The following is a 72089-nucleotide window of genomic DNA, read 5'->3' as shown; positions in this document are numbered from 1 at the left end:
TCTTAGCATCTTACCAAAAAAACAACAAATATTGACTTATTTATGTGAATCTGTATTTTATTTTAAATCTTTGTAGTGAACGAAGAAAGCACCATAATTTGTACAACAAATTTTCTTAGATTTACGTCATCATACTCACCATTTTACCATTTTAATTACATAATTTTAGATGAGCTTCTTCACCTTTTCCGATTATTTTTGCTTTATTTATAACTACAATATAAAGTTATAAACTATATATATTGTAAATTAATAATTTATTTATCCTTGAAGTCTAACGATTAAAAATAGAACATAATTCAATATAGATATATGATTCTATTAGTAAATTAGTAGTTACAAATTTGAAATTTCTAGAAATATCAAAAGTTGTATGTTAGTTAATTATCTTATAAATAACATTTATTTCTAATTTTTTTTGGATGAGAATATTTTGGCTGAGGTGGATAGTCTCAAAAGCTTTGAATTTAGTCCCTTTTATATAGTAGGATAAGTTGATGATTTTTTAGTAAAACTGATGCCATCATATTTTATAACCAACCCAAACTACACCGAACCAAACTACACCATAATAAAGCAAACCGAACTAAATCAAAACCAAACCGAATTTAATATAAACAAAACCGAACTAAACCAAACCAAACTAAACCCAAACCGAACCCAAACCAAAGCTACTATGGTTTTAATTGGGTTTAGTTTTACAAAACCCAAATTACCCAAACCAAACCGAACCCAAACTGAACCCGAAACTAAACTGATATGTCCACCCCTAGTATTAATTGCAAGAGTTGATGAAATTGAAATTAAGTGAAAGTAAAAAATTTAACATTTTAATTCATAAATTAAAAATAAAGAGTATATGTATAAATATTTTTAAAAAACATTTTAGGGTAAAATGAGTTAAAGAATGTTTAAAGTATGCTTACATATATTATTAAATCTTATTTTAAAATTTATTATCAATAAATTAATATGATATTGGTACATATATTTTGAATAGATTGAATTTTAGATCACTTCAGTATAGCTAACTTAAAAAATTCTCTTTCTATTGATTTACCGGAAGTCACGGTTTAGAGAGATAGCATGGAGCATAAGCAAAATTATTTTCATGGAGAACTTATAACTACTCTAACGTACATTCATTGATTTTCAGTTGAGTCAAAAGACATTAAAAGAGATAAACATGAGGTTTTGCCTATTTTCTAGTCTTTACTACTTTTCTTTGGTTTGTTGATTCATGTTTCTTTGGTTGCATCAATCATTTTTAAGTGTTCTATACTACAATTGAGTTCGACCATAAAGTTATTACTGGACGTATCAGAGGACTTACTTTTCTGAACCAAAAGGTAAATTTAATTTAATTAATTATTTAAGGACAATTCATTACAGTTTATAAAAATTAAAACAAAGTTGTAAATTTTAGTCTTATAAATTCAGCAACCTATCAAAAAAACATGGTTAATTTTTTTTAGATATACTGTTAAAATTGTAACGTAAATTCACAAAAACAATTCAATGAAATCATTTTATTTAAACTGGAAAACTTAAAAATGGTAAAAATGTTAGATTTATTGTATCTTGATTTACATTAACTGAAACCAAATATTATTTATTTTTCATAATTTTATTTATTTTTGAAAAATACTATAAACATGTATCCACCTTTAATATTATGAGACGGTGTTCATAAAGTATTTTAAAAATACTCATTCTTATCAAAAATGAAAATTATAACAAAAACAAAATATAAAAATGATCCATGCGTGATACGAGTATACATGTTAATTAACAGTACAATAATTTAGATATATATATATATATATATATATACTACTTAGAGCAAAATATATTATATTTTAATTCACATTGCATGCTTGTTGTCGATTTTCTTGTCAATGTTATTTACATGATTTTTTAAATGTGTACTTTTTTTAACAAATATATATATATATAATGTCTAATCACGAGCAATCATCGTTTCAAAGATCCTACACCCGCTGGTATAAAGTTTTTTTTTATTTTTGTGCAATTTTAATTATTTAAATACATGATCTGCATTTTTGAACTGCTTTTGTCATTCATAATTATAATAAGTTACTTATTCTCCTTGATATGCGTCTCTCCTCCATGATCCGTTTGATATGCACATGTTTTGCTTGATTTGCACTTGTTCCCCTTGATTTGCTTGATCTGCACCACGTGAACTACTTTTACCATTTAAAGTGAGTTCATTTGTTGTTGCAGGAGAACGGTGGATCAAACCGGTCGGACTGTAACTTTAATATTTTATTATATTTTAATGTCATTTTAGATTTTAACAATGATATAAAATTCTATCAAAATAATTTTGTAGTTATACTTATATACATTTACTTAATTTAATATTAAATTAAAATTTAAAACTCAATTGGACCAGTCCGACCATGGACCCAGTTATAATGACTGTTATAAAGTGTTTGTTTGCTTGATATGCCTTTTCAATTGATCTGTTTGATTTGCACTTGATATGCACTTGATTCGCTTGATCTGTCTTTTTCATATGATTTGCTTAATCTGCACTTGACCCGTTTGATATGCATGTTCTGGTTGATCTGCACCGCTTATACTGTTTTTACCATTTTAGGTTCTGAATGGTAAAAGCAATTCAAGCGGTGCAGATCATGGAGATCAAGCGGAACAAGTGCAGATCAAGCTGATCATGCAGGAGAGATACAAATCATGCATATCAAATAATTTATTTTAGTTATGAATGGTAAAAGCAGTTCAAAGATACATATCATATATTTAAATAATAAAAATTACACCAAAATTATTTACAAAAGTATTTTGAATGCAAATTATTTTGATTTGTCCATAACATATCTACAATATCATCTCTAATGTTCTTCATATGATCTCCATTAGCCGTGTTTCTTGTCTCCACGTTACTTAGATCACTTCCAGAATTTCTGTTACTCATTTTTGTGTGCCACATTATTTCAACAAAATCTCATCAAAATAATTTATAATTTTAATAAAATTATATAGTTCCACTATTTGTTTTTCTAATACTTATAGAATATTATTTTTCTAATATAAATATATTCATATAAATATTTTTTTTTATATATACTCTTTATTCTAATTTAATACATATATATTAAATACAAACAGATCTTGCACCAAAAATTATAAAATGATACTACATTATTATTTATTCTACACAGTGGCGAAGTACCATTTTGTAAAAGTGGTTTAACTTCAATTTAACTATTTCGAACCTAAGTTAAATGCAATAGTGTTTCTCAATTGACTTAAATTATAAAAAATATTTGCAAACTATGTTAGGGGATACATTAATTCCAAAAAGCATGTTAGCTCTTAAATAAAAAAAGTATGGTTGCTTTAAGAGAAGAGTATGACTAAATCAGTTTCTGTAGATTAGTGACTGACTATAAAAGAAATAGTTGTTGTTATTTATAGAAAATAAATAAAGAATGTTTAATTAATTTAATTTTAAAATTCATGTACCAAATTGAAAAAAAAAAGTCGACAAAAAAAAAGTTGACAAAAAAAATAACTGAACAGCTACAAAAAGAGTGAGGACAGCAGTACATGCAATTCTACTGTTTTTAACCAGATAAAGACAAAAACAAATGATATATAAGTAGTTTTCATGCCTTTTTGTTTTAAATTAAAAAAAAATGTGATTGGCAAATGAAGTGCATATGGTCAACTGTTGCAGGAGACATGCTTTTTATGTGTCATTTCATTCATACTCTTAGTAGATTATGTGAGAGAAGTGCAGATCAAGCAGACCAAACAGTTATTATAGTTTTGAATGGAAGAAACAGATAAATAAAATAAACTATATGTTTAAATAATAAAAATTACAAGAAAATATATGAAAATGCATAATATATAAATGGAATACATAAATAACTATAAATGATGCACTAAAGCCATAACGTGCAATTCTAAAATCAAAATATGAAAACATTACAATTTAACAAAATACACATCTCTTTCATTATTATACATGTTTAAACAATATTAATATATATTTGCAAAATACATATTACAATTAAGACAAACATTATACAAAAATATTAATTTAAGTAAATGTAAAAATTATATGTCGGAAATAAAAAGAAAAATAAGTAGAAAATGATAAATTTTGTATTGATAAAACGGTAAGTAAAACAGAATAAAAATATTGTATTTATAGAAGCACATAAATATACAATAAAATTAAATGTTCATAACAAATTATTATTGACTAAAAAGCTATGAAATGTAAAAAATATTGATCGCATGCAGATCTTCTTCTAAATGTTTCTTATAAATATAAAAAAATGAATGATGATTTTAGTGCAAAAAATTGTATTTGTGGTTGAACTGCCTTTCTCCACTACACCATTCGAAATCTAAGTCACAAATCGTAATTACACCTTTGGAAAGGATGGAGAAATTGCTTCTAGTTTTGCTTTTAGTTGATTTTTTTTGGTCAATACAGAGTCCAGAACCCACATAACCTAAAGCATAGTGGAACAATCCAAAGCTGAAGTATATTTGGAGAACCTAAGGCCTTCAGTTATAACCAAGCTTCCAAGTATCACTTTCTTTATCCTCAGGTTTCTTTCATGCAGTGGAAGAAACCAAATAGCATGTTATGTGAAGTACAAAGGAATCTTGATCATGTTGCATGGATGGCTAAGCTGATAATCAACATCAGGGACATCAGGGACAAATCAAAGGAGAATTCGGAGTCTATGTAATATGTAAACCTATATGAGGAGAATGCGAGAAATGTTGCTGGAGATGCCGATGATTAAGTATGATGTTGCGAGGGGGATGGTGATAGAATGAGTTCCAAATTTTAATAAACACTTGCAAGGAGCTATGCTGTTACTCATTGGCCTTGCCGAATAAGAGCTCAGGGTAGATAAAGTTGTTGTAGGAATAATTAATTTCATGATTGGGATTACATCTCTTTTACATATTTGTTTTCTAATCTTTTACAAAGATTTTGGTGTATTTCAGAAGTAGAAGCTCTCGAAGCTGACATGAAAAATGTGTATTTGATTGATAATATGGGAATACAATGATGAGATACAAAAGATATCTAAAACAAGAGAGTACAAAGGTATTGAAAGTATGTAATTGCTTAGAAAGAATTCGGATCCCCTGCTTCTTGTCCTTTGTCTCTCTTTTATTGGTGTATATCATGTGGATCAACACGGTGACGTGATATGACGAATATCAGATGCCTTTATGTATGTATTTATGCTTTGACCTATGTTACATTGTGGTTTGAGTACGTCAGCTCGGCATAGACCATCTGTGAGATCAGGATGGGCCTTGAACCTTCGTGGGCTTATTGTCCTCTTTCGTGCTTTAATGATATTAGACCGGGTGTGGAGTTGGGTGAAACCTGCCTCCAACAATAGCCCTCTCCTAGAGTCATGCGTGTTTCAGGTTGCCAGACAGTCTAGGTATTGATTCTCACTTGGATTGTGTATTTGGGACCGTAAAATTATGAATTTTAAAACCCAATTCGGAATTCTGGTTCGATGAATTTATTGCGAGATTTGATTGATGTAAATCAAGAGATTTGATTTTTCCCCTTAGAAATTGAATCATTTGTGGCGTGGCAATCATTTCCTTTGTGGTTCTCAAATCTTGGAATATAAATTGCTTGTCTTCCTTCTTTGTCTCTTACTTACTCTTGTCGAAATAATCCAAAAGGTTTGTACTTCGTTCTTCCTCTCTGTTTTCATCGGGTTTCATCAAAGTTTTGACTTTGTTTCTCTCCGTTTTTGGTTCTCTGAGTGCTTTAATCGTTGTTTTTAAGTCCTTGTTTTGGACATTGCATTCGATTGTTTGAATAACTGTTTTTGTTAAGGTTTATCATTTCAAGAACCTGATGTTTTTAGGGTTTCTGTAATGCGAACGACTGGCTTTGTGTTAATTTTTGTTGCTTTAACGTATGTTTTCGTTTTGTATTTTTATCAACTGAAGTCTTCACATTTTGTGTCGCCTTGATTTAGTGAGTTTTTATTCCTTTTCGTGCTTTTTGTCTATGTTCCCGATCTTACATACCTTCTTTTCTTTTGGTTTTAGTTGTTATCGTCATGGTGCATACGAATGCTACTATTATCAACCTTTCTCAGAGGGCAGCCGAGACTGACAGGAGGAGAGAGGAAACGGCCAAATCTGCTCAGAATGCAGTAACTCTAAGGCCGGCTTCCGATGTGACAGTTTGGGGAGTTACTTTTGTGTGTATGTGTATAAGTGTATGTATCTCATTTCATTGATCATGCATTTAGGCATTACTTCAATGATATGTCCACTTAAATGTAATGATAAAAGTGGCATGAAAGTGGCAAGATCTTAAACAGTTTGCCCCACCACAGAAGAAAGCGAAGAGAGTGAAGAAGTCTCTTTCCTGCTTCTTTCTAATTCACTAACTTCACATGTAATTTTATATGCATGTATATTTCCTTTGTTAGAATCATATGCATGTAATAACTCTTTCACTAAATTTTGTTTGTCTCTCCGAATGATTCATTATTATTAGAGCTTTTGGATGTTAAAAAGGTAAATAAATATAGAAAACCTTAAATAATTTGATGTTATAGAGAGAAAGCAAAAAAGTTGTTGAATTATTTTACATTTTCCAAACAAAACATTTACTAGATAAATAAATAAATGATAATTTCACAAGGAATTTAGACAAAATGAATTTATAATGGTTTTTATTCTAATTTATTTTACATAACAATTTTGAAAAAAATTGGATTTTTTTACAGTTGAACTTTGTGTTAGTTTGGGGTAGTCACAATTACTGGAATAACAGTTGAATTTCATAATACATGGTTAACCGATAGGAGATTAGTGAAGCACTACCATTTAAATAAGTCCGAAACATCCTGTTTGTAAGGACTGATTCCTTAAATAACATTAGTTGTATCAAAATGTATATGGAGGTATTTAGGGAAATTGTCAAAAATACAACATTCATAAAATCATTTTTCATGTTTACACTAACCACATTTACTTTAACTTTTAAAGAGGAAAAACGGCAGTTATAATCTTAGGATTAACTAAACTAGACTTAGAGTTTAGAGTTAAGGAGTGGAGTAGGATTTTTGGAATGTGAAATTTTGAATTCTAATAAATATATAAATAAATACTTAAAAATATAAAATATAATTTCTAAAAAAAAATAGTTTCAAAACTAATTTTCGATTTTTTTAAAAAAATTGAAAAATAAAAAACTTTGAAAAAGAATTCAATTTTTTTTTAAAAAAAGAGTTCAAATTTTAAAAAGTATAATTTAAAAACATAAAAAATTTGATTTCTTTATTTTTTTATTTAAATAATTATTTATATATAGAGAGAGAATAAGGGTATAAGAGTCTTTTACCTCTTAATGAAAAATATATTTTTAAAAATGTCTCTTTAGAGGTGGTAAACATAAATAATGGTACCAAAAAAGGGAAAATTACATGTTTACCACTTTCATAGTACCACTTTCATGGTACCACTTTTCATTTTTACCATCGCTAAGGAGACATTTTCAAAAATATCTTCTTCATTAAGTGACAAAAGACTCTTATGCCCTTGTTATTTATATATATAATAAATTATTATTTAAATAAAAAATAATAAATAATAAAATAATTAAAAAAATAAATAAAAATAAATAAAAAATAAATAAAAATAAATAAAAAATAAAAAAAATATGTTTTTGAATTATACTTTTTCATATTCGAACTTTTTTATAAATTTTTTTTTCGAATTTTATATCATTTTTTTCAAATTTCTTTTTGAAAAATGAAAATTATGTTTGAAACTATTTTTTAAAATTTTTTATATATTTTTTAAGTATTTATTTATTTATTTATTAGAATCCTAAATTCCACATTCCAAAAACCCTACCCCACCCCTCAACTCTAAACCCTAAGTCTAGATTAGTTAACCCTAAGGGTATAATTGTCTTTTACCCTTCATTAAAAGTGAGGGTAAAGGTGGTTAGTGTAAACATGAAAAGTGGTACTCTGAATGTGCTATTTGTGGCAATTTCCCCCAAAAATGCAATTACAGTAGCATGATTAAATCTAAATAAATTAAAAATAAAAAACAATTTATATTGAGAAGAATATATCACCTGTTGTCAAAAAAGATATCACCAAATATGCCAAAGAATAACTTAATCGATTCAAATTATTATATCTGAAATTATAAACTTATTAAATACAATTGCAGAAAGCCAGAATTAAAAATAAAAACAATTTCAGCTCTTCGAAGAAAACCCAACACTAGATGCTCCTCTAGAACAGGTCTTCCTATTTATTATTTTCAGTAATAATAATAATAGAGGTAAAAGAACATTTAGAATATATAATTATATAAATTCTCTTCTAGAAAATTCAGAGGCGTTTGGGTTTACAAATCTTGTCACACTCCAATTTGCTGCCTCGGCACCTTCTCGGTGTTGTGTTGCAGCACCAATTAGAATTTGGTAATCTAGAGCATTTTAGTGCAGCTGCATCAACTTTGTTGACACCTGTATAAAATTTTCAAAATAAAAACGGTTAAAATGGTTATAGTTTTAATGATTATGATCATAAAGCATTGGAAAGTAAGCTATGTACGACATACATTCATGAAAAGTAGCAAAAAAAACCAAGACGATACAAAAGAAAGCAAATTTAGCTGTTGACATTGTGATTTTTCTTTAAAACTAAACGCTTTGTTAGTTTGTGTTTTAGAAATCTTGTTAGTGAACATATATATAAGTTTTTGAAAACTTTTTGTATGATGATCCGAAAAAAGATGATATTAAATCGACTGAGTAATTTTATATTCTTTCAATCTTAAAATGTTTATATTAAAAAATATTTTGTTTTATTTTTTAATAATAATTTATCACCATTTAAAATATCATTAACCACAGCCATATATATAAGTAACGTTGAAACATTCAATTTGAAGCTAAAATTGATTGGCGGCGCATTAGCTACCAATTTTATTATTTACTAGTTTTTTATAAATGAAAAAAAATAATTTTTCAATTTTTAGTACACTATCTATAGCTACTGTGAGAATGGGGGTTGAACCAATAAGAATGAAATATTCTAAATAAATTAGGAGTCATGTACATAGAATAAATACCTCAAGAACTAATGATTTTTTCAAAATCTCACTAATATCTTATTATCCTACTCCCACAGCTCTCTCTCTTCTCTCTCTCTCTCCTCTCCTCTCTTTCTTTTTTATTTGATAACCGTGGGAGATCCCAGTCAGTAAGCCCAGACTAATCTCCATGAGGCCTTCCATCCGGGCATGCACGTTTAATAGGCGGAAAGGTGGCCAAGGCGACTCGAACCCAGGACGGGCACTCCAGATGGAGTTCCATTACCACTAGGCCAAGAGCTCTTGGTTCTCTCCTCTCTTTCTTCTGTAATTGTATTTCTTCATCACTGAATTATATTTTCTCTCATAACTTTGTTTACTAACGATTACACCATGAATTTTCTACTTACAAATTTTTTGATACCATCGCAACTGCAACGTCGAACTCCTCATATGCCTTCTTCATTTTCAGTCACTATCCGATTTGATTTTAAGATCAAGCTCATCACTCCTCATACCACGATCTCTAACGAGTCTGAGTGTAGGTATTAATCTGGCTCGTTAGAATGACTCACAGTCTCCAGCGAGTTCGTAAACCATGACTCAGGGGTTTGGGCCAACAACACATTTCCATTGTGGTGTTTATGGTCGAGGATTCACCGTTTGAGATACATATTTGGTTAGCTGATATAAAACAAGTTGTTTCTTGGCTAGTTGTTATAATACATTCGTGTTACCAAATACATGGGATCTTACTTGCTACAAAATATGTTACGAATACTTGAAAGAAATCAAAGAATCAACGAGCTTGTCCAAGCATAAACCAAACAAGAGGCAATCAGTTCGTGATGTTGTATTTGATTTGGATAACATTTTATGTTAGCCGACATTTTATCAGTTACCCGATATTTATTTTTGTTTTGCCGGATCCTTAATTTTATGTTATTATTTTGGATATTTGTTTTGTTAGATATTACAAACATGTTGCCGCAAATTCATAAATCGCTAGTAAGATATTACAAAATAGTTAGTGTTAGTTGATATATATTTTGTTAGCTGATACATTATATGTTACTTGATACATGTTTTGGTACCATATCTTTAATATTATATCCTTGTATGGATACAAGTTTATTAGATGTTACAAACATGATGCCACTAATTGATAAATGACTGGTAAGAAATAACGAAATAGTTTTCATTATTTGACACATGGTATAATAAGCTATTAAATGTGTTGATACGTTGTAGATGATACATTGTTTGATACATGGTTAATTTGTTAGTACATATTTTGTTGTATGATACATGTTTTGTTAGATGATATATGGTTTGATACCCAAGAATGAGTATTCACTAATATGTATGTTATTGATTTTATAGCACTATACACATAACTATAGCTTGCTAACTATATATAGTATGTTAACTTGATACATTTGTTGGTAATATATTGTCAATCATTTTTATAGTCATTAAAACGTCCATTATTTTATAGGCGTTGGAAATTAACAATTATTGTACCAGATAAATTATTCAATAACTATTTAACTTATATCTTCTTAACAATTAGCAATTATTGTATCAGAATTACATAATTGTTGTGACGGTTGCAAAAACAATATGAGTCGGATGTCAGTGGAGGAATGGTGGTGTTTAAATTGAAAGAAAGGTACATTTAATTTTGGATAAATGTATGACACCCCTCATAAATATTTATGTTTTGTAGAGATATAAATGCAAACATATAACATGATCATTAACCGATACAATTGAGTTATCTTTTCTATATATTAATAAATCATTTTCTTAGATGTGATAGGGAGGAACCAATTTCCAAAATTTAGAGACTATTTCGGGATTGTTTTCTTTGAGATCTTGATTTCTCTGCCACATATGGCGCATCCAGCATCGACAAAGTTGTTGTCATGGTGGCAAAAGATAAGATGAACATGAGGTCGGCATAGGACCACATGATGGTTAAGAGCAGTGGGTTTCTATAGATAATCTGATTTTCCATCAAATTGATTTAAATTAGAGAAAAACAATCCTGGGTAAATAACATCTTTGTCGTATGTTGGAGAAGAAAAACAAAAGTTAATAGTACAGAAAAAAAACATGAACAATTATGTCAACACAAGACACAAAAGTTACAGTATTTTACTTTATGTCATATATGCATAACTATATGTTTTCATGCATCATATCATATGCAGAAATAACGTTTTAAAAATTTAAAATTAGAGTTAAAATAGTTTTCCGTTGATTTTAAAATTTATTATTTGATTACATAATTTAATTTTAAATTTAATTTGATTATAAGTAAAAATTGTATCCATTACTATGGGTTTATGCATATAGTACAAAATTTTAATTTCTCCATCCGCAAAACTTATAAAGTTTTTGTACTAGTAAACTTGTAAAACTTCTGTCTTTCACCATTTTTCTGAACCCTAGCTTACCTTCTCTGTTTATTTCTCAATATCAAAAGCGGCACAATTGGTATAATGTAGATGTCGAGATTCTGAGGATGGATTCTCAGCAGAAAAATTGTTTTACTTGTGTTGTGATTTTGTCTGGCACCCTTTTATAATCCCCCAAACATCAGATTGCCTCTTTTGATGAGTTTTGTCCTTCTTCCTCCGTTCAAAAACAAGTAACTTTATCTACTTTATACCATGACAAAAGCTTACACAGTGATATTGATTGTCTTAGTGAAATTGCTTTTATTTAGTTGACTTGTGTCTTCTTCTTCTGTGGTAAAAGTGGCGAATACATATATATATATATATATATATATATATATATATATATATATATATATGTGAACTCCTCTGACGGCTCCAGATAATCGCCATAGCGATTGTGATTCATCGTCTTTGGTGGTTAATGATATAGACAACATAGTGTCGCCGTCTTCACGGCGGAAACATCTGGATAAATGAACAAATACCAGGATATATCTTGAATATTACAAACTAAATATGTACTATTTCACATGAATAAATATATTGATTTACAAGATGACTACAAACTGTTTTATTTATGTTTAACCAGATTCCTTACCATATATTTGGTAATATTAATCAACTAATATATAAAAATTAGGACTATAACAAACTATTGCTACATAGTTTTTAATTTCACTGGATTGCCTTTTATTTATCTGGACAAAGTTGAATTCTTTTTTTCACATGCAATTCAGTACAAATAATTTAGTCAACAAGATATAACCAGTTATGATTTAGACAACCAGATACAGCATCAAATATCCGGATATTCAATATTTATATCATGAATACTACAAACCAAAAAATATACCATGTTACTCGATTAAAAACATACATTAAAAGGATTATTACAAACCCATATTATATATATTTAGCCAGATTTTTATCGTATATCTGGAAATATTACTTCATAACCAAATCATGTACCAGTTTATGATCATTTCTTGGTGTGGTTTTATTGTTGTAACTTCTGTAATCGTTTTCATTATAAAATCTTAGGTCGTGTTAACCCGTGAATGATGAATGTGTGTTTCCTTTTTCAGTTTAAGCTGTTATGCTATGATGTTAAAACTTTGTAAAACCCCAATGTCTTAATTTCAATATTTCCACACAAACTACAAAAGATTCATGTTGCATATATGATTACATCACCTAATCTCAATTTTCTAAATTAAAAATTGCAACTTTAACAAATACTCCAGATACAATTATGATTTTCTGGTTATTATTAATTGTTCACCGTTTTCATAACCTATTTATTTTTCACATGTTTAGTGTAATGAGCAACATGACTGAAAATATTTTATTAGAATTTTCACCTGACACAACTCTGACAGCTGGGTTCTATAATTATTATCAATTAATAAGTATATTAACATACATAAATAAATTTATACGTCATTCTACTCCTGACACTTTACCAACAAAATATATTTTCAAATATTCATTATACCCGACTACAGTTTATAAAATAACTTTATTTTTGGTGTTGAGAGGTATATCGTTAAACCATACCTAGTAAATAAACCATATGTCAAATTACTTTCAAATTGTGCATGCATTCGGAATTACCTACTGATATTTTTATATTCAGATAAATGACCCTAAATTTAAAACACATAACGCACACTATATACACAACCGTCTTCTCTCTCGAGTGATTCACCAAGCGATATCTTTGTCAACAACCACCCTCTTTCACGCAACTGTCACTGGCCGGCGTCGACTCCTACGTCGGCCGTACTCTTCTTTTAAATTTATTAGTTTTTAATTTCTAAGTGCAAATCATTGATTCATGATCATCATCATTTGTTTTTGTTGATGCTTCATTGTCAATGTTTTCCTTTCTATCTCTCTCTTCGAGAGGATGTTTGTCCGGCAACGTCTCATGGTTTGTCCATAAAAGAATGTGTCAGTTTATTTCCATTGGAGTTTTCTTCACGCGGCTTGTGGTGGTTCATGTTTGAACCGGTTCGCTTAATCTATTATCAAGTCTTCCATTGATAACAATTATTTTATTATTATATTGAGAGAGAGAGAGACTTGATGATGGTATATGGGATATGGGATGTTTGAAATAAATCCGTAAGGATTTGTTATGGAACCTCCAGCCACCAACTGAAACTACTATGGATTCAACATGAAGAAGAAGATCTAGAGACAAGAGGAAGAAGTATGATGTCGGCCAACCAATTTTTTTCACAACTTATATTTTGAAACAATATACTTGGTATCAAAATATTTGTTTGAAATCATGTAATGCATCATGCAAGAAACAACAATATGTAGTCTCTTTATGGTATGTTAATATCCTTATAATCGTTAGAAATTGGTTATTCTAATTTTTATTTCTTACGGTTGAATCAATACATTGGGTTCTGAACTGAAGAACATTTGTAGATCTAAATTGGAATAAGACCATAATAATACAACAAAGAGATCTGATACTCAAAATGCAACAAATATTTCAAGTTCGCATGAAGCTTTCTTATCGTTTTAATTATTTATTTTTTGTATCTCATAGTTGTATATGTATTTAAGTAATTTGTTTAAAATCTAAGTATTTTTTTTCCTGGTAATCATCATAGGAACATCAGAAACGGATAGGAAAATAATTGAGTGGAATAAAATTATAGGAATGAGAAGAAATTATTATTCCTTATCATATTTAGGGAGGAACAAATATGTTCTACATTTCTTTTTTCTTTTTTTTGATAAAATGTGAATATATGTTCTATGTTCTATATTTAGGGAGGAACAAATATGTTCTATATTTCTCTACAATAAAATGAATGAAGAGGAATAGAAAGTAAAAACTATTTCTTATGAATGGTAAAAAGTTTTAGGAACATTAAAAAATGCATTATTCCTCTTCATTCTTTGGTCACCATTCATAGCCTAAGTTTTAGTTGTTAAAAAAACAACTCACACTATATTAATATGTATATTAATTTGTAAGACAATTATAATTACCATTTACTCTACCATTAGAGTTTTAAAGATATTTTAATATTTTGTAGGAGAGTTACTACAATTTGACATCATAAAAGTGAAAGCATATCTTAAAACTTATAGAAAAATGGTCAATTCCAGGTAATTTTTCTTTCCAAAATATTCATATTCATATTTTCATTTTCATTTACATCTAATCAGTTAATGTATAGTCATATTTTTTTATCTATTTATAAATAGTATAGATTGAACCATTACATTTAACTAGTTTTCTTATTATTTATACTTACTAGATCGTTTTTCTGCGCTATGCGCGGATAATATACTTTTAAATTTTTTTTCATATTTTTTCACATGTAAATTATCATCTTAATTTTAGATTAATTGTGTTTACTTAATCAATTGCAACTTATTATTTTTACTTTCATGGTAAATATTTTGTATAAATGAGGAAATTTAGTTTTAAAATTTTATTTATCATTTTAAAATTTTATTTATATTAATCTCAATTAAGTTTCTATTATATGAAATGAAAAAGAGTAACCTGACTATCACAGTAAAATTAGGAAGATAATTTGACTTACTTTTCTTTTATTATGTTTGGCAAACTTTACTTCTGTATGAAACATTTTAGGGATCAAAATTTCATATAAGTAAACACATCAGAACAAACAAATTTGTTCAATAATGCACCTGTATTTATTATTATTGTTTTACGTAAATTTTATAAAATTGATGATTGATAACTGTTTTAGATTTGAAACCGTTTAAAATTTGTCTAGGCATTATTAAATAGTAAAAATATTAAATTATAAAATAAAATTAATATTGATTGGAAGTGATGTAATAATACTATTATTAGTGACCAATAATTTAAATATAGAAAAATTATTGATCCGTACTTTGATATTTCTTAAAAAAATTATTTATTCACCGACCAATAAAAGTCTGCGAGCTCATATTCAGGAGTTGAAAAAAAGAAAACAAAATAATAAGAATTTGCCAAATTATGTTATGTTTTTTAAAGTAAAAATAAATAAAAAATAGTACAAATTTTTTTAAACATTGTTAACACCGTCATCAAAACAATAAACCCTAAATCTTAAACATTAAACCCTAAAAACTAAACCTTAAATTTTTGGGTAAATCCTAAACCCTTGGGTAAACCCTAAATGCTTGGGTAAACCCTAAATCTTTGGGTAAACTCTAAACCCTTGGGTAAACCCTAAACCCTAGGGTTTAGGGCTAAGATTTAGAGTTTTGCTGACAGCGTTTAGGATTTAGTGTTTATGATTTATTGCTTAGTTTTAACGATTTAGAGTTTAGGATTTACTCAAGGGTTTAGGGTTTAATAGTTAGACTTTAGGGTTTAGTGTAATTTTACTGACAGCGTTAATAATGTTTTAAAAAAACTCATTTTTTGCAGCTAGTACTATTTTTTTTAATTTATTTGTACTTTTTTTTAATTTTAAAAACAGAATATAACTTAGCAAATTTTTGTTATTTTGCTTTTTCTAAAAATAAATAAATATGATATGACAGATAATTAGCTGGTGAATCCACGCCCTCTAGGGTAAACATAAAAAAACTCTTCTTAGAATGTATAGATGTTGTTTTTGTAAATTTGTTCTAATATAATTTTGATAACATTATAGTAAATAAATCTTATGTGGCTTTGGACTTCTGTAAATTGAAACACAATTATGGATAAACTGTTTTCTAATTAAATAAAACGCATAATAGTGTATGAACCAAAATTTCTTTTGAAAAAATAAATTTAAATATATGGAAGGAAGAAACATTAGAAGCTGCAATTAGACATGAACATCTTTTTTTAGAATTTTTGGAGAAACAAATGTATGTTATGAGTTCTGAGAGAATTTTAATTTTAGCTTTTACCCCAAATTTGATATCATTATTTAAATTTATCTTTAAGATATAACTATTTTCATAAATACTTTAAATTTCTGCAAAACTAAAACTGACATTATAAATCATTTAAAAATGTTTAAAATCATTTATAAAATATTTATAAAGGTTCATAAATTCAAGCCCAATCCATAAATAATTTTCTAATACTAAAAGGAGTATATCCTTTATATTTATAGACTTACTTTTTATTTTTAAAATATTAACTGAGATACTAAGGCAGCATAAAACAAAAACTGATAAGATACTTTTATCAGCCGTGACCATGACTGGAGCAACATCATGACCATGACCATAACCTGGATGAGGTCTGTGTTCTATGCCACCATTATTATCTCCTGTACGAAAGAAGAAACGATTTGTTACATCTAACGCTTCAATACAAACAGAACAACCATTAAACAAATTTTTTTTTTTTTATGAAAAGAAACTAACCAGAAGGTCTTGGATCTTAACGAGAGAGAGAGAGAGAGAGAGAGAGAGAGAGAGAGAGAGAGAGAGAGAGAGAGAGAGAGAGAGAGAGAGAGAGAGAGAGAGAGAGAGAGAGAGAGAGAGAGAGACAAAGAGATGTTTGAGCAAAAAAAAGAGACGAAGAGATGAAGAGAAGAGACGGATCTTCCATACCCTAATTAGGTAGGAGGTGTTGAAGAATGAAAACTTGAAAAAAAAACGGCTGGGAATCGAGGAAGATGAATCACAGTCGAAGTTGATTTCGATGTGAAGTTTTGGGCTAAAGGATAGCAGACGTGGCAGAAAGAATAGTCATTATTGGATGATTTAATTAGATGATGTGGATAGCTTTAGAGTGAAGGATATTCTCCTTTTAGTATTGTAATTGATACATAACTTAATTATTATTAAATATATACCCTAACCTAAAATTAAGGAACTAAATAACTATTTTTTTTGTCAAAAATAACTAATCTATTATTTTAAATAATGAGTTCAATTTATATTAACACTACTTTTAAGTAAATAATCAATTATATTTTATTATTAATATAAAAAGAATTATATATACTTACTAACTCATATATACAATTGTACTTTAATTCAAATGTAAGAAACACATTCCTTAAAACCCTCAACTAATACATAATAATATATCTTATTAATAAAGTATTAAAACTAGAGATAAATAAATATATATATATATATATATATATGATAAAATAAATAGTAATAGTCATTAATATATAATGATATGATGGAATATGTTATTATTGATATTTTTTATGAGTATAGTTTCACGGGTTATTCCAACACAAATAAAATATTTATCAAATATAAAACTCGTTGAACAAAACATAAAACACACTTTAAGTTAGGCTTGAGCATTCAGATACCTGTTGCGATACGGGTTAGATATTTGGAATTTCAGTTCTAATTTATATCACATCCTAGGTCTCATCTCTTATATACTAAATCACAAGTCACTACACCAATAATATTTTGCCACATAGATCAAGAAATAAAAGAGTTTAAATACAAAAACAAAAATGAAAAAATGCAAAACAAAAATATTTACGCAAGAGACAAAAATCAAAAATATTATCATTCCATTTTGCGGAGCAGTTCCTCTTTCTAAACTCCATGATCACCACTCACTCTCCTAATAACTATCTCTATTTCCTTTAAATACTTTTTGAAGTTATCCAATGACCGATTGTTAACTGACACATTTTGTCTCTTTCTCTAATCACAAATCTGATGTGGGTATGGATTGATTCTTCCCAGAGGTAAATAGTTAATTTGTGTCATTTTTATGCTCTTGCTTCATCTATTTTCTTCTACGGCCTTTAATCAAGTGTCACTCTTCGCATTCAAGGTTTTCTTCAAAAGATCAAGCTTATATTCTGAAAATATGAAAAAGTTACTTTCTATTTTGCTCCCTTTCAAAAATCTCTATTCTGGTTTTTTCTAACGTTTATATGCTTGAAGAGATCGTATCCCATTACTAATTAGTATTGATGATGCAGAAACTGAAAAATGTAAAAAGAGAGAAACTCCAACGCTTTATTGAGAAAACTATCAGCAAACTAAAATTACAGGTATATTATAGTATTTACTAACTTTTTTGTACTAACGAATGATCATATTTTGCATGGTTTCCATGACACTGATATACGACAACTTCTTAGATTTGTTGAAAGGCCATTTGAATAGGAATTATATATTTCTTGATTTTTTTACTAGAAATATTGAGAAAAAAATGAGAACAGATTCTAATTCATATAACTTTTAAAGTAAAAAACAATCATGTTGATATTGACTTATATAAGTGAGATTTTATATTTCTTGGTTTATCTATTACAGTAAATAGGTAACTAAAATAATAATTTGTTTTGATGTTTTTTAGTTATTAAGTTTTGATCAGATAATTTAGAAAACAATGAAATTGACCCATGCATAGCATGGGAGCTAATACTAGTTATGGTATATTTTGTAAGTATGGATCGGATTCGGATATAACACTTCGGTTTTGCTTCTAAATTGTAACACATCTAAGATCCATAAAGTAACCAGATATTGTTTCGATTCAGGTTATATTGGTTTGGTTCGGATATATCCAAAATTAAATCCAAAATTGAAAAGAAAAACATAAGAAATAAATGTATTTATACAAGATTGGATATTTTAGGTACTTTTTGAAGATTTAAATACTTACTTTTAGATATAATTTCAAAATAAATATAGAATTGAATATTTGAAGTACATATTTATGTTTCAAATATTTATATTTGCGATTAAATTGGATTTTCATATCAGTTTTCTGGAAATTTTTTTATTTCTCGGATTGCTCGTTTGAGTTTGCTAATAATACTTCGAATTCGGATATATGGTGTACCACACTACATGACCAATTCTGAAATTTCTAATATTTCAGAATAGGCACGGATCAAGTTTTTTGGTTTGAGATTGGTATGGAGTTTAGGTTACGGATTTTATGTCAATCTATACTATTATTTGCGAAGTAAATTTTAGCAACGGAGCTCTCACATTAAAAGTTAGAGCGGTTAATATCGTTTATACCCTTAATGAATAATTATATAAATTAGTCAAAATATAAAAAACAAATTTCAAATCTATCTGATTAAAATGAATAATAAATAGTTTATATCCTTAATAAATAAATTATATAAATAGTCAAAAATAAAAATGAATTTAAAATATATCTGATTAAATAAGTGATTTAAAATTAATAATAATAAGAATTATCTAAAATATAAATAATTAAAAATGAATTTCTATTAGTACTATTATATTTATATATTATATTAGATAATTGACTTTAAATAAATAAAATAAAATTTTCAAAAATAAAAACATGTTCTAAAACATAAGATAATTCTTAGATATATTATGTTGTTATCTGAAAATAATATTTTATTATAAAATTTATAGTTAGATATAAAAAAATTAATAATTAAATGCTAATCAAATAAATAAATATATTTTCTAAAGTATATGTGAATGTTTTTAAAATTTAACACAACAATAAGCATATATATATTTTGATAAAAACTAATGAATATATATTAATAATATTTTATTTATATGTTATATTCGATAATTGACTATAAGTAAATATAATAAAATTCTCAAAGATAAAATATATTTTTAAAACATAAGATAATTCTTAAATATGTTGTGTTTTTATTTGAAATAATATTTTTTATTATAAAATATAAAGTTTAATGTTTGATTTATCTTTTAAAAAATATAATTAATATATTATGTTGGTTTAATTATTTGCGAAGTAAATTTTAGCAACAGAGCTCTCACATTAAAAGTTAGAGTGGTTAATATCGTTTATATCCTTAATGAATAATTATATAAATTAGTCAAAATATAAAAAACAAATTTCAAATCTATTTGATTAAAAAGTGATTAAAATTAATAATAAATCATTTATACCCTTAATGAATAAATTATATAAATAGTCAAAAATAAAAATCAATTTAAAATATATCTGATTAAATAAGTGATTTAAAATTAATAATAATAAAAATTATCTAAAATATAAATAATTAAAAATGAATTTCTATTAATACTATTATATTATGGGAAAATTACATGTTTACGACTTTCATGGTACCACTTTTCATTTTTACCACCACTAATGAGACATTTTCAAAAATACCTTATTCATTAAGTGGCAAAAAACTCTTATGCCCTTGTTATTTATATATATATAATAAATCATTATTTAAATAAAAAATAATAAATAAATAATAAATAAATAAAAATATAAAAATATAAAAAAATAAAAAAAGTGTAATTTGTTTTTTATGTTTTCGAGTTATATTTTTCCAAATTCGAACTTTTTTATAAAAAAAAATTTAAAATTATGTTTGAACCTATATATATTTTTTAAGTATTTATATATTTATTAGAATCATAAATTTCACATTCCAAAAACACTATCCCACCCCTCAACTCTAAACCCTAAGTCAAGATTAGTTAACCCTAAGGGTATAATTGTATTTTACTCCTTCATTAAAAATCAGGATAAAAGTGGTTAGCGTAAACATGAAAAGTGGTACTATGAATGTGGTATTTTTGGTAATTTCTCTTATATTTATATATTATATTAGAAAATTGACTTTAAATAAATATAATAAAATTTTCAAAAATAAAAACATGTTTTAAAACATAAGATAATTCTTAGATATATTCTGTTGTTATCTGAAAATAATATTTTATTATAAAATTTATAGTTAGATATAAAACAATTAATAATTAAATGCTAATCAAACAAATAAATATATTTTCTAAAATATATGTGAATGTTTATAAAATTTAACACAACAATAAGCATATATATTTTTTGATAAAAACTAATGAATATATATTAATAATATTTTATTTATATGTTATATTCGATAATTGACTATAAGTAAATATAATAAAATTCTCAAAAATAAAATATATTTTTAAAACATAAGATAATTCTTAAATATGTTGTGTTTTTATCTAAAATAATATTATTTATTATAAAATATAAAGTTTAATGTTTGATTTATCTTTTTAAAAATATAAGTAATAATTTATTATGTTGGTTTTGATTTAATATTTATAAACAGATAAATATCTATAAAAACACTATACCCGCATGTGCGGACAGAACACCTAGTGCTATTTTAAATGAAGAGAAAAAGTAATTATTTTAAAAAAATTCCAAAAAATTATTCTGCGCTTTAGCGCGGTGAAAATATAGTTTTTACTTATGATAAACTGGATTTATTTTTGGTCCAACTCCGGTTTGGATCTTGTTTACGTCTAACCCCAAACATATCGTCCCGGTTTGGTCTTAATAAAGCAAAAACCCGAAAAACAGATCAAAACCAAACCATGTGATAAAAAGTAAAGTTTGGTACATTATAAATGACCCCACAAGGCCACACAACTTTCTCTCTCTAAAATCTAGGAATAGAGGAGAAGAGGGGTAAACATTATTAAACTGCCCTTCCAAATTCTGCGACAAACGCGGAAAGCAAGGAGACGAAGAAAAGAAAAGGAAAGCCCTCACCACCACCTTCGTTAAATAACCTTTAAAAAAAAAAAGAGTTTTTTTCTTCTTCTTTTAGTTGGTTGCACGATCTCGACGAACACGGAACACCGACCCAGAAGAAAAGGACTCGTAAATTCTGCACCTTTTTTCGTCTCCCGTGTTTAAAATCATTGTTTTGTCAAATAGTCTTTTGCTTTTCTTTTGAACAGTTCGTTCCTCTGAAAACAAAGGTGAATTATTATTATTATTATTTCTCTGCTTTTCCCTAATAAGTTTTTCTTCTAATTTTCAAGATAATTTTCCCTCATTGAATTTTCTGATCGTGGGAGCCATTTAATCGGTAAATGCGAAAATGGGTTTCCTTCGAAGCCGATATTTTTCTAGTATTTTCCATTTTTCAATAGAAACGTAAGAACTGGATCTTATGCTTTATTTGTGGGTCTTTGGTTTGATTATTCTCAGAAAAAAAAAATGAATGCTTCAAGATGAAACCTTCTCTTTAAATGCGATTCATTTGAGTTTCCTTTATTTAATTATTTAGAGAATCGCATTGTCTCTGTCGTTCATGACATTGCTTGCTTAGTTTTCGAATAATTTCCTCCATTTCTTTACATATAACTTATTCTCTGACCTCTTCTTCCTGCTTCTGTTTTATCAGATTTGGTAAGCCAAGATCCAAAGCTGTTCAACTAGATTTTGAAATCTTTTGGTAGGTCTGTTAGTACAAAAACGTTTGTTTCAGTTACCAAAAAGAAAACGGTTTCAGTTTTGGCTTTCTTGTGGTGGATAATGTTGTTGCTGGCTCCTCATCTTATGACATAATTGTTTTTAGTTTTTAGTTTTGGTTTCTGTTAGAGTTCTTGTGTTTAATCTCTTCTCTGATCTGTTTTTTTATTGTTGTTGTTTTCTGTTCTACAAGTTTAGTGACAAAAAGAAAACATTTTTCTTTGTTTGTATATAAATATCTTTATCTGAAGTAGTAATTTAATTTTGGTGTCTTGTGTTTGAAAATGTGAACAGGTTGTGGTCTTGTTGGGTTTGTAATTGATGGATGAAGACAGTGTGAGTAGCTTTGGAACGCCTGAAATGTTGGCAAGAACTGGGAAGGCAATAGCATCAAAGCCTAAAGAGAAAGAGATCCCTCGTTACCTCAGAGCATCCACCGGTTCTTGCCATGATATCTGCAAGTACGGCAAGAAGCAGGTAACCGTGGAGAAACCTTGGCGTTCCACCAATAGAAAGATCTTCAAGAAAGTGAATGATGATGCTTTGGTCGAAACTTTGAAGCCTGGCTCTTCTAAAACTAAGAAGGCTACGACAAAGAAGGTTACCCCTGGTGATGATGGCTCTTCTTCTTCTGAGATGATGATCAAGAGAGAGGTTGTGAAGCATCAAGTGAGTGGGATGAAGAAGCCAGAGGTGTTGATAATACCATCTGGTGATGAAACTCCTGTGAAGAAGAAAGTGACATCATCAAGTTCTAAGCTCAAACTTTCACCAGATTTGGGAGCTCGTAGTGTTGATGCTATGAAGCCGAAGGTCTTGAAGAAGTCTTATTCAGCACTAGCAACGTCCAAATCTAAAGTAAACAGCGAGAAAGTTGCTTCTTCATCGGTTCTGAAACCCAAAATGGGATCAAAAAGTGAAGATGCAAAAATGAAGAAGGCTACAGCTTCCTCCAGAGTTGTTTTAAAGAAGGTTCCAGTGACTCCAAGAGCTTCTCTTTCTCCAAGACTATCAATGAGACTAGCTGGAACTTCAAGTTTGAAGAAGAGTCAGAGCTTAAAGGCTGCCTCCTCCTCCTCCTCTAATCAGAAACTAAGACGTGTGAAGCGCACTGAAGAGTCTGACAAGCAGGTAGATGGTTATCCAGTGGAGGAGAAAACATTACACGTTGTGGAAATGGAAACAAAGAGCAAAGCTGTGTCTGAACATGATCAGAATCAGCAGTGCGTTGCTGAACCTTTTCCTCCTCTTCTACAGACTCATTCAACTGAGAAAGACGATGAGTGTCCTGTTTCAGAGACAGAGGAGTATGATTACCCTTCAGGAAGCAACGAAGCTGAGAGCGTAGTAGACGAAGAGATCGAAACCTCCAACGGAGCGGAGAGGAAACCAAGAGTGAGAAAGGAAGGAGAGTCTGCAGAGGAAGCTGCTCGGAAACTACATTTCAGGAGAGGGAAAGTTGTGGATGCTGATGATGTGGGCGAGAGTGCAAGGAAGCTCAAGTTTAGGAGAGGAAGAGATGTTGGTGAAGACAAAGCGCAAGATGCACAGGTCAGAAGAAGCTTTAAGAAGAGGGAAGACGTCAAAGAAGATGAGGAAGAAGATGAAGATGGTGAAAAAGTTGTGTTGAGGCATCAAGACGTTCAGGAGAAAGATGCACAGGGACTGCTCAACAATGTCATCGAAGAAACAGCGAGTAAACTTGTTGAAGCTAGAAAAAGCAAAGTCAAAGCTTTGGTTGGTGCTTTCGAAACTGTCATCTCTCTTCAAGAGTCTAAACCTCTTGCTAACTCTGGTATGTGCCTTGAGCATGAGCAAAGCTAACATTTGGAATCTTCATAGGAGTAGTTGAATTGGTTTTTGGTTTGGTGTGTGCAGAAACTTGTAATTCGAGCCCGGTTTGATATGGTTTCGGTTTGCTGGAAACTTCAAGAAAGATTGATGCATTCATACTAAGGTTATGATGTCTCAGCCAAATATTGATATGATGCTTTGTGAATAATACTCTGATGGATTGTGTTCTGTGTTTAGTTTTGGTTCTTCTGAACCGGTTTGTTGGTTTTATTTGGATGTATTCGGTTTTGTACAGACAAAAAAAAGACTAGTTTTCTTTACATTTTCATTTCTTGTTGGTTGTTGTTTTCTTTTGCAGTTTTTTTTCTTTCTAGACAAACCGGATGGTAAACCGGATCCACAAACCGAAAAAAATATACTCCTAATAATATGTTAAACCTGTGATCGATCACAATGCACCAATTGTCAGTTAAAAGTTTCATCAATGCATTAATGGGATTTGCTTAATTGAATCAAAGCCAATGGAGAAAGATTACATGTCCATATCCACATAAATCTTTTAACAAAAAGAATGAATATCAATGGCCTTTTTGACTCTGTGCGTTCAACAATACCATTAGACTTATGAACAGCCTCAGATCTTTGCTTTATTATAATTCATTCACATTGGTTCAATCTGTCAACCATTGGTTCATAATCATGAATCAATTGTCGGTATTGGATCGGGTTCCTTCCAGACATGGGAAGCTTCTAAGCTCTAACTCAATTGCCTTGCTTTAGTTTTTGTAACCAACTCTTTATCTTGTCTGCTTCAGAAGATATTTTTTCGCATTTTAACATGTTTCAACTTTCAACAACTCCTTTTTAATTGTCAACATCTCTTTTTTCCCCTACTTTTTCAACCTTTTCCCACTTTTTTATAAATTGAAATTCAGCCTATAATGGAGACAAACGAGTAGATGGAGTTAATTTAACTTCTCATTAATTGAAAACACAAATGTAATTGTAAAATGAGTCGTTGCCTGCCGTTAACGTTAACGGAGTCACCAACTCTTTGTAGCGAGATCAGCCTCCATCCAATCAAACGATTAGCCACACCGTACACCTTACCGTACTTTAACATAACCCGTAGAATCGCAGACAAACGTACATTTCCCACTTACATAGAAAACAATCAGAAAAAAAAAAAAAATTAGGAAAGAAGCAGATTTGCTTGCTTGCTTGCTTCTTCTCGATAGCCTATCTCTCTGCATGCATCACCTCATCTTCTTCATTCTTTAACCAAAGTTCAAAACTTTTCTCTCTGGGTATTGCTGGAAAGTATCTAAATCACTTGAAATGCTAACCCTTTTCTCCTTTTTCTTTATCTTTCTTGGTCGCTCGAGCAAAACCCTAAACTAGTATACTCTCGATTCATCTCAAAGCTCCCACCTTTACACTTTACTGAACCTCTTGTGTAAAGATTGGTGTAAACTAAGGTGAGATGTCCCTTATCTTTGAAGTAAGGAGTGTTATAGATCTTGGCTACTTTTGATTTTTGGTTTTGTGGTGAATAAGAAAACGAATTTGGTTTCTTAAGACTGTTTATATATATAAAGAATGCATCTTTGATGTGGGTATTGTTTATTATAATCATATGCATCTCTAATCTCTTACTCATGATATGGTCACTTTACCAATTAGTTAAAGCCTCTTGCTTTTACTTAAATGCATTTGTTCAGTGAGGTTAAGGCTTACTATTTGCGTCTGTGCTAGGCTTAGAGGATGATAATAGCGAAGCAGTACCGCTGTGTTCACTCGGCGACTTGTCATTGCACGAAAGGACACCTTAGTGAAGAAGTACTGTTCCTTATGGTTCAGCATCTAAACTGGAACCCTAATGTAATCGCCACTCTGTCTTGTGTCTGTAAATGGTTTGACGATCTTGCTAAGAGACTGCTGTGGAAAGAGTTCTGCAGAGCCAGAGCGCCGAAGATGATGTGTGATCTCCAGTCTAGTGGCAGCCACAGTGTTGATGGTAGTTGGAGAGCACTTGGGAAGCTTTTGATTTACTGCTCAGGTTCCAGTAAAGGCGGACTCTTTAGCGATGTTCAAGTCCCTGGTCACTTTGTTCACAGGACCCGCTTCTCTAGAACTTCAGGAAGGAGCTTCCTTCCTCCTCAGTGTCGTAACGATGACATTCTGTATGTTTCTGATCCTTGTGAGCATTTGGATCAAGGAGGAGAAGATGGTGATTTGGGATTCTTCCGTGGGATTTTCAAATCGTTTTCAATGTCGAAGGTGAGGAAGTTGCTTATTAGGAAAGGGACATCGTTTCACCCCACAGAGGTTTGTCCTTATTGCAAAGCCAAGCTGTGGAGTATGCTTCAGGCGAGGATGATACCACAGAGTGCTAGCTGTAGATTGGGGGCTTATGAAGACAGCATTGAGTATTATGTTTGCCTCAATGGACATATGCTTGGAGTTTGTACTCTCTTGCCTTTGTCTGATTCCGAAGGAGCATCCGAGGTTCAGTGACCATATACAAGTTGCTTGAAGCTGTCGCTAATGTATGTATCTTCTGCTGGTGAAATGTTGTTGCTAGACTTGGGATCATCACTTTGCATAGAGTTGGTGTGATGTTGTGGCAACTTCAGATTCTCAAGTCTTATCATTGTTGTGCAAACCATTTGTTCTCACAGTGCATGTATGTGTATGAACAACATTTACTTCTGCTAAATTTTTCATTAGGTATCTTCTCCATATCTTATAGCATTTCGCTGACAAAAATAATACAAAAAAAAAACTATAACAATTGTTCATAATCTTTGTCTGAACTCGACTGTGCTATGACCTGGTTTTTTTCTCAAACCAACATCCTCCATCATTTTTCTCACCTTCTCCATATCTTTCCATCGTCCCAAAGCCGCATAGATGTTCGACAACAACACGTAGTTTCCTGTGTTCTCTGGTTCTAATTCAAACAGCTTGTTTGCTGCGATTTCTCCAAGCTGGACATTCTCATGTGTGACGCATGCAGCGAGCAATGCACCCCAAATAGTTGAGCTTGGTTCAAATGGAATTGTTGTAATGAGATTGTAAGCTTCTTCTAACCGACCTGCTCGACCAAGAATATCAACCATGCAAGTGTAATGGTTTGGTCGAGCTATCTTCTTATGATGCTCAAGCATAAACCTGAACAATGTCAAGCCTTGTTCGACCAAACCGGAATGGCTGCAAGCGTTCAAGGCAGAAGTAAATGTGATTTCGTTCGGCGTCACACCAGACCGAACCATTTCCATGAAAACCTGCAGCGCGTTATGGCCATCTCCGTGCATCCCGTAACCAGAGATCAATGCACCCCATAGAACTATATCTTTGCTCTTGTGTTTCTCCTGGATCCCATCAAATATCTTGTGGGCGGATTCTAAAGTTCCACACTTTGAGTAAACATGAACCAGCCCTGTAGCTGCATCAAGGCTCGACGTAAACCCGGTTTTGGTAAGGTAGCAATGAATGTCCATTGCTTGGCGCAGATCTGCCAAAGCTGCATACGCTGGAAGGAGACTGTTTAGTGTAGCAATGTTCGGTTCAACATCTTCCCTCCGCATCCCTTTGAAGAGATTCAGCGCGTCACTCATAAGTTCATTATGCACACAACTGGCAATAATCGCACTCCAGGGACCTGTCAGGCTTTTTGAAGCCCCAGAGAAGACTTTGAAGCAAATGTCTACTCGGTTGCATTTAGCATACATGCTGATCAAAGAAGTTTCTATGATGACACTGGAGTGAACCCTTTGCCTTATTGCCCAACCATGTAAACATTTACCATCATTCAGCTCTAAAGCATCACCACAAGCTGAAACAAGAGAGGCTATAGTCACATCATTAGGTCTCACGCCATCAAACTGCATCAACCTGCACAACTCCAAAGCGTTCTTCACATCCCCATCTTCTGTATATCCGTTGATCATACAAGTCCATGTGATCACATCCCTGCGCTCCATCCTGTCAAACACAAATCTCGCCTCGTCCATGCGACCACATTTCAAATACATGTTCACCAACGCATTCTTCACCTCTATCTTATCACCTAACCGCTTCTCTTCCACCAGTTTATGAACATTCCTCCCCATTTCAAGATCCTTCAAGTGACCACAAACAGGCAACATGGAAACAACAGTAGCGTGGTCAACACCAACACCCTCATCTACCATCCGATCAAATGTCATCAAAGCATCCCTCATATACCCATTCCTATAATACCCACTAATCATTGTATTCCAAGAAATCACATCTCTGTTCATCATCACATCAAACACTCTCCTCGCCATCTCAACCCTCCCAAAGCTCATGTACATGGCAAGCAACGCGTTCTGCACATACTTATCCGTACCAAACCAGCTTCTCAAGACCCTCCCGTGAATCACCAACCCTAAAGGCACAGACTTTAACTCTCCAGCAGCTTTGGCAACAAAAGGGTACGTATAACCATCGGGACAGCACTTAGTTCCCTCGCCGACCATCTTAACGAACGTGTTCACAGCGTCTTGGTACAGCCCGCCGCGCACGTACATTCTGATGACGATGTTGTAAGAAAGCAGAGAGCTTTCAGGCATTACGTCGAACAGCTTGCGTGCGTAGGCGATGTGGCCGCATAGAGCGTACGTGACGGAGAGAGTCGAGATAATGTGGTCGGAGGCTCGACCGTTGGTGATGACGTGGCAGTGTAAAGCCTTGGTTTTGGAGAGTGATTGAGTGGCTGCATAGTGGTTCAAGAGAGATTGGTACTGTTTGACGCTAAGTGTGTGTTTGGCTCTGCGCAAAACTTCACTCATTTGAGAATACCGAAGCGAAGTGATCTCATACGGCGTCGTAGTGCTATTTAACTTCTTCCGTCAAGGCCAAGGGATACGGCGTCGTTTGTACAATTTTAACTTTGAAGACTTGTTCTTTTTAATACAAGCGATGCGGCATCGTTTAATACAATTTAGCTTTGCAGACTTGCGTTTTACATATATGTACTTCTTCTTCATATGATTTTTATGAGATTCAAAATCGTAGCAAACGATTCAGATTATGTATTAGGAACAAGGGTCATCAAACCAAAGCGATTGATAAAGTTACATAGTACTGATCTAACAACAACAATCACTCAGTCTTTTCCACACTTCTGTAAGTGTTTTAACTTTTAAGTTTTAACTAAACAATAACATCCTGAGAATGCAAATCATCATCACTCTGATTGATCAAATTCATGTTCTGTCGTCGGCAAGTATCTTATATATCAACCTGAGGGATTCTACCACCAGCTTGGACAATCTGCTGCTCAAGCTGCAAAAGACAATACAAGAATCATTTATAAAAAAAGCTATGTTCTTTCACAGTTTATCATAATCTTTTGTCACTTACACTGAACAAATCTTGAAGCTTTGCCTTCAATGACTTGTACTCAATATCCACCTGCTGCAAACATCTCACACACCTGAAGCAGAATTGTTCCCCAAATTAGTCTCAACAATAAAAAAAATGAACATAGCAGAAAATGAGCTTACCCTTCAAAGTTCTGAGAGTCACAACACTCCTTGAAGGTAACACAAAGACCTTTGACCCTCTTGGCACCAACACTACATAGAAACAAGAAAGAACTCTTCACTAAGACTAAGTAGGAGATTAGAGACAAAGGAGTGAGATTACAGATCTGAGTAAACATTACCTTGAGCTACTACCTTTGAGTTGATGAACACTAGAACCTACCAGACTGAAATCTACGTTTCCTGTCTGATCTCTGAAGTATGTACAAAAACAAATATCAAACCAAAACATATCTTTTGATTATACTAGATGTGCACACAAAGGTCAAAAAGAAAAAACACTTACAGAGCTCTAGCCATGTTACCGATAAGCTTCTCACAGTCTTCAAAGAAGAGAGAAACAACCTCTGCCACAAAATCAGGGCTACATTCATCTTGCAGCTTTTTCAGCTCAGTGAACTGATCATCCAGAAAACCCTTCACATACCAAAACAACTAATCTCAGCCAAAGCCTTAATTTCCAAATTCAAGCTCTCAGTAAGAAAAGCTTATAAATATATAAAGGAGACACCTTTGGAAAAAAGAGACAATAACCCATTTCACAGACACTTAAAACCAATTCTTAAATCCTCAAGTTACAAATTCAAATCCAAGAACCCTAACTACTGTAGAGGAAGATCATCGCCAAAAAGGAGTCACCTTTAGATAAATAAACAAGAACCCATTTCACAGAAACTTTAAACTAACTCTTTAACCCTCAATTTCCAAATCAAGAACCCTAACAACTTTAGAGGATCATCTCTAACAAAAAGGATCCACCTTTGAATTCATTTTCGTACCCAGATGCTAAAATTTACTAACTTTATCTGTAAGTTTGGGAGGAAAACACGAAGAAGAAACCTGGTGATAGAGAGAGATGGTGTAGTCACGAAATTGTCTCTGCAACTGAGAAACGAGTGTGTCCATGATTACTTGTGACGATGAAGCAGAGAGAAGAAGGAGGAGATTTGAAGTTTGATAATAGGAAAACAGAATGAGCAGTTCTGAGTTTTTGAACTTTGAAACGCTAATCCCAATAAAAGAGATTCTTACAGATCATTATTCTATTGGACAAAAATAATAAAGAAATATTCAGTCCATAAAGAATACAATAATTAGTTGTCAAAATCCTACTATATAAAAGGAGCTAAATCCTAGCTTTTCTAAAGGTGCCACATGGGCAAAATAATCTCCACCTATCAAACTGCCATGTCACTAGCGGATTGAACTTCAAATTAAAATTGCAATAAAAGATTTGGGCTTCGTTGTCGCTTACAAAAATCTCGGTTTGTCTACGATTTGCCGGTGGGCCAAGTAAAGAAAAATCTCGCAGCCCAGCCCATTAACCCAAATCGCCGTCTTGGTAAAACTATTTCCTTCGGACAATTACTTATATCAACTGTCAAACTATTTTCTTTTGAATTTTCTATTTTTTTTAGACAATTTATTATTTCTGCTGTTTTCTTTAACAATGTGTGAACCGGTTAAGTTTCCTTTCATCTTAAAATTGTCCGCCCAAGATAACACAACCCCCTCATTTTACACACAGTCACTATAAATTTCTAAAAAAAACCTAAATTCTACTATCAAACCCACCCAACAAATTTACAACTACCAGTTCCAATTACTCATGCTTTGACCTCATTCAAATAATTATGGGCCGGCCTACTTTAATTTTTAAATAACCATGTCAATAATTTAAAAAAAAAACAAACAAACCATAACTATGTTCACTTCAAAAGAAATATGAAATTAATAAAAAATGGGCAATACAAAATAATTCTCATTCTTATCTGTGCATAACATGCAGCAGAAGATCAAAACAATTGGGGCGACACCCTCGGACCGCATCCAATAATCGTTAGGATCATTAGGATGTGGCTCATCAAAAATCACAAAAATAAAAATGCTTTCCTAGGAACAACTTTTATTTGTCTTGACATCCAGGTTTGTCTTAAAAATACTTACTTTTAATTATTCCAACTACATTTCAAATGATGGCTTTTAACCACTAAACATGAACAAATAATGGAAGGGAGGGTGTCTATTTCTACGTCTGACACAATCTACCAACGCTTCGAGGAAGGGAAAATTTATCACATTAGATATTTTAATCTTCTTCTCAATAACCAACAGTACATGCTTACCGTTCAACCATACATAATCAATATCAATGAGACAAAAATTACTACACTGATTCAAGAAAACATTCCACCGATCCCTTCATACATATTCCGGCCCCAACACTACCACCAGTTGATCAGCTTAGCAAATGCAACCAACTTCCTCCCAAGTAAAAAAAAACCAATAACTCTCTCACATACAAATAAATACTACATTTTTGTCCCTGAAACCAAATTATTCCTACAGATGTTGTTGGCCGCATATGCTTCATCCAAGAAAGTGATTTATATAACCACTACACAGATTCAAAAATCATCATTGGATTGCGTTTAGACAGGTACTAACTTTTTATTAAATAACAATTGGTTTACAACTAAACAAAATATAATACAATAATTATTTGTAGATTGAAATTGGTACGTCTAACTTTATGGGACAAGGAGGCGTCTAATTTCAGGGAGTTAAATCACATATATACCAGGAAAAAACAAATTGTAATCATCACAAGTATCATTCCACGGTTACATGAAGGTAATAAACTAAACATAAAGTTTATGTCAAAATAAATGCTTACAAATATTTGACTTTTTCAGGACAACTATCACTCACAACCACACATGGATCGTGCTTCTACTTTGACAACGATATTAGTATCATACAACGCTTTCAAAAGAGGAATAAACTGCTATCCTAAGCTTCATAGCAAACGACACCAGCCAACTTTTAAAAAATTTACGTTACCGCTTCCTACGTCAATTAAATAGGCACACTCAAATACTATTTTCTCTTACGAATATTGAATTCCTTAAAACAATTTATTATTCAAACTTACTGTTGTTTTTTTAAAAAAAAATGATCACCGCTTCCAACGTCTTCGCATTATAAAATAAACAAAATATAACTTACCCTTTCAGAAACTTCAAAACTCCCAATTTTAATTGAACTGGACTTTTGTTAAACATATAATCCGCGCGAAGCGCGGATACCGAATCTAGTAAAAATTAAAGACAAGGTTGAGAAAGTGAGATAGATTGATTTAGGCCATGAAAAACGGAATCTCATTCATGATTTGATACATTCATTCATTCTGTGCGTTTTCTTTTTCCAAAACCCACAGACATCAAGAATCTCTCACGCTGGAAGATTCTCTGTAGAAAGTTAGAAACACAAAGTACTTATCTTCATCTAAAGCATCATTACTCTGTCGACAGCACTCCAGAACATCGGTTTGATTCTTTGGACCCAAATCCAGAGAGTGATATGTGAACATGGATGATCTCCTCCTTTGTTATTAAAATATTTATATTATTTTAGTTTTCTACTTTAATGCGTAACTTAGTTTTCTATCCAATTATTGAATAATTACTACTTCTTTTTTTATTAAACAACAGATTTTTTAATAATTAATCTCCATCACTGGAGAAATTGTTTACATCAATCAATACCAAAGCCAAACCGGCTAAAACATCTACTTCTACCATAGCAAAGCAGAGTAATGAGATATAACACCATAAAACATGAGAAAACATAACACATAAACAACACCTAATGTCGCTGAACAGTCTTCGAAACTCAACGCCAATCATACTAAGAAGTGAAATGAGGCTTTGGGAATTAGAGAACACAAGTATTGGTCTAACGTTGCGATTGAAACCGCAACGAAAACATATTTAACGATCAGAAGTTCGACATCAGAAGCAGAGGCGACAAAACACAAAATGAATGAGCCTATTAACAGAACAAACATGGAACCAGACAAAATCTTGGGCACACTGCTCCCTGCAACACAACACTCAAACCGAATGAAACATATGGGAGACAATCATACTATTAGATTTTCCACCCGCGTTTACAAATAACGGGATATTTATATAGTAAAAATCTAATAATAATGCATCATATATTTTGTTAAGGATGTTAAAATGGATAAATCCGCATGAACCCGTCCCATTCAAACCTCATCCCATTTAATGGAGTGATCGACTTAGATTGGCGATAATTTCAGGTAGTTTAAATATTTTTTATAAAATATATTTAAAAATATATATTGAAGTGTGTTTTTCTAAAAAACTGTTTAACTGATTTTTTTTAAAAAAAATTGATATTTTTCTGAAAAACTCAGATTTTGTTTTCAAAAATTCTTTGAAAAATATTATTGATATTACTTTTAATAAATATATTTATGTAAACGGTAAATAGAATATATGTTTACTTTAACTAAAATCTCCTTTAATAAACGGGTCTTAATAAAAATACCCATTCAAAATCCGTTAAGCTAATTGAATCAAAATAAATATTGATATATTAAAATTTATTTTAAATTGCTAACAAAACCCATTTCAGCATCGTGGCTAGCCTGGACATATAGACTGAAAAAACAAATTAAAACCGTCCCAAAAAATTCGGTGGCCTAAAGCATATTTATAATAGTGGTTAACTTTTGTTTGAAAATTTTCTTCTGTAAAAACGTATATTAATTTAGATCATCAATAAATATTAGTTATTTTATAAAAATAAAGGATAAAATAACTTGAAAAAGAAACTATAAAACTGTCAAAACTATATATGAAAGATGAAAATTTATTGCGATAAACATCTAAATAATCGAATGAAAAAGATAATGTTATAGTAGCAAAAGCCTAAACTAACACAAAGAAGAAAAAACATTACTCATAAGATAACCACGCTAAGTCGCTAACCAACGAAAATTGGAACGTAAGTCCAAAACAAAACACATCACTGAAATAAAGAAAAAGTAAAAAGATGTTGCATTAGACATTGAGCTACGATCATTTTATTGCAATGTGGCCTTAAAAACTGTGATTAATATGTGGCCTAAAACACAAGCTTTAGCTGCCTTATGGCAGGGAAGGCACTGCAATCTATCAAGATGCTGCTTCCTGTTATAGCAAAGAAATGTTAACACCATTTTATTGATTATAGCAACGTAAATAAAATAAACATTAAGTATCCAAAAATTCAACATAAAACTAAAATATTCAAAACCCAAAAAATTGATATATAAAAAACCCAACAAATCAAAAACTTCTCAGACAACATTTTTTTTTTGTAAAAAACTTTATAACATAATTTCTCAGAACTAGTGCTGGGAATATGAATCATTATCCGCGGGCCCCGCCCCATTTGATCCGCTGCAGGGCGGGTGCGGGTTGAGTGATTTGAAAAATTTGGTTCGCGGGTGCGGATGCGGGTTGAGTGACTTTTATGCGGGGCGGGTGCGGATCCGCCAAAATTCAGTGCGGGTACCCGCCAACCCGCAAAAACTAAAAAAAAAAAGATTTTTTTAAAAAAATATTATTTTTAAATGGAAAATTTTTTAAAAATAATTTAATTTTAATTATAAATAGATTAATATTTATTATTTTTAATAAAAATTATTTAAAATATTAAATTTTATTATTATTTTTAATAAAAAATATTTAAATATTAAATTTTATTGTTATTTTTAATAAAAAATATTTAAATTAATAATTTTTAATATTATTAATATTATCCGCGGGTCTAGCGGATCACCCGCGGGTTTAAGCGGGGTGGGTGCGAATTTCATATTTTCTTCTTGCGGGTCAAGCGGGTCAAATTTTTTGAGTAAAAAAAATCAGTTTACCCGCGGGTTGGCGGGTCAGCGGGGCGGGTTTGACCCGCAACCCAGCTCTACTCAGAACCTATTCATTTTTAATCTTCTTAAGCTTCTCCTGCATATGTCTGTAGCAGAATTAATCTCACCCCAGCAAGTTGAGTTCAAAACCACTAAAACTATACAGTTTTAATTTTGGAAATATTAAAATGAGAAGAAGAATCAAAGTGTGTTCTTCTGTTTGATAGTTGTAAGAACGTGTTTTATGAAAGAAATATGTCTATATTTATAGTGTAAACCGTTTCTTTAATAAATACTAGTTTTTAGAATTATGAAAAAAAAAAAATATTTGGTATATGCTTAAAAATATTCAGATGTATGTGAATTGTGGTAAGATCTTATAGTATGGTTTGTTCAACAAACTTGGTAAAATAATTATCAATATTATGTATGCGATAGGATTTGCAGATATCTCATAACAAATTCTCTACATAAAATTCGTGTGTTTACAATAGATAATATAAATAATTCTTTTAATGATTTCAAATATATATATATATATATATATAAATTAAAAAATTACCAAATATCAAATATTCATTCCAAACTGTGATTATAGCATAAATTCAAAATATTGTAATACTAGGGCCGGTCCGCCCTACGGGCGGGATTATAAATAAAAAATAATTAGAATAGCTAGAGTAAATTTCTATTATAAAACTTGATATATAAGTGAAAATTAGTCAAATGCTTTGTTGGGTTAAAACTATACAATATATATTATTTATTTGTGTTTATATTATACTGTAAATGATTGATTTATGTTTATTCTTGCTTATATTTTACTACTCCAAAAACTGTTAAATTTCTATTGAAATTGTGTGATTTCTGATTAAATATGACAAATGATCACAAAAACGTAAGAAAAGTTAACTAAATTGCATAATTATATAGTTCATGAACAAAGAAATAATATTTTTTATTTAATGATGTGTTCCTTTGTTTTGTTTGATTTCATTGAGATCATCTACTATAATATGTTTTCTTTGTAGATTTTTTTTTATATTGTGGTTAATCAGAACTTTGTAATTATTTGATTAAATATAAAAGTTCAAGAAACAATGTTATGACGTCTTCTTTTTAAATGTGTCGATACTTGGTGATAGTACTATGGATGGTATTTTTATTTTTAATTTATTAGATAATTTTATTGTTTAAAAATAAAATATTTTGATTATGTATAATCACTTCTTGTTCTTTTCCATCTATTTTCATATTAATTTTGTAAGGTTTTAGTTTGGTACACACAAAAGAAAAAAATATTTGAGAGAATAGTTATTTTTCCTCTGGTCTGAGTTTGATGAAACATGAGAAATAATATCACAAATGTATTTCCTTTTCTTTTGTTGTTATGATTTATTTAGATATTTTGGAAGTTTATATATATTATAAATTAGATTATGCATTCTCACTAAATTATTGTTTGTTGACTTATTTTTCGTAATTATATGGTGTATTTTCAATATTTTTTTCATTTTTTTATGTTATATCTTTTAGACTCTACTTTTAAACTATGTTTTATGAAAATACTTGTTTTGATTTTTTATTAATCATTGGTTATGGTTTCCATTTTTCTTTTTTTTTTTAATTTCTTTAACTTGAGTTTAGTGACAAAAAAAACAAATTTCATGAGAATTACTTCAAAATATTGTAGTTAGTTTTTTTTTTGTTCTAAAAAATTATCTGTTTATCCTTGAAATTTTGTATTTAAGTATGAAAACCTGAATAGTCCTCGGCTTAATTATCACATCAAGCACGATTACAATGCTAAATATACATTTTTAAAAATAACTCCATATTAAATAATAGTCTCTCCCTCTCTCCATCTTTTTGTTTTGTTTTGTAAAAGTCTCCTTGACAAAGAAAAAGTCTTCTTAATAAAACTCATGTCTTCTCTATTATTTTTGATAGGACTCATAAAAGCTCGAAAGAATCCAAGGAAAAAAAAATCAAAAGCCCAATTTGTATTTTCTCAAAGTTACTGAAACGAAAGAACTGATATATAATTTGTGACATCTTTTATATATAATCGTGTGACATCTACTGGGAAAAGATGTGCAGATGAGATGAGAGGCTTTGAATAATATCCGAAAGTAACTTATGGCCTATTATTAGCTGTGGTGTTTTTGAAAAGAAACCGTGGGAGTTAATGGTGTGTCGTAGTCCCATTTACAAAGCCCAAACGGAAATAACTATTTTCATGGTTTACAAAGCAGGACACCGTGCAAAATCAAAGGCCCATGCAAATAACAAACTGGTTTAATGAAACGCACAGATTCATTTAAGTGGCACGTGGCACGCTGTGGGAACTCGACTTTTTGACTGGCGCTGATATGACGAAACAGGAAGGAGACAAACATTTTTTTATATATATATATAGATAGATATTGAGGATAACTAATTGAGCTGTAACTGTATAAAATTTACTTTAGGATTTTTTATTTAGCTTTAAAGGATGTAGGTTTAAAATTTCCTACAGCTACAAAGATGAAGCTTTAAAAAATAAGATTTTTACAATCATTTTTGTGTGTTTTTGCTGTAGCTTTAGTTTTTTGGTTGTAGCTTTAAAAACCAAGATAAAACATGATTGGTAGTATTTAAAGTTGTAGATAAAAATTAAAACTAAAGTCACTTTATACCACCTAACCAATCACCCTCCAATTATCTTTGATATTGTTACTAATATAAAATATTAGATATCAATGGAAGCTGGTAGTAAAAAATTTAAACAAATTTAAGAATATATAAATTTTAAAGTTTACTATATTGTTTATTTCTTTTAAATTTATTAAAATATTTGTTCAATATTTATCGGGAACTATTTTACTGATTTATAGTTAATTATACATCACAATGATTTAAAAACATTTGTTTAATATCCTTTTGAGAATATGTATTTTCGAAATTTAAGTGAAAATTGCAAAATTCTATTTAACATGATTTCTCAAATGTCAGTTTGGCAATTTTTAAATAACCGATTGGTAGTTTCTAGTTTGTAAGGTAAACCATAAATAGATGGCAATGTTATAGCTAACGATGTTAATGTGTTTATATCAAATTTCATAAACTTCTAGGTAGTGAATTAGATATTCAATCCTAGCTAGCAAATAATGTGAATGTTGCCAATTATTAACTTAAAGTGATATAGGCAAGATAAAAAAAAACACCAAAAAGTTGGTTGTGGTTTATAGGTAACTTAAACCAAATGTTTATGATATATGAAACTAAAATGTATGTCAGATTGTTTAATTGTATGTGTAAGAAAGTAAGCCAATTATCTCTTAAGAAACGTCAAAATTTGGTTGTGGTTTATAGGTGGCTCAAACTATATGTTTGTGCTAAACAAAACCAAAAGTTAAATCCTTAAACAAAAAATAAAAGAAAACCAAAAATATTGGTCGAATGGTTTAATTGTATGTGTGAGATAGTAATATATATATATATATATCCCCTATTTTATATATTAAAAAAGAAGTCACAACTTTGATTCATGTGTGATTTTTTTTTAAAAATAGAACTAATAGATCTATTCCTACAAAGTCATGTTATATTTAATTTCTAATTTTATCATTTAAATATTAGGCCTACAAGAAATTTTTATTGGGCTATTAATAATTTGATTTAAAGAATAGATAATTCATTAGATTTATAGATAATATAAACTAAATAGATATAATTTAATATTGTAATACTATACCTCTATATGTTAAATATTTAAATATTTATCGATGTTAACTTTTATAACTATAAAGATTTATTTTTTAAATAAAAAAAATCATATTATCTAATAATGATTAATCTTTACTACTTTAAACCAATAAAAAAATTTTTAAACTATATATCTTATTTTAAAAATTAAACAAAAACTAAATGTTTATATTTACTCGATAATATAGACCTATGAAACGAAAAGTATAATTTTTTAAAACTTTCTAAATTTGTGAAATGTTACAATATCTTTGAATGTGACAATAAAATAATATTTTACTAATTTATATATATAATTACTATAATGAAATAATAATCCAAAAATATATATAGAAGAAGATACAAATACATGTGAAAGTTTGAAACAATCTATTCAATGTAAAATATACCGTAATGTTATAAAAATTGATAGACACATATATATTATAATATATACCAATTTAGAATTGAAAAAAAAATATTTATATAAAAAATAAATGAAAACAAAAATCTGCGCGGTTGCGCGGATCGAGATCTAGTATATATTAAAAGAGAAGCATTATAACATTTTAACTATGACACATGTCATCAATAGAATGTTTCTTAAAGTCTCTAGAGAAATATGTTGTTCCACTAAACATATATTATATATTTTTTATTAAACTAACCATGAAATTAATTAATAGTCTATAATTATTATGTTTCCTTCTTTATTTAAATAAAAGCTACAGAATTACTAAAAATGAATAAAATATATATTCGCCAACTAATGATTTTGATGATAAAGATTTGACAATAATTTACATATCTTCCATTATTTTTAATGTTATATTATTAAAATAAATTAAACAATCATATTAACCATATAATAATAATTTAGATCTTTTGTATATGTTATATCTTGAATTTTTAAAACCGTCTATAAATAACAAAAATTGTTAAAAGTCTCACATTGAAAATTTTATGATTTATAGTTTATTTTGTTTTTATAATAAAATACAAATGATCATAAAATCATATGAATGATAAAAAAAACATAAAGCTATATGAGTAAAAATCACATTTAATAGATAACAATATATATATATATATATATATATATAAGGCTTATGAATGGTCAAACTTCATATTCAACAATTATTAGAATATGCATTTTATTCCCGCGTATGTGTGCGGATAATCACCGAAAGACTAAAGTAAACCAACTTATGGAAATGAAGCTAAACCGAATGATTTGAATTTTGTATTATTATTTTATCTGTAGATAACCGAATGATGGTTTAATGTGATGTTGGTTTAAATTAAGTAATTTGGTTATATGTTATATTAGATGATAACCTGCACTCATGCGCGGGTGAGTTTTTTATACTAATTTTTGTTCATTAAATAATTTTAGCATTTTGTAACACTACAATCTTTATCGATTGTAAAATGACGAATACAAATGTTGATCCCTTAAATGTATCACCATTGTTTGAAGAGTTAACTTATTACAATTCATTTTAATTATTTTTAAGAATTGATATGCACAAAATAAAATTGAATTTTGCGGTTAACACTAATCACCAAAACCAGATAAGCAACATCAATTGTAAATTGACGAAAGGAAATTATGTTTTCTGCTCTCGATTTGTTTACTATTAACTCTCCATAAGTTATCATCTAATATTAAGATCTATAAAAAAACCAATGAAAATTTTGAAATTAATATAGTATATAATTTAATTTAAATGATATTAATATACATATATATAATATGAATATTTATTGATGAGACTTCATATTCATACGATTTATGATCATTTATATCTTGCTTGAAGAAATAAAAGTTAAACCATTGATCACAAAAATTTTAATGTGGGACTTTTACAATTTTAATTAATTTATAGTCGGTAAAAAAGTTTAAAATACAACATATAAGAAAAAATCTATTTTTTACTATATGCTTAATATGACTGTTTAATTCTTTTAATAATATAAAATTAAACAAAAATAGAGAGGATATAAAATATGTATTACTCATAATTATTAATTGTCATATAAATGTTAATCATATTAGGTAATTTCGTAGCTTTTAGTTAATGAAGAAATTAAGAATATTTCTTTGTATACTACTAATCAATTTCAAATTTAGTTTAATAAAAAGTATAATATATATTTATATGGACCAATTTATTTTTTTAAAAATTCTAAAAATCATCATAATGATGACACGTGGCTACGAAAACATGTTTTTAGTGCTCCAGAATTAACATATAAAGGATAAGTAGTTTTAGTATTAATGAAAGATTTTGAATGTGTCCAAAACCTAATAACAACCTTTAACAGTAGATACAACTATAGGAGCCTAATTTAATAGATTAGATAATTTTTAGATAACTAATAAGTATATACGTAGAATAAACATCAGCAATAGACATGTTAAAAATGGTTAGATAATCATTTTCTGATGGTAAAGACATTTAATAATATAAAGCATGAATATGTTTGCTTGTGATCTAATTGTAATAAGAGGTGGACTTAAGAGGTTATAATATCACATGCCTAAATTTTTACATTATCTTTATTTTTTTTGTCTAAAAGTTCTTTTATTCGATATTGTCTATCAAAATGAATAACATAAAATTTGATATGATACATTGGATCAAGAAAGCCAAAGCAAGCTCTTGAGAAATAATCTAACCCGTCGAAAAATATGATCTAACAAATACTCTTAGAAGAGAAATCAATGATAAATCACAAGAGAAAACAAGTTTAGTTGGATGTTGCCAAAACATTGATATCAGAATGATCTTATTCCTCGATTTTTGACAATCGAAGTGCTTTTCCGCATCACAACAGGCTGCAATCATCTTCATTACCTACACAATAAAAGTTCTTTAGCTAAAAATAGATTTTTTTCTTTGGTTAAAAATGTTTCAGAAGAGATATCTTCCAAAAAGTGTGTTCTAGAACCCATCGAATAATCTGCGATAATCATAATAACAAAGATTGGAGCAAAACGAATGTATTTCAGATTACAAAAATCGGTAAAAATGAAAATATCCCAGTAAACTTGGAAAGATACCACCAAAGTAAAACCATAATACTAGAAAACAAGGAAGATAAAACCATTGAAAGAAAAATTCTAGTGCCGTTGCTATGAAAGCCACTGGCGTAAGCACACAAAAAATATCCTTTTTTCTTTCCCTCTGACGGCTAGGGCCACATTTACATAACCAAGTACATTAAACGCAATTATTTTGGTGCTATCGCATTCAAATCTTATACAATAAAGGAGACTTTTCTCTCTCCTTAGGCCTCCACTTCAAATTTTAGACTGGGGCAAATTGTGCCACCTGGCATGAATTTTATAGAACATCAAATTTTGTTTTTTTCGCTGAGTTATGTTACGTATTGTGTAAATTATGATATTTATTGAGCCTATAAATGATTTTTCATACTGGCCCAATTATTTAGGGTTTGTTTTAATTTGACGGAGGAGATCATAAGTCCAGTCGCCGTGTTCCTTCTGATCTCACCAAATCCTAACACCCTCTGTGAAACGGCTTCAGTTACTCTTTCAGATACATTAATCCAAGCATTCATGTGGTTAGCACCACTTCTCCCACTCTCTCGCATTAAATCGCCATTAGCATCCATCCGACTGAAGCTCCACCTATAAATGTGTTTGTTGTCTGCGATGAATAGTCCCACCGGTACGAAATCCGTAAAGGTGGCTCTCTGTCAAACATCAACTCCAACTATGGTGAATTCCGATGATTGATATTTCTGCATGTGGGTTGAAGACCTTAGATTGATGCTTCACCACTGGTTCTGGCCACTGGATTTTGTTACACTAATTTAGGATATCAGGCTTCATAGATCGATGAATATTGGTGAGTTATACTTGATTTGTCAATCTATAAATATGTTGATCTCTATTTTAAGGTTATAAATAATTTGGCTTTTCATTTCAGTATTCATCGGTTCATAATAAGGAGTCAGCCAAAGGTTGTTAATTGCTACATGAGTAGACAATATTCTTGCCAAGAACACGATGCTTAGATAAATTGATATTTATGAAGGTATTTGATATCTTCCTTTTGCTTGATGGAGATCTCAAAGCCAATTTAATTTTCTTTCTAAATCTCACTCCCTATGATTCGCATTGGTATTTAGGCAGGAGAAGCTCAATAAGCACTTGAAAAGGAATATATTTTTAGAGCAGAGAGTGAAGTAAGAGAGGAATTATCACAAACACTTCATCACAACGAGGTTAATATTTTTTGCTCGCTATCATAGCTCCAAGTTCCTTCCTTCTTTCCTATTAACTTTAAACTTTCCTAATACAAGTTATTTTGTTCTTTCATTTGTTTTTTCTCACAATCACAGCTCTGTGTTTCTTTCTCTCTTCATGGCAATAAGGTCAACACACTTGGTTTGTCCATTTTGCTTCCTCTATTTTCACGAATTTCAATGTAAATGTTTATTTATTAATCCAAAAGAACTTACAAATTTATGTTTCTTTCTTTCGTAAAGGAGCAAACTTTAATGGTGCTTCCTCTGTATTCTTCATATCATTGGCTAACGCAAAGAGTTTTCTTCACACTCACTGGCATGTCGATAAGTTACACTTACGTATTTTTATTTTGGCTCAAGTGTTGCACCTACAGGAGCTGACTTCTTTGTGATAACTGCGTTTGAATTTGCCTTGATGTTATAATCTGTATCATACCCCATGGTGATTATCAAATTCCTCTCCTGACATTCTTTTTCTTTTATTTCAAAGATGAGCCACATAGGTCAGTTTTTTTTTCTTGTCTCTATCTTCCTGTTTAGTTACATTTTATTTTGGAGCAGACGTATAGTATCAGCTCATAGAACATATCTCTCTCGGTCTTCCTGTTAAGTTACAGCACTATTGTCACAACAATAGTTTCTAATAAACACCAATTATGTGCAGTCATTCTGTCTCATATAGTTTCTCAAGGACAAACTGAACTAAATATGTTGAAAATTTTCGATCTCATGTTGACTTTCAAGCTTTTGGGCATAGAATTAGATGTCAGTCACGCACCAGGATTAAGTTAGGACCGTACATGCAAGTGGAAAAGCTTAGTCTCCCTCATGACATGTTGCTCGCTGGTTAATTAAAAGTCAAGGGTCTCACGTCCATAATGCATGAATTACAAGTTCTTATATCAACCGTTCTTATATCAACCGTCCCGCGGGCCGCCTGCTATACCACATATAAAAGGTGAGCTCAAACGTCACGGGGGTAGTAGCAACAAGGAGAACTTAAGATCTGAGTTGAGGTTGGTCTCTTCTTCTCTGTGTTTCAAAGTCTTTAGATGTTGTTCCCATGTAATTTATGCCATTCAAACATGTAATATATTTATTTTAATTGGAAAATGTTGTAAGAGACCTCCTTTTCGTATGAGTAATCTTTTGTTATGGTTTATTGTAATAAATACGATTCAGCATTTAGAAAATACACTTTACCAACTTCGAGTGCTGTCTTTACGATCAATATACATCTGATTGGTCAAATTGATATAGTCACAACTTCATCTTTTTTTTGGGAATCCTCACAACTTCTTAATTTTGACAAATTCAGAGCTAAAACAAACGGGCGGTTAATATGGCAGCTTTGATTATTTGAAATGATCACCATAAGCATCGCTCACCAAATATAATTCCTTGAAATCAACCTGGCAGAGTCCAAAGCATCAAACTATTATAATACCCATACAAAGGATTCATATAACCTAAGCAAAAATCATTTATCATCTCATCTTTGGCTGCTGTTTATGAACAATGTTTTTCTCCATTTAAAAGTTCGTCTCACAGCAAAGCTTCACTTTGATTAAAGATGTATCATCAGTTTTTTAACATGTTGTCGTATTGTTTACAGACAAGGAAAAAAAACACGTTTAAAATCGGTTTTCATGTTAATCTGTGATATCATTGACTGACTATAATCACTAAAAGATACAGGTGTAAGTTATTATAGTATATGTGATACAAAAATCTTTGACTGACTATAATCACTATAATCACTGCGACAACAACAGGTCTTCTTAGATAGTGTTTCAAAACATGATACTGAGTGATTAGAGTAAGAAGACAAAGAATTATGATATAACTAAAGATTTGGTTCTAGGTATATATATAATGATAATTGTTATTGACTACGAAGACACGCTCACATGAACATTGCATTGAAGGCTTTTTTTTTTAAAGAAAAAAACACTTTCTATGAACTAAGACATTTTTCTTAAACCATGTCACTGCTTTTAATAAGTTAAGTTTGTCTAGCTAATCAATTACTACTCGGTTATCAATGTCAAGAAATATTTGGGACCACCATAGTCAAATTAGAAAAACATTTAAAAATTTAAAACAAATTCATTTGCATGAAACACATTAATGGTCGAACAAGTATATAATCTATAAATGGAATAATAAAAGAGATAGAAATTCCTTGAAAAAAACAACAAATAGTAAAAATTTAATACTATTTTAAATTAAAATAAATTAAAATTTCAAAAGTTTGCTAAATTTTAAATAATATTTATATTATTTGCTCATTTGTTCACCCGCCTGTAGGTACTATTTGGTACTTAATAAAAATAAAAATTCAAAAATTGTTCCGTCTATATACTGACCACATGATACTTAACCGTATAAATATGTTCTTTAAATAAAATATTAACTTTACTTTATGTTTAAATTTTAACTAAATTAACCTTTTTACGATTATCGGCTTTTTATTCACTTTTATTAAATCGATTAGTTACAACTTATACTATTCCACTTTGAACTAATCTACTTCAAAACAAAGTAATACCTTATAGTCGCTAACCACTTAAATAGATCAGAAAAAATATCATTCTCTTTCAACATATTTTCATTTTCATATTTTCGAACATACTCTATTCACTAAGACCATAAAATAAATTGTAAATTCATGTAAGAATGAAACATATGAACCGGCGCGTAGCGCCGGAATACCACTAGTTTATGATATGTTTGGGTTTGGAAATAATAGGAGTGGTCAGTTTCTTATCTTAGCGGCCCCATCATAATGCATTAGGTTCATACGCATATATATATTATATATATCGTTATAAATTTAGTTGTATATAATGGATTAAGTTCCAAAAAATGAATAGGTCTAACAATTTTTTATATTATATTTTTATAATAATTTTATTTTAATAATATAAATGACAAAAAATTGTTATATTAGTTGATCATGCTTTACAATATTCTTTTTGTAACAACTATTTTTTTATTTATTTTTATCTTTTTATTTTTCAAACATAACATAACTTGACAAATACTTATTATTATTTATTTTTTTAAGTATGAAATATGAAATAATAAAATATTATTGATGATTTTTTATCTATACATTTATCTAGAGGGGATAAATCCAAAAAACTCCTAAATAAATATGACATGACACATAAGAAATCATGACATGACTCATAATTAAATGTGATATAGATAAATACAATTAATGATTATTTATATTTTTGGTAAACTTTTTACAATATAGTAGTAAAATATACATCGTCATTAAGTAAATATGACATCAAATAATATAATAATATATATAATAAAATTTTAGAAATTTTAAAATATTATTTATTTCTAGTTTTCATAATTATATAATTTTGTTAAGAAAACAACTTTCAAAATTTACAATTTAAAAAAAATTATAAAATTTTAATCGTAATATTATTAGTTTCTTTTATACATCTACAAATTTTAGAAATAACATTTAATTTTATTTTTTGATAATTATACAACTTCATATCATATTTTTACTAATTTTATACAAGTTGATTTAATATATTTTTATCCAAAAGAAACAGATAAGACATCTATCTAAAAATTATAATTTTGAAGATTACATATCTATTTTTAAATATAATTTTGAAAAAATAAAATTCATTGGTTTTCTTAATTTTAATTTTATGTTAAATTAATCAACATTTATATTAAAATATCGATGATAAATAATAGAATATAAAACAATAATAAATATAATTTTTAAATATAATTTAAATTTAAAAATTTTATTATGGTGGAAAAAACACCTTATTGATCGCATAACTGAGGGTGAAAGAAATTTCTTATTTCTTTCTGACACGTTTTTAATACAATAGACAAAAGTCAATTTTAGGTTACTGAGATTTTTGGTTGGTGATAAATTCAGTCGGTGGAAAATAAATAACGATTATAATTTATTTTGTTCACACAACTGAATTTCTCTACAATCTATACGCACTCATCATCAGTTATCTGTCACCACAAAAGAAATCTCCAAAAGAAATGGTTTCTTCGCTTAACGTCATCGACGTGTCACGAGTCACCCCGTCTGACTCGTCCGAGTCACTCACTCTCCCGCTCACTTTCTTTGACCTAATCTGGTACAAACTCCACCCCGTCGAACGAGTCATCTTCTACCGACTTACGGACGTAACGCGCCCTTTCTTCGACTCGGTCATCGTACCCAATCTCAAGTCCTCTCTTTCCTCATCCCTCTCTCACTACCTCCCACTCGCTGGGAAACTCGTCTGGGACTCACTCGACAAAAAACCAACCCTAGTCTACTCCCCAAACGACGGCGTTTCATTCACCATAGCCGAGTCAAAAGCCGATTTCTCACTGTTAACCGGAAACAAACCGTTCCCCACAACCGAGTTGTACCCATTGGTGCCCGAGTTACGAACCTCCGACGAATCAGCCTCTGCTGTGTCGTTTCAAGTCACGCTTTTTCCAAACCAAGGATTTTGCGTCGGTGTAGCTGCACACCATGCCGTTTTAGATGGAAAAACGACAACCATGTTCCTCAAATCATGGGCCTACACATGCAAACTCCAACAAGACCAAACGGTAAACGCTTCTTTATTACCGCAGGATCTAACCCCGATTTACGATCGTACGGTCATAAAAGATCCGAACGATATCGAAACGGAGGTTATGAATCACTGGAAGTCTAAACTCAAAATCATCTCCGACGGCAACGTGAAGAGCTTAAAGATTCTTCCGACGCCGGAGCCTAGTCCCGACGTCGTCCGATTCACTCTCGATCTCACTCGTGAAGATATCCAAACGCTTCGAGAGCGACTCAAGAGAGAATCGTCTGCGTCCTCGTCACCCAAAGAGCTTCGATTGTCGACGTTTGTGGTTACGTTCTCGTACGCGTTTACTTGTTTAGTCAGAGCTCGTGGCGGAGATCCGAAGAGACCAATCGGGTACGTGTTCTCGGTGGACTGTCGAAGCCTTCTTGATCCGCCGATCCCTTCGAATTATTTCGGGAACTGCCTTTCGGCGTCGTTTAATATGAAGTTAACGGCGGAGACGTTTATGGGTGAAGAAGGGTTCTTGAATGCGGCGAGAATGGTTAGCGATTCGGTTGAGGAGTTGGATGAAACGGTGTCGTCAAATATTCCAGAGATTTTTGCAGCGAATTCAAGTCTTCCACCAGGAGCGCAGCTTATTTCTGCTTCCGGGTCAAGCCGGTTTGGAGTATACGGGTTAGATTTCGGGTGGGGTAAACCGGAGAGGGTTGCGATTGTGTCCATCGATCAAGGGGAAGTGATTTCTATGGCGGACGGTAGAGATGGGATTGGTGGTGTGGAGCTTGGCTTTTCTCTCCAGAAACACGAAATGGAGAATTTGATTTATTTGCTTCCTGAGGGATTAAAAGGCTAAATCATTTTCCTTTTAAAATTTCCTTTCTGTCATTTTTTTTTTAAGGAATTGAATAATAATTAAACTAAAACTGAGTTAGTGTTTTCAGTAATAGCAGTTGTAATCAATTCTAAGGGTTTCAGCTTATTGCAAATTTTTGTTGGAGTAAATTTTGATATATAAATTTTATGCTTACAAAAAAAAATTATCTTATATATTAAAAGAGAAGTCATGACTTTTTTCATGTGTGATTTTTTTTATTTGGACCATCACTTAGAAATCTTATTAAATGTATTTTATTAAGAATAATAATACATAGAATCTTTAAAATACTTTAATCATAATATCTTTTGATATCTTTTTATTTAAAATATAAATATATTTATTTTAAAAATCTAACAAATCTGTTTTAAAAGATTTTTACAAGATTTTCATTTTCGAAATTATATTTAAATATTTTTCATTAATTTGGAAATTAATTTGAATTATTATTATACATTAATAAATTCAGTAATCATTTATAAAATAAAAAATAAAAAATTCTGTAATATTTTATATATTATATAATCATAATCAATCATATTAAAAGAAAATTATTATATTGAGCTAAGTATAATAAAATTGTATTAAATTTATAAATTTTATAAATTTTATTTTCATAAGTATAAAATATTTATGTTCAAAAATAAAATCTAATATGTTGGTAAGATGGATTAAGCAAAATATATAATACATGCATAAAAATTAATATGTATTTTTGTAAGGTTATAATATAAAATCTTTGCAACTACTTTAATCATAATGTATTTTCATTTTAAATATAATATATATTTATATATTATATTTAAAAATTCTAATAAATATGTGTAAAAGTATTTTAACAATAATTTAATATATTTTAAGTTATCGTTTATAAAATAAGAAATAAATAAATTATATCCTATTTTACCCACTTTATAGTCATGATCATGTTAAAATACAATTATTATACTTAAATAAATATGATAAAAGTATATTCAATTGATAAATTTATAAATTTTATTTTCATAAATATAAAATATTTATTTAAAATATAATATGATGATAGAACAGCTTAAAATTAACAAACTATATAATACATGTCTAAAAATTAACATATCTTAGACTTTTATATATACAATAATAAATTATATAAAATGAATAAGCATAAACATATTGGTAAAAAGAAATCCAGTTTTGAAAGACGGGTCAGAATTTAGCATAAATTAAATACAAAAACAATTAATTAATTATAATATGTAAATTATAAAATTATTGTATTTGAAATAGTTATATAAATATTTAAGTATATGATTAATATTAAAAATATATACAACTTATGTTCTAAAACAATAATTTATGTATAGAAAAGTGAAAACAAACACCCGTGCGGTTGCACGGGTCAAAATCTAGTGCATATTAAAAGATTAAAAGATTGAGACGGATCCATATATGAACTAAAAACAATAGTGAATTAAAAACAAAACTCATGTTATTACTAAAACTACAAGAATTTGGAAGCTACAGTTTGCAATAAGTGATCTGAATCTGAATCAGTGAATCCTAGACTTAAAAATAAGATGTATTTGGATTTTAAAGAAAGTAAACATTATTGTTTTCTAACAAAATAACAAAATGATGCAACCATATCGAGTACAAAGTCGTCTCTTTGACAAAATTTGAAACACACAATTAAAGAGTAACAAACTGTAAAACGAAACAAAACCACAAACAACAAAAACGTAAGAAACAAAGAATCAGCCAAATTATTATCATTATTATTACCTTCTTCTCATTCAGACAAAAGCAGGCATGTCCTTAACCCATGCATCAAGTGGCTTACCAATGGAGTAAACGATGAAACCAATCTCTCTCAACTTGTCCACATTCAGAACGTTTCTTCCATCGAAGATAAAAGCTGGTTTCTGCATGTTGTCAAAGATCTTCTGGTAGTCCAAAGACTTGAACTCATCCCACTCAGTCAAAACGCAAACCGCATGCGCGTCTTTAGTAGCTTCATACGCGTCCCATTTCACACTCACTTGTTTCACCGTGGTCGGGCTCATCGGCTGCAAGTGTAGCGGATGGTCCCAGTCGAACTTTTTCATCGAAAGGTCTCTCTGAATCTGCTCTTCAGTGACTTGAGGATCATAGATGCTGATCTGCGCTTTGTCTCCCAACAAACCTTTGCACACGTCAATGGCTGGTGTCTCCCTCGTGTCACCCGTGTCTTTCTTGAACGCAAATCCGAGGATAGCAACCTTCTTGTTGGAGACTGTGTTGAACATAGAGGAGACGATTCTGTTCACGAATCGGTTCTTCTGGTAATCGTTGATCTTGATCACTTGTTTCCAGTACTCAGCAACTTCTGGAAGTCCGTTGCACTGACAGATGTAGACCAGATTGAGAATGTCCTTCTGGAAACAAGAGCCTCCGAATCCAACACTAGCGTTCAAGAACTTGGGACCGATTCTCGAATCAGTACCGACAGCGTAGGCCACTTGAGTGACATCAGCTCCGGTGGATTCACACAGAGCCGACATGGCGTTGACTGATGAAATCCTCTGAGCCAAGAAAGCGTTTGCAGCTAGCTTTGAAAGCTCGGCGGACCAGAGATTGGTCGTGATGATCTGGCCCTCAGGAACCCAGTTTGCATACACTTCCTTAAGCGTCTGAACAGCTTTGAAACCTTCAGGTGTCTCTCGCCCTCCGATGAGAACACGGTCAGGGTTGAAAAGATCACTGATCGCAGTTCCTTCCGCGAGAAACTCAGGATTCGAAAGGATCTGAAACTTGATCCCTTTGCTGTTATGCATCAAGATCTTCTCGATGGCTTCAGCTGTTTTCACGGGCACAGTCGATTTCTCAACCACGATCTTGTCGGAAACGGACACGTCAGCAATCATACGAGCAGCACTCTCCCAGTAAGTGAGATCGGCGGCTTTGCCAGCTCCAAGACCAGTGGTTTTCGTGGGTGTGTTGACAGAGACGAAGACGATATCAGCTTCTCTGACGTGCTTCTCAACGTCGGTGCTGAAGAAGAGGTTCTTGCCTCTGCATTGCTTGACGATGTCTTCAAGGCCAGGCTCGTAGATGGGAAGCTGGTCACTGTTCCATGCGTTGATACGTGGAACAGAGATGTCAACGACTGCTACTTCAACGTGTGGGCATTTGAGTGCAATCACAGCCATCGTTGGACCACCAACATATCCAGCTCCAATACAACAGATCTTCACCATCTTTTTCAAACACTCTCTGCAAATAATCGAATAAAAACTTCATAACAACATTCATACCAATTTCGATACAGATCAAGATCGCATAGCAACACTCAAAGAGTCCAAATCAATCTCCCTCTGTAGTCGTCGAATCAAAGCTGCTATAGATCGAATAGCAACAAAGATCCACATTCGTGATTCAAAATCAAAGCCAGAAACGGATCAGATCTGGAGTTTATATGCAAGCAAGAGATCACTCACGATTCAATTTGATCTAAACACAATCTAGCTAAATTTACAAGAGATCTATACATTCGAGCGTTATTGATTAGATTTCAAACACATACAGATCCGATCTCTAAGATCTGAGAGATTATCAATCAGCGATTCAGAGATCAGCTAAGAATCAACTACCTCGCGAGAAGAGCAAATTGAAAATGGAGCTTAGAGATTGAAAGGAATCGGTGAAAAGATAGATCGACGATACCTTGGGAGATTAGCAGCGAAGAAGATGTTCTCTTGGAAGAGGAGAATGAAGTTTCAACGAAGAAGAAAGAAGAGAGGGGAGATATTTATAGGAGACACATTTCCGATTTTACCCCTTTTGACATGCTAACTTATGGTGGGACAACCATTTAATCACACGCAAGGGTGAACGCAGAGTACGTTGGAAGTATTATATGAAATGACGAGAATGCCCCTGATGAAAGTAGGCCATGCTTATGATACATCCATCCATCATGAAGGGTGTGCACGACGAGCTCACTAGCAAAGCAACACATTTGCAGTTAGAAAAAAAACAAGTTTATGAAAAATCTGCAGACGACGAAGACAGCTTATTATGGTTTGACGGTGCTCACTCAAACTGAGAAATGTGTTGTTGTTGGCTTACCTCTTTGGGTAAAGATTTCAGCTTCGTAAACCATAAGTAACCTTTAGCCACATCTAGGGCTTAGAGATTTTTAACCGAACCGAACCGAAACGAAAAGTTCGGTTAGTTTAGTAAAAAAATATTCGAATTTCGGTTTGGTTCGAGAATCGGTTAGTTCGGTTTTCTAAATAAATTTCAAACAGCACCAACCTTGACCGAAATTCTGAACCGAACTAATCAAAATAACCGAACGGAACTAACCAAAATCGAAACCGAAGTAAACGAAATTTTTTCACATCTACAAGTCCATGGTAGGTAAAATGCCGACAAGATCAATCCCGGTTCGTTTTGCAAGTATTCAGGATGCATTAACCTCTGTAAAAATTCCAGGTCTGACCAACAAGTTTCTTCTAAAACTTGATTCTTTGACCAATTAGGGTTCATCATAAGTGCAGCTTCAAAGGAAACATGCACAAACAGTCTTAACACTTGGTTTGACGCATACGCTGAGCACATTGAACGTCCTATCCACAGCCCATCCAAATTGCAGTAGACATTTTAAAGAATTATAGTATAAATTTAACTAAGCATCTTAAAGGAAGCACCATCTAATTAAATAGTAGAATACAACAAGGATTAGAGATAAAACGAAGCAAAGTCCCAATGCTCAAGTAGGTAGGAAACAGCAAAGATTAGAGATAAACAAAGCAAAGTCCAATGCTCAAGTAGTAGAAAACAACATGGATTATGATACAGAAAGCAAAGCCCCACCCTAGGCTTCAGCGTTGACAACAGCACTCGACATTTGCTGAGAAGAAGCATCGCTCTCAAGAAGCCATTCCCTGGCGCAAATCAGCGCCTCCACAGTCTCAGGCCTCAGTGACGTCTTGTACTCATCCATCTCCCTCGGTTCCATGTCAAACACATAGTCGAAGGCTGCAGCGGAGACCGGGATGGAGAGGATGTCTCTAGCCATCTTGCACAATGTTGGGTACTTGAGCTTGTTCTGTTTCCACCAGTCGAGGACATCAAACTCCTGAACCCTGGGAAGCAACGTTTCGTCGAGGTACTGGTCCAGCTCTGACTTGAGGTTCTGCCCCGTTGTCTCCAATATGTAGTTGTCGAAATCAGACAGCCCGTCTGCTTCGGATGCTGGTTTTAGCGGCGCAGGGAGTGCCATGTACTCGTTGAAGAGCTCGTGGATCCCGTCGTCCACGGTCTTGATGTTCTTCCCAGCGTCTTCTCCGAATATCTTGGAGAAGCTGAACTCCACCAGCTTCATCTTGAACCGAGGATCCATCACAACGGCCATTGCCAAAACCAAGCTACACTCTCTCCAGTACTTGTCGACCTTCTCCTTCATGGTTTTAGCTATACCAGCAACGTAAGGATCCTCTCCTGCTATGGCCCGAGAGAGATCAGACTGTGTCTTCCACACTTCATGGAAGAAGGTCACAGCAGAAGGGTTTCCACTAGACTGAAGAGTGGAGGCTGCTTCGTAAAGAGGCTTCAGGAATGTGCAAAGACTCTCCACGTGCATCCAGTCTTCTGCTGAAGGAGGTTGCTTGAAGTCAGGATCAGCAGTGTCTAAGCAAGAGAACACTTCCTTCAACTCCGAAGCAGCCACAAGCATGTTATACGTTGTGTTCCACTGCGTCTTATCATCAAGACAGAGCACCTTGTCGCTAGGAACTTGAAGCTGCTCCTTTAGCTCAACAAACCTCTCCTCGTGAGACTCCGAGGTCTTCACGTGCTTCACACTGTCCCTGATCTTCTTGATCACATCTTTGCCTTTATCAAGAACATCTTTAGCAAGGCCACTGAATGTTCTTGCAACACAGTTCCCTATCACCAACTGACCATCCAGTACTCCAGGGTTCCTGACACAGAGTAGAGATCTGATGTTCTCAACTGCAGTTTTGCTCGCGGGATGGTTGAAGGCAACAGAGAACAGCTTCCCCTCCAGACCCCACTCAGAAACACAGTTGGAAACAGCAAGACTCAATGCTTCTTCAGATTCTGGATAGGGCTCCATCAGAACATTGAGAAGCTTCTTCTGTATCTTCCAGTCACTGTCAATGAAGTGACCGGTGATAAACACATAGCCAAGAGTGAGCTTGGACGTCCACATGTCCAGCGTGAGACACAAGCGTCCAGGGATCCCTTCCAGAGACTTGATGACATTCTGCTTCTCGGAGAGGTAAGTCGCCACACAGTCTCCTTGCACGTTGTTGAAGCTCACATTGTCGAACTGAGGGTGAAGAGCCTGCACGAAGGAGACGAACCCTGGATGCTCAACCATGTGAAGAGGGTAGTCATGCATGATGATCATCTTAGCAATCTCGTGGCGACACTTGTCCTGGTCAAACGGAACGTAAGTGTTCTGGGTCCGGTAACGCCTTCTCGGTGTGTGGTCACTCTTGGGAGTCGTCATCATCGGTTGGCTGTTGTCGTTGTCATTGTTGTCATGGGTATGATGAAGAAGCGCAGGGCAAGTCCCTTTGTCGATGTGACGCTTGAGGTGGCTGGTCCCAGCCACTTTGGTGCCGCTGCTGTAAGCAAAGCTCTGGTTACAGCCCTTGCAGAAAGCCCTTCTGCAACCAGGCTCTGTAACACCGATGGTGAAGTGTTCCCACACCTTTGACTTCTTCTTGCGTCGCTTGATCGGTGGTGTGCTCATCTCAACGTCATTGTACACCTCCATTGCTGTCTCCATCTTGGCTACAGAGAATGAACAAAAACAAAAAGACACAAAACGCAGCGTTTAATCAATATTATTGGGGGAGGGTAAAATCGGTGTTTCCAAGCTCTTAGCGTAGATCCGGCAAGAACAGATCTGGGACTTTTGAAATCGATTAGACATGAACTAGAGCCCAGATTATTACAGATCCGAGACGGCCTTTATCAACTTATAATTAAAACAATTTTGAAAAACCTTCATGAGTAAATATATTGTTGACGGGTTCGGATTAGTTGCAGATCTGTTTCGAAATAATTGCGCGAAGAACAAACAATTTTAAGTCGAAATTAAAATCAAGGTCGGAAACATTACCTTCGAGCTCGAGGAAGAAAACGCTATGTCCAGATCTGTTTGGGCTTGAGAAACCCGAGAGGCTTTGGTCTGGAAGAAAGCACAAGGTAAAGAGATAATTTGTTAGGTCAATAACAATTAATAGGTCGAGAAAAAGTTCTTTTAACAGAGCTTTTGGGTTAGTTATTGGGCTTTTTCAATTACAGCCCATTGATAACTTAACAACGCTTATGAGGTCTAGCACTTCGCTTTTTGGTCTAGATTTGGTTATTAACGATGTGTCTTGTTTGCGCAGTATTCTAAAGCGGCTTTTGGCGACGCTTAACGCTCTAAACCTCCTAAAACCGTGGCAATTATCTTCTAAACAACCTAAATAATTAATATTTAATAATATATAATTTATAATTTATTGATCAAAAATAATAATAATTAATATATTATATCATAGATTCTTATGAAGATAAAATAATAAGAATTTTATCATTAATAGATAATAATATTTAATATAAACATTGTATATATTGAATATATTACTATAATTTATAATTGATTAGACCGTTTAAAACTTTAAATAATAATGTCGACGATCGCTCGATAGTTCTAGACGCTGTGTTGACCACTGTCCGCTAAGCTTTTTTGAACATCATGTTTGTATTTTTGAAGGATGTAGCTTAAAAAGATAATAATGATCGGGTGAAGAAGAAGATTTATATGCATCAATGAGAGGAGCCAATCATCAAATTTTGCAAATGTGAAGTTATATCTTTCGTGATTATTTCTAATGTAAATAGTTTCTGCTTTATCAATATTTCTTGAGCCCGTTGCAACGGGTTTTTGTTTGATGTTTTATTAATTTAATAAAAACCATAAAATAATAAATCATTTTATTATGGTACTAGAGTTGGCCCGCCTTACGGACGGGATATTAGTTAATTTGATATTCACTAAATGCTCGAGTTGAAATTTATTTTAAGATTCAAGAATTTGGTTATCTGTTATGTCTTACTTATTAGTATGCGGTGGTATAGTTGTTTTTCGATTATTCTTGTTTTGGTATTGTATCAAATTAACTAATTGTCCAACTCATAATTATAGATGTACAAATGTGGATTTGTGATAAAGTTTGATGACAATACTGTTTTTTTTTTAATTCTTATTCATAGTGGAGTGTGCATGTGTCAAAAAGAGACCTATAACAACTTTTATGTTTTTGTGTATGGATTTTAGATATATATATTATTTTGTATAATGCATACTTGCTCTACAACATTTGCTTGTAGACTAAAAAAATTGTTTTCTATATTTTAAAAAAAAAAATATTTAGTCTAGAATATAACATGGACATATGTATTGACTATATATAGAAGTTGGGTGTTATTTTAAAATGACATATATATAGATATTTTTCAACCATTACTTTACTGGCACAAAACATTTATAACTGTAAATACATTCTTTTAAAAGCAAAACTAATAAAAGCGTGTACAACAAATATATTTTGATATATATTATATGCATCAAGTTATAACGGTTGGAAACATTGCAAAATTGTTTGGAGCAAAGTTTTTAACTTCACGATCTTTATCTTGACGTCAGTTCAGTGTCGGCCCTGGTCACAAGCAGAAGAAGCATGGGCTTCCAGCTGACACGATAATAAGTATTTTCGCGGCCACATATTTATAAAAAGTGACTTTAGCCTAGTGGTTCTAAGAGAAATTACCAGTGCTAGAGGTGCTAGGTTCAATTACCCTTAACTGCATTCATTTATTTTGGCCCTAAATATAAAATGGGACACGTGTCACTCCCAGAACGCACGAATTGATGACGTGGCTTCACGGGAGAGAGGCGAACATTTCTTTATATATATAGATTATGATTGTTTCTTGCATATGTTGTTTGAGATTTATTTTATAATTAAAATGTCTTCACACGTAAATTCAAGTTAATATTTGTATTTTATAATCATGGTGCATAGATGAGTTGTTATAAACTTTATATTAAGGATTAGAAAAAATAATATACTTAAACATTTAAACTGAACACAATTCGAAATAGGAAATGAAAAGTAAAAAATAAATGAAAGTTAAATACACTAATCAAATCAATGCAACATTATACATATTATTATGTACTAATTTAATGTTTTATTAAATAAGTCTTTAAAAAAATTTATTTTGCTAGGCTTTTTTTTAAATTGAAAACATTCTATTTTATAAATATCCTTTTTATTTACAATTTAAAAAAATATATTAAATACTCTCTCATAATTTTGTTTAAGATTTTAGAAAAAGTAAATTACTATCATATAACCTATTACAATTATCTTCTCTTTAGAATTTCATAAAAACATTATTGCTATCAAATAATTATTTTTAGTTATTAATAAATATTTTTTAAAATTGCTATTTTTACAATTGGTATCAATACTAATTTTACACTTTTTTGTTAATTAAATAATTTTTAGTATCATGTTCGTCATCAAACACTCTTTTAAAAATAATATCAAATAAAGTTTTACAATTCTTTTTTTTTGTTAGGACTTAATAATTATATAAAAATTTCTTTTGTTTAGGATTTTTTATAAAAAAGGAAAAACAAATTCGTTTACAGTTTTATAGGATTTAATAAAAGGAAATTAATATTACATAAAAAGTTTACTATTATATTTTGTCTAGGATTTAAAAAATAAAATTTCTATCAAATAACTATTTCCTGTTAATATTAACTATTTTAAAAGTTGCAATTTTCAAAATCAGTAATATTTTTACAATTTTTTCTTGTAAATTGAATAATTGTTACTCTCATGTTTATCATTAAATTTTAAAAGTAAAAATTACTATTAAATAAAATTTTACAATTCTCTCTAGTCACGATTAAAAAAGGAAAATTTTTGGATTGGTTAAGATTATAAAAGAATTTTCTTTTATAAATCTCTTTTATTTAAGATTTTAAGAAAAAAAAAAGTTATTTTCACATAATGGAAGTTTTTATTGAAACATTCACAATCTACTTTTTTAATTGACACATATCACAATCATATCAGTTGAAATATTTGATGTTAGTTTTGGTTTATATTTTTTAACACAAAATTATTAAAAAAATAAAGTTAGTTAATTATAATAAAAATAAGATTACGTTTACATTTTTATTTTATTTAGACTTTTAAAAAGGAAATTAATTATTTTATTTCTTTTAGATTTTTATACAACTATTTTTAATAAAAAATTATGTTTAATTATTTATATATTTTGTCTTATACATACAAACACATATTTATCATATGCACACATTCTCATGTACGACAATAACATCAAAATTAAAAGTTATGCTAGCATCATAAGATGTAATAAGGATAATAAAAGGTTAAATTGTATCAAAAAATTAAAAGAAAATACTCAGGTAATACTTTTCACGTAAATACTATTGTGTTTTGTAAAAATAATATGTGGAAGCTTAAACCTAAATATAGATGCAAAATATTTGGAGCCATTTTTTTGTCATATTTTTTTAACATACAATTATCTATCAAAAAGAAAAGTTATTCACTTATAAGAAAATAATAAGATTACTTTTACAATTTTCTTTTAATTATGCTTTTAAAAAAGTAATGTTATTTATTTTAAAGTTAGTTTGTTTCATGTTAATAATTTATTGTACTTGTAAGATTTTACAATTCGTATTTGTTTAACATTGTTTTCTTAAAAGTTAATGTTTATCTTTTATAATTCCTTATCTTTAGTATATTTTAAAACAAACATTATAATGAAAAATAATAATAAAAATAATAATAATACTAATAATAATAATAAAAATAGTACTAATAATAATTATTATAATAAGACTCTTAAATAATATTTAGAATTAATTTTTAAGAAAAATAATTTTTATTATTTTAGTATATATATTTTTGATTGTGATATAGTTTAATATATATAACATTTTTAAATATATAACTACCATGTGTCATAATCATGTTAATTAGCAATTTTGAAGAACCACGCTCAATATAATCTGTTATAATTATATTTTCATTAAAAGTTTAGAAAAGAAAAATTATATTAAATAAATTTTTTTCAAATCTGTTTTTAGGATTTTGAAAAAGGAAAATTTCTAAAAACATTACTACTAAATATTTTTTTTTAAATTCGCTTTTACTATTAAATAATTGTTAAAAATAGTTTTTTCGAAATTCGTTTTTATGATCTTATTATATATATTTTTAATCTTTTATATATTTAAACACATGTCACAATATTAGAAAGAAAATTATTATCAAATAATCTTTTGCAATTATCTTTTGATTAGGATTAAAAAAAGGAAAATTATTATTAAATAATATATATAATAATATTTTTTTAATAAAATTTGTTTTTGTTAATATCTTAGTATATATATTTTTCATTGTGAAATAGTTAACACATGTCACAATATTAAACATATAATAGCTATGTGTCACGATCATGTTAATTAGCAACTTTAAAAAACCAAGTTTTATATAATAAGATTTGTATTTTTGGTAAAAATTAACTAATTATTCTAGTAAATAGTTTCTGTTTCTAATGTAAATCTTTTAAATTTGTTAATTTGTTGATTAACTATAATTTTAGTGGTGTATTCTTCATGTTTTGTTTCTTACATACTCCATCCGTTTCAAAAAGATAGATGTTTTAGAAAAAGAATTTGTTTGACAAAGATAGATATCTTGTGTTTTCTATGAAAAAGTTGTAAGTTTCAAAAAAATTAATTAATTTTATTGAATCATTATTGGTTAAAAAATATTGAAAATTGTAGAAAATGATACATTTATTATAGTGATTTTATGTGTTTTCTTAATAGGTGCAAAAATGGTTAAAAATTTATCTTTGTGAAACAGATGGAGTATATTTTATCCAAAAAATGCAAAGGTAAGTCAAATTTACAATTGGATGTAGCTTAAGAGGAGAACAATGGTGGGGTAAAGAAGAAAATTCATATGCATCAACTGGATGTCAATCATCCAATTTCGCAAATGTGAAGTTATATCCTTTCTGATTATTTTCTAGTGTAAATTTTTTTGTCAGGATTTTCTAGTATAAATAGTGTCTGCTTAATCAATAATTTTTTATTTTGTTGATTAACTATGATTTTAGTAGTGTATTCTTCATGTTTCGTTTCTTATATATATTTTAGGCCTTTATTAAAAAATCATTAAAGCACAGTGATGTCAAGTTTACACTTGGATTAAATCAAAACTTTACTTGATTCGTAAATTAAAAAAATAAAATACAGATTTGTGGTCTACGTTGATAACTTAACAACATTTAAAGTCTATGAATACTAATATCTTTTCATAAACCTTTTATACCCTTCTAACTTCTAAGCTATTATTGGAACATCTCTACTATAAAAAAAAATTATGTAGCTTTTTAGAAAAAAATAACTAAAAAGAAATAGTAAAGAGTGTGAACTGAGAGCTCAGAGAATATATTAGCAGTGTTGGTCTAACATTTTACATTGACCTAATATGATTTTTAAACTATCCCTTTGATCTATTTTTTATCAAAAATTACAAAACATTAATATAAAATAAATAACATTTTCATAAAAAATCGAATCACATTAACTATCTATTAAAAACAGTAAATTTAAACACGGTAAAAATATAGTTTTCTTGCAAAATGATTCATAATTTCAATAATTTTGAATCATAACAGTCTTAATTGATAACATAGTCAATTTATTTATGTCATGTGTGAAATATTAGACAACAAATAACTATTTTCAATTTTAACTTTGATAAACTTCTTTTAGTTGTGGTAACTGATATTAGAATAGTTAACAATATGCATTGAGAAATTTATCTGTGTTTGATGACAATATTCCATTTTTCATATATGGATGATTTAATCATGAAAATATAAGTATAAGAATGAAATATCTTATTAGAGGTTTACCATATATGAATGACTTTTCACTAGAAACATTGAAATCAGATAAAATATTAATAAAATAAATTAATATTTTTATAACTTGTTTAGTGCACAAATTTATAATATTTATTATTTTGCTTATTATTTTTTTAATTATGGTAATTACCACATACTTATTTGAGATTTTTCTTATACACACAAACCATTTCCCTTTCACTTCTTCTCTTATTTCATCCCAAAAACCTTTTTGGTCAACTATTTTATTTAAATAAAATGTAATATTACAATTAAAATATAGAAAATAATAAAAATACAACCAAATGCAAAGTTAACATTATTGAACATTACAACACAAATACTCAAATACGAAGAAATTTTCTTCTAAACTATCTTGCTTCTTATCAGGCATCACCATTTCTATTTGGCTATCATTTTTTTTGATGAAATTCCAATCTTTTCTTTGTAATTTTTGTTGTTGTATAACAATGTAACATTGACCAAATTCTAAATAGGATTTGTAGGTAATATTTGATAAAGAATCCAATTTAATGATTCTCTTAAAAAAATAGAAAGTAAAACTGCTAATTTTCAACAATTCTAAAAATATCACCATACATAAAAAAATGCATCTCCATTAATGAAGCACCACTATCCACCAATAAACATGTTGAACTTTTATCTCTGTGATGATGACAAACCATGGTGGTTTCCATGAGCAAAGCGGTTATGATGAGTTCCTTACAACTTTATCTTTGATTCAACAAAATTAGATCATATTTCTTGTCTGCGGCCATGTTACAGATTCCAAACTGGAGATTGCAATAGCAAATTGAAAAGAATGAAAATTTCCTTTCAATTCACAGCAAAAAGAAATCTTCACAACTAGATAGCAGAATAAAAGATACATAAACATTGAGAAACTGACCAATGCTTTGATCAGAATAGTTTGGATCCTGCGGAAAATCTCCTTTGCGGTCACCATTAACCGCAGGGAGAGAGAACGATTTTGTAATGTATTTCTTATATGGTGTTTATAAAGAAAATAGTTCATGTTGTATTCTTCTCCGTTTTATCTACAACAAAATAGAGTTATTGATAACATGTATGTGAATATGATGTACGACGTGTGAGCTTCAGTTCCATATAGGGCTGTTCAATATGGTAAAACCGAACCGTACCGAACCGAACCGAACCGAAATAGACAATATGGTTTGGTTTTGGTATATACCATATAAACCGAATGGATATAATTTTATAAAAACCGTAGGATTTGGATATGGTTTGGTATATAACCGATTAAACCGAATAAACCGAACAAAACCGATTAAAAGTAGAAACATGTAAATATGTATCTATTTTATAACAATACATGAAAATCTATTTGTTACATAAGTTAAATTTGTGTTAATAACTATTACCATAATTTTATAGTAATAAAAAACCTTAATTTGTAAAACACTTGAACTATAACTAAATAACAATACATCGCAATTCAGACATCTTATTTTCTAAGTTTTTTTTTGATCATTTTAATTTATTTTAGTCTTCACTAAATTAATATGAAGATTATAAATTTTATGGACAATAATTAATTGAAAATTTTCAATTGAAAAAACATGACTTTAATGAACACTAAATATGAAAGAGTGGAAAAACTTTTCTTTCATGTTTCTGTTTTGTTTCATATTTTATTTTCAAAATTCAAACTTTGATTTTAGTTATAGATTTGATTATTTTATTTGATGGTAGAAACATTTTTACTTTTTTGTTCATTTATTTGAACATGTAATATATTTTTAATAAATGATTGTGTTGACAATATGACTCTAAAATTTATATATTATTATCTCAAACAAAATAATTATTTTTTTTGGTATAAAACCGAATAAACCGAAAACCGACGGTATATAAACCGAACCGAACCGAAGTAAATATGGATTTAGAATGGTAGTTATATTTTACTAACCGAAATACCAAAAACCGAAAAAAACCGAACCGAAACCGAACCGATATCCGGATTGAACACCACTTCCATAAGATTATTTAAAAACTAGTGTGTTTTTTTTTCAGTCCTAAGCTTCAATCTAAGTCATGGTTTGGTTTACAAAATTACTTTTTAAGTAAATTGGTGTAGATGGTTTTCGCTACACAGAAAATAAAGAAAATATTTTTGTAAGGCCAAAATCTTAATTGTTTATATTTTTTGCTAAAAGGGAAAATCTAGCAATATGAACTTTGTAAATACTGTTTTATAACAAAGTAGGTGTTTTCATGAACTAAGGGGAAATTTTACTTTTACACTTTATTGGATACCACTTTTCAACTATACCACAACTAAAGGGACATTTTCATAAATGCCTTATTCATTAATGGGTAAATGACCTAAGTACCCCCTAACTAAATCAGAGAAATGGAAAGAGATAAGGTTTTGGTTCCCCCCCCCCCCCCGACGAATCTCCACGACGGACGGCGATACTCACGGCGGACGACGATAGTCACGACGGCGAAACTCACGGCGAAGAAGAGAAAAGGTCTTCTCCCTCACGAGTCACAACATCTCTCTGGAAAAAGCAACCGGTGATGACGAATCGCGACAATAACAATCCCGATTCAAAAATCTCATCTCAAAAATGTCGTCTTCTCTTCACGATTCTCCTCTTAGCGATTCTCCTATTCACGAATCTCCTCTTCACGATTCTCTACAAGTAATTTCCTAAATTTGTGTATCTTTTTGTTTGTTTCAAGTCATTTATTGAATTTGTTATTTCTGTTATAAGAAAATAGAATAAGATTGGCTGAGGATTATGTCCCTAGTTAGATCTAAGAGAAAGAGTATCGATAGTGAACATTAAGTTTTGTTTTGAAACATTATAAGCCCTTATAAATTTGGGTTTCAAGTAATTATAAGACGTGTGAACTCAAGAAGTGTTGTCTTGTACTGCAGTTAGATAGCAACGAGTTTTGCACAACATTGAGATTGCCTATGAGGGTTTATGAAGCTGGAGAACCACCAGATAATTCCAAAGCGATAATCCATCACTCAAAGGATTGATTATGTCCAGAAGGTAGCAGAAATATTAGGAAAAAAAGAGTTATCTTTGATAGAGAACTCTCACATTGGGGGCATTTTGAAGCTGGTTAAAAGGAGCAGGGTTCAATTTTCAGAAGAGTTGTTCCATTTTCTGATGCAGCGAAGAGTATTGACGCAAGGAGAGGATCTCTGGTTTACTTTCTCGGACAAGCCTATGAGGTTTTCACTAAGGGAATTTCATCTGACAACAGGCTTACGTTGTGAGGAAGATCAGACAATAACAGAGCTGCAGTTCAAAATAAAGAAGAAGCCATACCTTTGGATGCTGTCCAAGGGTGATAAGTTTACGGTATCAACGTTGTATGAAATGTTTAGAGAGTAGGCACGAAGAATGGAAACACTAGAAAGAGTATCCCTTGGAACAGCAATAATCACAGAAGCGGTAATTATGGCAAAAAACCCGAGTTCTAAAATCCCAAAAGACAGGTTGATGCGTTATATGAACTATCGCTTACCCAAGGTGGCTTGGGGTAAAATTGCTTATAAAATCTTGATGAGAAGTGTAAAAAGTTTGAGTGTAAGTTCCTGGGCAGAAGATAGTTATGAAGTGAAGGGTTTTACGCTAGCCATAAATTTGTGGGCAATGTCATCAGTGAATGTGCTTGGTAAATCTTTGGTAAAACCATGCGAGACATCCTCTTCTTCAGATCCATTGTGTCTACATTGGGACTCAATAAGCACTCCGACAATAACTGAAGTGTTAGAGCTGGAGAAGAAAAACAATGTGAGTTTTATAAACATCTATAAATATATTCGTATTGTATAGTTTGAAAAATGGATTTGTAGAGACTCCTTGAAAAGGTCCACAAATCGGTGTCTTGTAGGGATTGTAAATGTGACGTTTATTTATAAAGGATTGTAAATATAGTTTTATAAGGACTTATAAATTTATATATATGAGGCTTACAGAGATTTGTTTTATTTATTCTACAGGTTGAGGTTAACACAGTGATTGGATTGGGTGAGGAATACAAACATTTGGTGGGGGCAACACATATAGAAGATGCTGACTTTCACAGTGTTGTGAAACTAGTTCAACAAGGATACAAAATGAAGAGAAAAGATTGGGTGCAAGGTTTTGTGGATATGTTTGTTGCAACAGAAGATATAGGTCAAAAGCGCAACACAAACGACAAAGATGGAGATCATGGTGAAGATCTGAACCATAGCGAAGATGAAGAGGAAAAAAAAGATGAAGAGAAAAAGAAAGATGAAGATCATTCCATGTCTGACAGCGAGAAACTTGATAAGCTTATCCAAATGGTTCGTAATTTGGATAAGCGAGTATTAGTGATCCAGAATACTTTAAGAGTTAAGGTAAGCAACTGAATTTTACCAATTACTTATCAAATTTCACGTGTTATTCTCTCTCTAACGATTTCACTTTTTTGAAGTTTAATGACGGTTCACCAAACAAAGAAGATTGTGAGAATGGAGCTAGTTCTGGTGATAGAAGAAGTGCACAAGCTAATGAAAATGAAGAAGATACAATTGATGAAGAAGCAAACTCTGGTGATAAAAAAAGTGCACAAGATGATGAAAATGAAGAAGAGATATGTGATGAAGAAGCAAAATCTGGTACATATCATCTAAGGGAAGAAGAGAATATACTTGGGAAAAATGAGACTACACAAAAAATCACTCAAGACGAAGACACAGAAAAACTTGAATCTGAAAGTTGCTTGAAACAAACATCGCAGGTATGAATCTAAACTAGGATATAAAGGTTTATAAATTTTTTGATTTAGTGCTTGGCAAATTGAATTTCTTATTTCTTTTGTAGGTTATGTCGCCTACTCCAACATTCAATACTCCAAACTTTGATACAAGGGTACAAAATTAATATAGTTTTATAAGGCCTTGTAAAGTTTAATGTATATATCATAAACATCTAATTTTCAAATATTTTGTTTGCAGGTTACATCGCCTACTCCAACATTTATGTCTCCTAAGTTTGATCTCCTTTCCCAAGAAAGTCGTAGTGGAAAGGGTACAAATGAGGCATTTTATAAAGCTTTATAAAATATTTCATGATCGATAAAGGCCTCTTAAACAATTTGCATGGGATGATGGTGGCTAGGGATTTTTGGGGGAGTCAAGGAGATCGAGGAGATCAGGGGGATGATGGTGGCTCGAAGAATCTGGATTCTTTCCCGATCTGGTGTGGAGATTAGGTTCTCGGCAAATCAATTATCAGATTTGAGAGGTATGCGTATCACCAATCGTAAAACAAGATTTCTCTCTGGTCATATGGTGGATTGGAATATTAGTTCATGGGATTGTTTTCTTCAAGTTTTGGAAATAGAGATCTGGTTTGGGAGGGTTGAGGAAAGATTTAAGCTTATGGTGATTTTATTTCAGCTTTTTATTAAGATGGTTATGAGGAGATTGGGAATCATAGTGATCCTGGAAATCATCTGGAACAGATATGGTTTTAATGGATTTGATTGGGGAAATATTTTTTGCTGGAGTGGTTTTGACTATAAAAGGAGATCGATGGAGTTCCGTGGTTTCACAGTCTCGACTTGTTTTACATATAATTTTATTATTCTCCCTTTGAGGCTTTTGGTTCTTTTTGCAATGACTCAGGGACAGCTAGTGGGTAAGGGGGGAGATGCGAAGAACGGCGAGATGGCTCGGAAGAGGTTAAAGATTTCTGTTCCTCACTTTGATAACTCGGACCTGATCAAAAGCTATGCTTTGACATTGGTGGGGAGATGCATGAATCCGGAGAAGCAAAAGGTTGATGCGCTTCTGGTAATGCTACCTAAGATCTGGAAGGTGGAAGAGAGGGTAACGGGCGCTGATTTGGGAATGGGGAAGTTCCAGTTCCACTTTGAGAGAGAGGAAGACATTGAAGCGGTTCTGGAGATGCAGCCGTATCATTTTGATTACTGGATGCTCGCGTTGGCAAGATGGCAACCACGTATGCCTAGAAACTTCCCATATGAGATTCCTTTTTGGATCAAAGTGGAGGGAGTCCCGCTGGAGTTCTGGTCGACAGCAACATTCCAGAGCATAGGGGATGCTATTGGAGAGACCACAGACGTGGATTTGGACTTTGGCAAGATGAGGGTGGTTATGGATGCTGCTAAGGAATTGTGCTTTGAAACAACGGTTGATTTCAAAGGCGGTGAGTTCTATGAGGAGGAAGAGGCGCCGGTTTTCCTCAAATACGACAAGTTGTTTGGGTTTTGCAAGCTATGTTTCAAGCTGTGTCACGACGAGGACCAATGCCCGTTGAATCCGAATCCTCCAAAGAAACAAGAAACTAAGGACGGAACAGAAGGAAAAACGGAGGATCGGGCAAGGAGTTATAAGGGAGTGGTGATCAATGGGGAAGCAGGCAATCAGGAGGTTTTAAATGATCAGAGAGGTTACTATGGCAAAGGTAAAGGAAAATGTATGAGGAACCAGAGGCTAAGTGGGTCAAGGTCCCGGAAAGAGGAAGCAAGAGGCCCTCATCCTATCGTACCACCAACAGAGGAGAGGAAGAACGATCAAGGTCACGTAATACCCGTTGGGAACAACCAAGGTACTCAGTCCAAGATGATAGACACAGGTATCAACGGGGCGCAAGGACCGCACGAAATACCATAGAAAGGGAGCGAGAGGAGCCAAAGGAAGAGGGCGAGATTGGGAGCTCAGGGAGGGTGTCGAGAAATTTGCACAAGGTGGAGAAACCACAGCTGGCATTACCGGAATCCACCGGTGACAAGCTTGCGATGAGTGGAGCAAGGGCTACTGCTATGGATTTGGAGGGGGAGATAGGAGATAGTACGGAGATAGCGAACTTGGTAAATGATTTGGAACAGGCTATGGCCTTAGTGGGTAAGGGAAATGCTATTGAAGCCAATGTGACTTTGAAGCCTGATGAATCAGTGGTGATTGAGGAACGCAAGGAGGAGCTAGCGGAGGGAGCTGATGATTTCCAATCCCTTACGGACGAGGAAACGGTTAAGGCTGATGAGGATATGAGAGGTGTAGCTGAGGGGGAGGCGGAATTGGGTGGGAATGGGGATCACGATGTCCAAGCGGGAGGGGAGGAGAAGAAGAAGGGAGCTCGTAAGATTTTGTTTAAGAAGCCACCAGGGATAGCAGTAGGAACCTCTAAGATGCGGCTTGTTCAGGCTGTTCTCTCACCGCGTAAGAATGGTGTTTCTAAGTCAAGCAAGCGTCAGGGAGGAGGGGGAGAGGGAGCCAAGCAAGCTGAGGAGAAGGGAGCCAAGCAAGCTGAGGAGAAGGGTCCATTAAACCCAAAGAACTCGGAAAAAACAGGATAATTAGTTTATGGATAGCACAATAAACGATGTATTTCAGTCGGGATTGGGAGTCTTTTTTCATGTGTTAAAAATAAGCTCAGTGAGCATTTATTTGTGTTTGGGTTTGGGGTCTATCTGGTTTTATTTTGGTACTGCAGTGTATGCAGCTCTTGGCTATTATTGTCGTTGGAATAAATTTAAAGTTGGTTATGTTTTTTGCATTTATATTGGCATACGGGAGTTAGGTTTTGGGAGGATCTTGGTGCTACAGTGGTTTCTGTTGAGAACTGAGGAGAAGAGATGGAGGCTGGGATTAAATTGGATCATTTGGTGCTTGTTCATGCATAATGAAGGGTGGGGGTATCAGGTCTGTTCATTGGTCTCATCAAACCATGGACAGACTACACGGTTATTAGACGGAAGGGTGTTTGGCAACTTGGCAAGTGAGGTTATAAGTCAAATTTTTTTCTGGTTGGTAATAAGGTGGCATAAAGTAAGGGTTTCACGGTCTCTTTTACATAGAGGAATGATAGAGGTTTATACAGGGCTTCTTACGTTTTTGGACAAAGGATTGCTACGTATTGTAGCTGAAGTTTTTAAACAAATGTTAATACAATATTTCCGAATGCAAGAAGACAAAATGAAACTGAAGAGTTTTGAATTTACTTGGGTAGGAAGTAAACAGGAAGGTAGTGCCTATTTGGAAACCAATATTCTATTTGGAAAGGATGGCAAAAGTTCTCATTCCCATAAGTCCAATCCGAGAGTTTGTCAAAATTCAGTATTATGGGATTGTGTGACTATGTTGGTACATAAGGTTTTAGCGTGGATTTTTTGGTTGAACTTTATGGGAGGGTGGTTGAGATTTCAGGGCATCTTTAAACCCAAATTAAATGGCTCTAGGGAGCTTCTTCGCAGTTTTTATAATGAGAGTACTTAGTTGGAATTGCAGAGGCATGGGAAGCCATTGGACTATAAGTTATTTACGGGAAATATGGCATAAACATAAACCAGATTTTTTATTTTTATCAGAAACTAAACAAGATTTTGGGTTCGTTCAAGAGTTTCAATCACATTTTGGATATGATAATTTAGTCACAGTGAATCCAGTAGGACGGAGTGGAGGACTTGCGCTTTATTATAATAATGATTATCAAGTCAAGGTGATATATTCAAGTCATCGAATGATAGACGTGGAAGCAGTGGCTTTGGGAAAAACGGTATTTTTGACATTTGTTTATGGGGATCCAGTTACGGACTTGAGGGAACAAGTATTGGAACGCTTGACTAGATATGGACTTTCGAGATCAGACCCCTGGTTTATTATTGGCGACTTAAATGAAATTACGGGAAATCATGAAAAAGAGGGTGGACCTCTAAGGAGTGCGGCATCATTTGTTCCTTTTAACAATATGATTAGAAATAGTGGATTATTGGAGTTCCCTGCGAAGGGAAATAAAATGTCATGGCAAGGGCGAAGAGGTACAGGAAAAGGGACAGTAACGGTGCGATGTCGTCTAGACCGTGCATTAGCAAATGAAGAATGGCACACACTATTCCCATGTTCTCATACTGAATATTTGAGATTGGTGGCATCTGATCATCGTCCGGTGGTAGCTTATCTAGAAGATAAGGTGGTTAGAAGGAGAGGTCAGTTTTGATTTGATAAGAGATGGGTTGGTCAGGATGGCCTAATGGAATCGATTACAAGGGGATGGTCGACATCTAAGGAAGGCAGTGGGAATGGTATTGTGGATAAGATTAGTAATTGTCGGCATAAAATAGCAAAATGGCGGAAAAATAATCCACCTTTTGGGAAGGACAAAATAGCGGATTTACAGAAGGCTCTTGAGGAGGTACAAACTGATGATACTAGATCACAAGAGGAGATATTGGAGGTATCCAGGAAGTTGCAAGAGGCATATAAGGACGAGGAGGAGTACTGGCATCAGAAAAGTAGAAATATGTGGTACTCGTCGGGGGATCTCAATACGAAATTTTATCACGCCCTCACTAAACAACGGAGGGTACGTAATCGGATAGTCGGCCTACATGACGCAGCAGGAAATTGGATTACGGAGGATAATGGAGTAGAGAAAGTAGCAGTCGACTACTTTGAAGAATTATTTAGTTCCACCTCTCCATCAGAGTTTGACAATTTTCTATCTAAGATAGTCCCGGGGATTACTCCTCAGATAAACCAACGATTATTGCGATTGGCGACGGAGGAGGAGGTTAAAGAGGCCCTATTCATGATGCATCCAGAAAAAGCGCCAGGACCGGACGGCATGACAGCTCTTTTCTTTCAACATTCATGGCATATCATTAAGAGTGATCTGGTGGAGATGGTGAACAATTTTCTGGTGTCGGGGGAAATGGATCCAAGGTTAAACATTACTCATATATGTATGATTCCAAAGACAGAACGACCT

At 31.5% G+C, this 72089-nt stretch overlaps 8 protein-coding genes across 17 annotated transcripts; 4 read left to right on the top strand and 4 right to left on the bottom strand.

Moving 5' to 3' along the window:
• The first annotated feature begins 21928 nt into the window (after positions 1-21928).
• On the top strand, positions 21929-24893 carry LOC106445955 (protein IWS1 homolog A). Of its 10 annotated transcripts, XM_048777428.1 has the most exons (4): positions 21932-22158; positions 22688-22738; positions 23050-24550; positions 24634-24893. In XM_048777428.1, the coding sequence occupies exons 3-4, from the start codon at positions 23077-23079 to the stop codon at positions 24657-24659; spliced, it is 1500 nt and encodes a 499-aa protein (XP_048633385.1). In that variant the 5' UTR covers positions 21932-22158; positions 22688-22738; positions 23050-23076; the 3' UTR covers positions 24660-24893. The 10 variants fall into 10 exon arrangements, with proteins under 10 accessions (XP_022573778.1, XP_013743068.1, XP_013743067.1 ...); XM_022718057.2 differs by lacking the exon at positions 22688-22738 and having other exon boundaries at positions 21929-22158; XM_013887613.3 differs by having other exon boundaries at positions 21931-22158; positions 23050-24893.
• An 811-nt stretch (positions 24894-25704) lies between these two features.
• LOC106445954 (EID1-like F-box protein 2) lies at positions 25705-27291 on the top strand. Its single transcript, XM_013887612.3, has 2 exons — positions 25705-26027; positions 26305-27291. The coding sequence occupies exon 2, from the start codon at positions 26314-26316 to the stop codon at positions 27064-27066; it is 753 nt and encodes a 250-aa protein (XP_013743066.1). The 5' UTR covers positions 25705-26027; positions 26305-26313; the 3' UTR covers positions 27067-27291.
• LOC106445953 (pentatricopeptide repeat-containing protein At5g39350) lies at positions 26915-29418 on the bottom strand. The gene has a single exon (XM_013887611.3). It carries the CDS (start codon positions 29364-29366, stop codon positions 27348-27350), a length of 2019 nt encoding a protein of 672 aa, XP_013743065.2. The 5' UTR covers positions 29367-29418; the 3' UTR covers positions 26915-27347.
• Positions 29419-29586: 168 nt separating this feature from the next.
• LOC106445952 (histidine-containing phosphotransfer protein 3) lies at positions 29587-33598 on the bottom strand. The gene is made up of 7 exons (XM_013887609.3): positions 33222-33598; positions 30963-31230; positions 30409-30539; positions 30245-30316; positions 30084-30155; positions 29941-30013; positions 29587-29862 (listed from the first exon to the last, which is right to left on the bottom strand). Exons 2-7 carry the CDS (start codon positions 31026-31028, stop codon positions 29809-29811), a joined length of 468 nt encoding a protein of 155 aa, XP_013743063.1. The 5' UTR covers positions 31029-31230; positions 33222-33598; the 3' UTR covers positions 29587-29808.
• A 14155-nt stretch (positions 33599-47753) lies between these two features.
• LOC106445951 (phenolic glucoside malonyltransferase 1) lies at positions 47754-49427 on the top strand. The gene has a single exon (XM_013887608.3). It carries the CDS (start codon positions 47893-47895, stop codon positions 49276-49278), a length of 1386 nt encoding a protein of 461 aa, XP_013743062.2. The 5' UTR covers positions 47754-47892; the 3' UTR covers positions 49279-49427.
• A 1447-nt stretch (positions 49428-50874) lies between these two features.
• LOC106445950 (UDP-glucose 6-dehydrogenase 4-like) lies at positions 50875-53111 on the bottom strand. The gene is made up of 2 exons (XM_013887607.3): positions 52981-53111; positions 50875-52530 (listed from the first exon to the last, which is right to left on the bottom strand). Exon 2 carries the CDS (start codon positions 52512-52514, stop codon positions 51072-51074), a length of 1443 nt encoding a protein of 480 aa, XP_013743061.2. The 5' UTR covers positions 52515-52530; positions 52981-53111; the 3' UTR covers positions 50875-51071.
• An 845-nt stretch (positions 53112-53956) lies between these two features.
• Positions 53957-56566, bottom strand: LOC106448228 (zinc finger BED domain-containing protein DAYSLEEPER-like). Its single transcript, XM_013890145.3, has 2 exons — positions 56417-56566; positions 53957-56085 (listed from the first exon to the last, which is right to left on the bottom strand). Exon 2 carries the CDS (start codon positions 56078-56080, stop codon positions 54137-54139), a length of 1944 nt encoding a protein of 647 aa, XP_013745599.2. The 5' UTR covers positions 56081-56085; positions 56417-56566; the 3' UTR covers positions 53957-54136.
• A 10149-nt stretch (positions 56567-66715) lies between these two features.
• Positions 66716-69867, top strand: LOC125607912. The gene is made up of 2 exons (XM_048777425.1): positions 66716-67601; positions 67985-69867. The coding sequence occupies exon 2, from the start codon at positions 68027-68029 to the stop codon at positions 68993-68995; it is 969 nt and encodes a 322-aa protein (XP_048633382.1). The 5' UTR covers positions 66716-67601; positions 67985-68026; the 3' UTR covers positions 68996-69867.
• Positions 69868-72089: the final 2222 nt, after the last annotated feature.

Source organism: Brassica napus, chromosome A4 (assembly GCF_020379485.1).
Source record: "Brassica napus cultivar Da-Ae chromosome A4, Da-Ae, whole genome shotgun sequence".
Classification (NCBI taxonomy): Eukaryota; Viridiplantae; Streptophyta; class Magnoliopsida; order Brassicales; family Brassicaceae; genus Brassica; species Brassica napus.
The sequence above is the reverse complement of the archived record's forward strand: the minus strand, read 5'-3'. Positions and strand labels throughout refer to the sequence as shown.

Coding starts and splice junctions, on each gene's coding strand:
- LOC106445950 (XM_013887607.3), bottom strand. CDS start 52,514: ATGGTGAAGATCTGTTGTATTGGAGCTGGATATGTTGGTGGTCCAACG.
- LOC106445951 (XM_013887608.3), top strand. CDS start 47,893: ATGGTTTCTTCGCTTAACGTCATCGACGTGTCACGAGTCACCCCGTCT.
- LOC106445955 (XM_013887614.3), top strand. CDS start 23,077: ATGGATGAAGACAGTGTGAGTAGCTTTGGAACGCCTGAAATGTTGGCA.
- LOC106445952 (XM_013887609.3), bottom strand. CDS start 31,028: ATGGACACACTCGTTTCTCAGTTGCAGAGACAATTTCGTGACTACACC. Junction 30,156..30,244: donor CTCAAAGGTAGTAGCTCAAG/GTAATGTTTACT, acceptor GTTTCTATGTAG/TGTTGGTGCCAAGAGGGTCA. Junction 29,863..29,940: donor AGCTTCAAGATTTGTTCAGT/GTAAGTGACAAA, acceptor TGTCTTTTGCAG/CTTGAGCAGCAGATTGTCCA.
- LOC106445954 (XM_013887612.3), top strand. CDS start 26,314: ATGATAATAGCGAAGCAGTACCGCTGTGTTCACTCGGCGACTTGTCAT.
- LOC106445953 (XM_013887611.3), bottom strand. CDS start 29,366: ATGAGTGAAGTTTTGCGCAGAGCCAAACACACACTTAGCGTCAAACAG.
- LOC125607912 (XM_048777425.1), top strand. CDS start 68,027: ATGGCTCGGAAGAGGTTAAAGATTTCTGTTCCTCACTTTGATAACTCG.
- LOC106448228 (XM_013890145.3), bottom strand. CDS start 56,080: ATGGAGACAGCAATGGAGGTGTACAATGACGTTGAGATGAGCACACCA.